Below are 72089 nucleotides of genomic sequence, written 5' to 3'. Positions count from 1 at the left end.
CACTGATACTCCCCCTCATATTCGGCTCCAGTGCTAAGCTCGAGTTTTCCGACAAAAGGGATTCGCGCTTTCATACTCACTGTGACACCTACACCCCATGAATCCATGTTTCCCCAGCTCTCGCTCTTGGTTTCAGTGTAGCTGAAGGTCAATTCTCCGGCTTGGGTGGTTTGAGATGCGTTCTTGACGTCCTTGGTGACTGATGTAACCGGAGCAAAGTCATAGAGCTTTGCATCCTGCATTCGGTAGTTTATCTCATACACAGATCGTGTACCAACGGCTTCCTCAAACTGCAACACAGCAGTTGGTTCAACCTGGGATGCAACACACACAGCTAGCAGTTTATTATTTGACCTTTTGTTTGTAAATTTATGCGGTGATATTTGATGTATTTATATTTATCAATAGGACTACGAGTTACGACTCTAGGAGTATATCAATATAATGATTAATTGGTGCGCATAAATAAAATAATAAAATAAAATTGCACATATATGGACCTGAGAAGATGTCGCAACAAGGTTACCAGTTGTGGTATCTCTCTTCCACCAACAGTTGTTGGATAGTACTCTGAGACCTATACCATTCGTATCTGAGCCTAGCTTCACGGGGCGGAACCGACCTCGAAGCTCATAGGTAGGGACGTCATCGAATTCAAGCATAATATTTGAACCGTTCAACCCCAGAAACATACCCCAACCGAGAACGAAGCAGAGACGAAGGCGTACAGAGCCATCAGTCATCCTGAAAACCTCGAACACTGCAGCATCCAGATAATCCTCTTCAATAACTGCAAATGTAAAATGTTTACCTTTTTGAACTGGCCGCAAGTACCTGCCGTTGTCTGCCTTGAAAATTACGAACCGCGGCAGTTGGACCACCGCTTGCGTGTCTGTGACTGTGAATGCTGCTTCGGAAGTATTGGAGCTCATCTTGAGGTGATATTGATCACTGGCTTCTACCAGAGCATCTTCACTTTCCTTTTTTCCCTGCAAAACTGGGCTGAAAAGATAATAGGGACCTCCACCATTAGGATGATCATGAGGAGGAGGTGCCATTATTTCAAAATCAAAAGCATATGTATCTGATGATATAGGCTGCAGCGCCGAGTCAGACTCAGTTTCAAGTGGTGGAGATCGAGGTCGTGGTCGGAACAAAGTGCAGGACCATTTGGATTGGTCCTCCTCTGGTTCAGTGGCGACAGCAGCAATTGAGTCATCACTCTCTGACCTCCTTCTCAGGTACTTATTTGTGTAACAACACTTTAAGTGCACCAATTCATCCGAGCTCAATGCCTTCTCCACTTCAATCCTCGCCTTGGGGCTCAATACGTCCTCACCTGAAATAATAATAATAATAATAATAATAATAATAATAATAATAATAATAATAATAATAATAATAATAATGATAATGATTTTTTGTCTGAAAGAACCTATTAAAATACAAGTTTTGTGGGGAAGGACCTAATAAAATTTTTTTTGGCAAAAAGGACCTAATAAAATACTTCCGATTGTGAACAGGAACCACTTTATGAATTTCCGGCCAAATTTACCATTTACCGACATTGACCCTTTTTTTTTTTACCCCTAGTTGACTCTGACAAAAAAACCCTAATAATAATAATGATCAATTACTCGGGAGTTTCGTTGAAATAGTTTTGAAAATTCTCATTGGTACCATCCTGCTTTTAACTAATATCAATGGTACATAAAATTTAATTGGCTTCCCATTAATACCACTGCACTTATAGACACTTTCCAAAATCCGGTGATTCTTCAGCTTTTAAGGTCGGATGTGGAAATTGATGGTTTATTGATTACGTTGTTAACAATCTTACTTTGCGTATATCAATGTTTACCATCTTTCTGTTCAAATGAGAAATGACAAATGACCGTCAGTAAATTTGATGAGAAAAGATAGTGTACAATTCGTCATAAAAACTTCTGTTTCGGATCAGGACATCAGGTATTGATGGAACTTAAAAGCAGTAGAAAATAATATGCCTTTTGGAGTTTTGGTGATTGGCACAATACTTGAAGAATGACTGCAAGCCTGCAACTACGATTTCTCTATGTACTCCATTCTTAATGTTTATTAACGTGGTAGTGGTACCACTGAGAAGTCAATTCAATTATATAGTTTCACATTGTAGTTTTGGTGATTCAAATGTTTAAGTTAAATTATACAATCTATATAGATGGTAATCTTTCTCAACTGATTTGAGTTTAGAACATATATATCTAATTTACTCACCTGAAAGTTGTATCAGCCCGTTTGAGTCTCCTCCTCCCACAACACACTCTAAGTATTTCCCCTGGAATCCCAGAGATATGAACCTTGGCAGCAAAGCCATTCCTTCTGCACAATTGTGTTTTTCCTTTCTTTTCTTTTTAGTTTTGCCTCACTTCAAAATCTATTCAACTTTCGCTATTTATAAACAATTGTTTATGATAATTGATAGCTACCCTTATTGTAATGTTTTTTTTTTTTTTTTTTTTTTTTTTTATTATCTTTTTCTACTTTTTAAATTAATTAGGTAGTTCTCTTTTCTATTTATTGGCCTTATAATGGTTATGTCCAATAATGACCCTACCTAATAAAACTTCTAAATTAGGAGATCCCAACCCATAAGAAAACACACATCCCAAATATGGGGTTGATGAGAATCGAACTCCTGACTATGAAGTTGGGAGGTGGGAGCTCTAACCATTAAGCTCCCACATGAATATCATATTAAATTTTAATTTAAAATATTAAGATTTTAACTCAAAAGTACAAGGTTCTAAACTTTTAATACTTTACACTTTTATGTTAAAACCTTAAACCTTTTTAGTTTGATACTCCCTCCGTTTCCTAAAGATCTTCCCTCTTTCCGTTTAAGGGTGTTTCCAAAAGATCTTCCCTCTTTTGCTTTATTCCTTATTTGGCAAAACAAATTTCCCTATTTACTCTCTCATGTCACTATCATATGGTCCATCATTACATTATTAATTCAATTTTATTCCCTTTCTCTCTCCTACTTTAACCCCTTTTTATTTTTTTATTTATCTTAACCCCTTTCTATCTCATACTTTACTCACACCATGCCCTACACAACTTGATTTTCCTTGGTATCTGTAGGAACAGTAAGTGGGAAGATCTTTAGGAAATGGAGGGAGTATGATCTATCCATTATCTTATCGATAGACCTTCTACTCCAATACTTAATAAATAACTAGAAGATATTAATTGACCTAAATAAATAAAAAAGCAGTTATGATAGACAATTTATCCATGTGTATAGAACTTTAACTGAAAAATCAACACTTAATATTTTAAGTTAAAAATAGTATACAACAATTTAATGAAAAAACGTACTCCCTCCGTTTCGTTTCAAATGCAACAAAGAGATATTTTTTGTGAGATAAATATTCATTTGTTACATTTAAAATGTAACGGATGAAGTAGTACATTTTCTGATAACAAGAAGCTTAAGATAGTATATTGTTAGATATAAAGTAGAACATTTAAGAATTTCATCAAACTTAATCGAAAACCTATTTAGAAGACGTAGTATACTCCTATGTGATAGAGGTACAAGTCACATCTATCAGATGGAACAACCACTTGATTGGTGGAGGTGGTGATAAACACACCTTATGACTTGGAGGTTATAAGTTCAAACCTTAATATCTATTTGTGTTTGAGACTACAAATTCCCTTATTTCCCCTCCTTAACTCTCAAGCATTAACCTGTGTAGTTCGGTTGACTGACCTGCAATAAGTGTCGGTTCAATAAGATCCTTCTTCTTACTAAGGGTGCCAAGTGGAGGGTCAGAAAAAAAATCTATCCGATACGAACTAGGACTTTCCGGGGTAAGAATAGTCTTTATATAGCCCAAGGTCTCGGAGATTACATTATAACAAGAAGATAGAAAAGAAGACCAAATTAAGATTTAAGAGGGAGTTCATCAAAATGCCTGAGCCAACCTCGTCTGATCTAGAAATACAAAACAAATCAACCCAAATCCATGAAGCCAGTCACTTACAAAATGATGATGATATAGACAATCAATTTGGGCCGGCGGCGATAGACTACACCACTCCTTCATCATGGGCGGTGGTGAAGTTGCCTCAGTTCTTCCTACTGAAGGGAGACAACGGCAAGTACCTGAAATCAGCCCCTGATAGTAACAATAATCCAACTAATATGTTTATTGCTGATGACAAAATGGATGCCACCGTGTTTGAGGTGGTGCCCTTGTCTGATGGCTCTGTGGGTATCAGGTCGACTTTCTATAACAGATTCTTGGCAGCTGAAGGACAGCGCACCGTCATTCACGGAATACACACTACAGTTGCTCAGTTGGAAGATGACTGGACTAGTCGCTTTTGGCCGGTCAAGCTCGGAAGAGGTACTGATACTCGTCTCATAGGGCTGCGGATGTTTCAGACTCGAATTTTGGTATTGCGATGCAGTAATATTGGTTCCACCCTTGGTTCTGATAATAGACCACCTGCGAAGAATATGGGGTTCGAGCTGGAGGAGGCGGTTAGCCAGCGGCAAATATATGGGATCGCATACCATATGGACCAGGCCAAAATCTCTGACCATGAACCACTCACCTCAGTAACCAAGGATGTGAAGAACTGGTCCAAAACCCCGCAGAAGGGAGTGTTAAGCTTCTCCCACACTGAGAAGGAGAGCCACAGTTGGGGGTCTACTGATTCGTGGAAGATTTCGGCATCTGTTGAGATATCGGTAAGAATTCCTTTCGTTGGGGGTCCTGATATTACAACTGAAGCCTATTATTCAGGTGCATATGAATGGGGAGAAGAGCAGGAGACAGCAAAGGCAATTGGCACAAAACTTGAAGTGGAAGTTCCACCAATGAGTATGGTCCAAGCAACTATGATTGTGCAAAAGGGCAAACTCGAGGTTCCCTTCTCCTATGGTCAGCGTGATACCCTTTACAACGGTTATACTTCCCTAACTAATTTTCCCGATGGTTTATTCACCAGTGTCAATACCTACGTTACCTATGAGACTAGTAAGCGAAGTCTCGCTTAATTCACCTTCCTAAGAGTATATACATGCTTAAATCGTCTCCGATTGCCTCTTCTCCATCGTCCTCGCTCACTTTAATCTCAACTTCCGAATAAATGTGATGCATTATGCTTGTTTCGTTTCAAGGTCTTGTTATTGTTGTTTTTGTTTTTCATTCCGTTGTATATTTAATATTTCTAATCAATGTTGCGTATGTTTGATGTTATTATCAATGTGTGTATGTTTCAGTAATTTGCTAGCCTCGGGCCTATTCTTTTCGTCTGAAAACAACTAAACTGAGCTGAACTAATCAAACTCAAATTGTAAGACTTTAGTTATATTTTTGTAAGCGGTCGGTCCTTAAGATGAGGATTCCTACATATCCTTGCGCATTAGACCATCCGTATTTTTTTATCTAATTTTCCTTTTTTCTATTTTTTTCTACCCTAACTTTTGCTTATGTCCCCCTTTTTCAATCTAGCGGACTTGGACATAACTTAAACAAGGAGTTAGAATTGAAATGAAGCGGGATGAAAGGTTTGAGGTTTGGGTACTCAAATGGAGGTTCAATTGGATGGGCTAAAGTAAGGGCTTTGGATTATTAGCACGGCAAGATAAGGTTTATGTCTTTTATGGTTTTCGATATATTTTAATGAATTGAAGGGTTTTGAAATGAGGGATAAAGCTTGTGTGCAAACCTCCTATTTTAACTGCAACTTTTTGTCTTTGGCTCTTTCCTTCTCTGTTTTTACACTTCTGTTTTGTTCTTCTTTTTTTTACTTTTGCTTTTTTGCAATTTTTATTTTGCCCAACATTTTGAGTTGATCTTTGTAATGGTTATGGTTAACCGTTAACATAGTTGCTACCATGATGGAGCATTCTTATACTTTCATATCTATGGTTCCTACGAACTTGGTTTTCTTTATATGTATATGGTAGACAAAATATAGAATTTAGTTGCAGTACTTAACTAATTAAGGTTTGACAGAAGGTGCTGCCAAGATCAGACAGACAATGATTGAGTTAAGTACACAACTGAAACTTTGCCTTTTTTCCAGTTTGGGTACTCAACTTTCAAAAGTTTCAGTTTGAGTACTCATTTTGGATGTCCATTACATTTGGTACTGATGTTTGCAAAGTTTACCGATATCAGTACACACACAAAAAAAAGAAGACGTGGCAATAACGACAAAGTGACAGTTAATTCAATGCACTAAAATTCAAAAAATGTAGCCCGATTCTTCAATGGTAAAAATCAGATACACGTTAAAAAATAGGCCAAACTAAACTATTTCAACAGATATAATTGAACATCCAAAAAATCCAATCTTTCAAGAAATCAGCAGCAGCATAAATATGAACTTTTCCAACACCAAAAAATCCTATATTGTTCACCAGCAGCACAAAAATCAACTTCATCACCTTCAATTAATCATGTACAAACCAACTACACTAAGGAAAATGAAATCTAATGTTACTGTTTTTTTCTTTTATGAATGTGAATTTATAAATTTCAGTATTTTGTGCTCCTATGCAGTAGAGTGTTAAGAAATAGCTATGGTTCTATTCCCCCAGTTCTCAAAAGGTGTCATTGTGGGTTTGTTATAACCAAAATCAGAGCCTGGATAAGGGACAACCCTGGTAGAAGGTTTGTAGCATGTCGTGACTATAATGCTGAGACTTATACAAGGGGGTGCAAGTTATTCAAATTGTGTGATGTTGACGAGCCACAGAGTGGTAGAAAAATGTGATTTTGGGGTTAATGGAGGATAAACAGGAGCTCAGAATGGAAGTGATGTTGCCGAGGCACAATCTGAAGACAGCAAATGAAAAGGCAAGGAATATTGAATCAAAATATATCATGCTTAAAATGAAAAAGGGTGGATTTATGAGTGTTAAGGCTTGGATTTGTGTACTCATTTTGGTTCTTGTTTCTTTATGGTACCATATAATTATGTAAGGGGTATATTTAGGACTCTAATTGTTATATCAAGCTATGTACTAGCATATTATTAACTTAATATAAGTTACCTTTGAACTAAAGTCTCCTTTGCATCCTTTTATCCATTGCTAGACCTTGAAAATAAAGAAAGTAATCGCAGAATACATGGATAGATTATAAGGTAATAAAAATTTAGCTTATTAAATCAAATCACATACTTGTAAAGCTTGGCTTGTTATTGTTTGTGAAGCTTGAGAACCCTTTTCTTATTATGACTGACTGAATGAGTAGTCTTGGCTGAATGAATATATAGTCTACTAACCCTTATAATCTGAATAATAGCTACTCTCCTTTGGATGGGTGGGTTATGTGGTTATTGTGTTGTATGTGTGATTGGGTGAGGGATTGGTTGGGGTGTCGACTGAGGTGTTGGATCAAGTGTTGGTTGACTTGGTGGTTGGGCTTGGAGAATAGGAACTCTTTAGTAGCCACTTGGGTAAGTGTATACACCTACACCTCCATGGTGCATGGGTGCATGGGTGCTCCTGCTTTGGTGGCTAGTACTTGATTCACTTGCACCTATGTGCATAGACTCTGTAGGTATATTCTTGCAACCTCTCTTGTTATGCCCTTGAAGACCATATATGTTGCATCCTGTTTTTTTTTTCAATTTTCCTGACTTTGTAACTTCTCCAACTTCAATCCTTATCTTCACTTGGCGTCTATTGTTGACTTTCTTCAGTTTTGGGGCAATGACCAAAGTTTATGAACTAGGCCACTCTTACGATCCATTTAGTGGCTCCAACAAGTAGTCATATGCCTTCAAATACACATGTTTTTGTGAAAAGTTGGTTAACATATTGCTCTAGTTGGTTAACTATGTTCCAAATTGCAACTATTCCATGTTTGCAAGGAATCCCACTTACTTGTCATCCATTACAGCTGCAAGTTTTGTCATCCAAATACACCACATATTTTGTTTGTGTTGCCCCTTTCATCACCCCATAACAGAACCCACCATCCCAGAAGGCATTCCATCCCCTAACAAAAATGTTGTGCTTTTCAACTTGCTGTTGTATTCTTGGACACAACAACATCTCTTTCTTACCTATTTCATTGATCTTCTTGTGCAGTCTCTCCATTAACCCCTCCCTAATGTCCTCCAACATAGTGATGATAGGTTTATGCCTTGAGTTCAATATGTAGGCAGTAAAAACTTCACTCATGTTGTTATCCATACTATCACAACAAGACATACAAGTGTAGAAAGCTCTACACCATTTCTTGAAGTTCCTGATTAGAAGATCCTCAGTAGATGTAGTAGATATCTTCCTCATCTCTTCTATGTTAGATAAAAATTCATTTTTTGTGGTGCTCTTTGCTATAATCCAGAACTGCTTCATGTACTCTAGACCACCACCAAACACCCTTCTGAAGTTACAATAGACATGCCTAGCACATACCCTGATCTCAGCTTGTGGAAACATATCTGACACGGCTCTCAATAAACCCTTTCTGCAGATCAAACATGAAAGTGTAATCAGCACCATCATTTATTCTCAAATTTTCCATTAAAAGTGTCAAAAACCATGTCTAACTAGAAGTAGATTCAACCTCCACTACTACCCATGCAATTGGGAAGATTCGGTTGTTCCTAGCTCTCCCAACAACAACCAAAAGTTGTCCACCATGAGGTCCTTTTAAGAAATAACCATCAAGAGATATAAAAGGCCTACATCTTACTAAAAACCCCTTTTTCAGTGCCTCAAAACAAATGTAGATTCTTTCAAAAACATTACCATCCATCTTATGACTGTGTTAGCCCGATTACTCCTTTGTATCTCTGCAGCATACCTTGGCAGCAAGGTATATTGCTCCATATACTCGCCTACAATCAAACTTTGCTTCCTCCTCCTAGCTCTGCGTGCTACTACTCTACTCACCTTAATCCCCGACTCTAACCATATTGTGTTCTGTTATACCTTGTAGCCTCATGTAAGGGTTTATTTTGAACTTACTCTGATAGTTTTTAGCAATCCAAGTAGCTGTCATCTTTCTGTTTTGGGAGGCTCTTCCACAAGTGTGATTGGGAACCAAGGTTTCACCATAAATTTTCTCTTCCCCTGCTCCCATGAAGCCCAAATCCTCCAAGGACATCTTTTATCCTTGTAGATGCATCTAGGCTCTATCCTATTGAAGTCATTCCTAGTGCATGGTATGTCTCTCCTAATCTTAATTGAGTAGTCAATTATTGCTTTTCTTAAAGCCTTTGCGTTTTCAAAATGTTGACCTACATAAAACTTAGAGTTAACTCCAGTATCCCCTCCATTTACCCCTTTGCTGGAACTATGTGTCTTTTTTCTTGAAGGCATAGCCATCATCTTCATCTTCAGTAGGACTGTCAAGATCATTATCCCCTTCAAAGTCACTTCCAAACAAACTCTCAGTCAAGACCTTAGTTACAGCTACTCTCTTTAACATCTCTACTTCTTCCTCATAAGACTGTTGGTTTTTTTAATCTTCAGTTACTTTGGTTTTAGCAATAAAAATTCATCATCATCCTCGTCCATGCCTTTCGTATCATAGTCTACATCTACATGCGTATCATTTCTAGTATAGGCAGTATTTTCAGGGACCAATGTTTCATCTCCAACACACAACAATTGCAAAAATGACCCTTGACCACACTGACTTGACCCAACTCCACTCTTATGATTACTCCCAGATGGCCTAACACTTGCATGTTCTGTGTACACGTGTACAAGCTTGTACTGTAATAACAAGGCTAAAAATGAATCAAATATTTGCTTAGCATAGTGCAAGTACCTCATTCTAGTACTAAAATCTTTCCTAGGATCAAGAAAATAAAGCTTAATAATGTCATTGTAACCTAAGTTCTCTATGATTTGTATTACATATGAAGCATCAACATTATCAGGTAAGTTCTCATATAAACTTACTTGACCATCATCATATCTCATGTCACCATTAACAAATCATTCTCCACCATGGTGCACACTCATGCAAGGTTTTAAATCCATACAATCTGTCATACAAACATTTATATATTAATTTAAGTGTAAGGAATGGTGAAATAATGATATTATATTGTGAGTGCAATGACTGTTGAAACAAGGCTTGAAATACTTAACTATTTTCATATATAACAATATAATTCATTCATACAAAAGTGGCAGGCTCCAACCAATTACATAACCAACATACCTAAAAAAATTTGGAGCCTACATTTATATGAACAACAAAAAGAATATTGTCATATCAGTGACAACCACCCTAAACAAAGACAGTGACCGCAATTCTCCCCCTAACACCCATAAACTAAATACAAATATGACATAGCTTCCTCACATGAACCACCATTAACCTACCCACCAAAAAACTACCCCAAAAACCCAATTATCTTCAGCTTTAATCCTCCTTAAAAACTAGGGGGAACCCACCAAAGTAGACAGTCATGTCCTTATTCAGCCATGCATGGAGGTCCCTCCCATTGTTGTATAGTATGTCATTCAAAATCCAAGTCTCTGTTTTCCTACGCTTATTAGGCCACACAGCACCACCATATGCCCTAAGTCTCCACCACAACCTCCACTTCTTACATGTTTGCTCAACCATCATTCGATCCTCCCACATTTGACTACTGAAAATGTGGGTGACAAGATTGTCCTGGTTGGAACATAGTGGGTGTTAATGTACAACGCTTCCATACCTAGTCCAAAACAAAAACTTTTTTTATTTTTACTTTCACCGTTGTTAAAATATGGAGTTAATTACAAACCCTAATTATTCATAAATATGTCCTAAATACCAACTCCAAGCACAAATAACAGCCAAAATTTGTTGTTTATTCAAAACCCTAACCCTAATTAGGAAAAAAATAATTTCTAAATTTACCCTAATTATTAAACCCTAAACGTAATTAACAACATTAAACAAACAAATCCAACAAAATTCGGTTCAACTAATTCCAAAAAACAACTTTTTAACAAGAAATCATGCGTGCAAAGCCAAAAATAAACATTACTTTTACTCCACCAAACACAACAACAAAAAAAGAAAAACAAAAAGTATAACCAAAAGACATACATGAAGATCGAACTGTTAAAAAATTGAGTAAATAAAGAATATACCTTGTTCAGAAGTCTTAGTTACTCTTGAAAATTTTCTTGGTGGTGATGTTGGCCACATGCTCTATTAAAATATGGAGTAAATGAAGAGGGCAAAGGTAACAATGAGTTAAATAAAGAGTGAATGAGAAGGAAGTAAGTTATAAGTATAATGAAGGAAGACAAGGAGATAATAAAAACTCGCCAAAAGTAACGTCCAAATGATGATAACGATTAGGTGGTGATTCGTGTCCCACACGCGCCTAGAAAAGCGCATCAAATGGTGCATTTAACAGATTTTTCCCAAAAGGTAACGAACGTCCAAAATGAGTACCCAAACTAGAACTTTTGAAAGTTGAGTACCCAAACTGGAAGAAAAGGCAAAGTTTAGAACCCAGATGTGTACTTAACTCGACAACCAACTAACTTGGTGCACAATTGTGATGGTGAGCATGAATGCTAGCGCATCCAAGGCTCAAACTAACTCAACTTCATCGTTCCTGAGTCACGGCTGCAAGAGAGTTTGACATGAAAATATTGAACTTCTAAAGATTGCTTCTGCTCCTATCTTATAGAGATGACATATTGTCACTTTCGTAATTATTCTTTATGGTATGGTCTTTATTTCTATTCCATTTCCTTGGATGAATGTCTTTTCTGTCTTGTCTAGAGCTTATTAGTTCGACCAGCTCCTCATGCAGTGTTACTAAAGGTATTTTCTACAATTCTCTTCTTCTTTTCCTCTATCTATTTACCTTCTTCACTATTATGACATTTGTTTTTTCCTGATCTTAATCGCTGCTCTTTTTTAAAATATCTGGTTGATTTCTCATATTGTTACCCTTTCTAAGGGAAATTCGGCTTAATTTATTTGCCAATTTTTTAGAGATGAGTAAAGAATATGCAATTTCTCCAAAGAGGAGGCAATAGATGAGTACATAAAATGGGCGGAGTTTTCCAATTTGTTTGAGATAACCAAAGAATATGCGATTTTCCCGACATGCTACAGAGGTATGCTAATTCTAAACTGATGAAATGAGTGGGATTTTCTAATTTGTTACATATTAGGAGAATTTGGTTCAAAACGACATGACTAGGAGAAGAATTATGTGTTTGTTTTTAAGATCTCCTATGGCAATTATTAGGCCAATAAAGAATTTTTTGCCTGGAATTCAATTACGCTTTGAAGAAACCACATGGCACATATATGTATTCACAAATCTAGGTAAGATTATCCTTTGTGTTGTTAATTTTGAGATGTTTTTTCCTAAGAAATACGATAATTTCATTTGGGTTAACATGATAATCGACTTTCTTTTAGATATTTTAGAGTTCTTCTGGTGCATACTAAAAATGGAAGACATATCAGGTAACCTACTGTTTTATTTCATTTTTCACCCTCGAGTTTTCGGGGTTTCGATGTCATCAAAATTGGCTAGGAATTTATCGATCTTGTTATTTATTTGGTTAATTTTGTTAATTGAATACTTTATTTCTATAACACCCTGATATCTCTATTTTTCAAAATACCTTTTTCATATAAAACATAGAGAATTATCAGAGCATTATTGTTATGGTTGAGTTTTTGTAGGACGACATTAACTTGATGACATGATGACGTGATGACACGACAATAGTGACAGAAAGACGTGCTGGAAAGATACGAGGATAAAGCTAGTTGAAGTACAGTAACAGATTTGCTGAAAAAGGAAGGAGCTCAATAAGGCATTAAATCAGTCGTGAAAGCCGTTGGAGAGAATAAATTATGCAAAGGAGCAAAAAGGATTGTGACGTTGAAGCGTAAGGAGGAAGATCTCCTATGATCAAGGGACCGTTATTAATGTAATAATGATAGAATTTATTAGGGTATTCGTTGAAAAAAGCCAGGGAAAGAAAAAGGCATACAAAAGAAAAAGAAGGATCATTAGGAGAGGACTACAGAACATTTTTTGTACTAAGCAAAAAGAAAAACATACTCTGTAACGATTGTCACTAGACTATAGCTAGCGACAGTCAACCATAGTAGATTGGTGGATCTCCATCCACCAGCGGTTTTTACCCACCTTCATTGGGGTTTTCCGCATCACCATCTTTGTGTGTTCATCCCCTTTGATCCCCATTGCATTCATTCTTTGCATTCTTAGCATTGTCGTATACAAAATCTGGTTGAAATCGTCCCAAACTTTAGTTCTGTCGTAGTAGACAAATTTTAGCATAAACAATTTGGCGCCCATCGTGGGGCATAACCAGACCAACTACTGTTCGAAATCCATCAAATGGGGCAAACTCCGAATCTCGACGAAATGCAGAGGCAATATGAGCAAATGAGAGCAGAATTGCTCGAAATGAAGCAAGCTAATGAGCGATTAGCCACTGACTTCACGACGTCGCAAGAAAGGATTCAAAAGTTGCAAGAAGAGTTAGCATCGTCCAAAGCTTTGAAGGTTCGACGTCGCACCAATCTTCACGACATTCCTTACATGAGGGACCTCTCTAAGTCAGACGATGAGGAGCCTGAAAACGACGAAGAACTCGAAGATGAAGAGCCCTTGAATAATAAAGAGGACGACCAAGGCGAAGGAGAAGCAAATCTTATGGCAAAGTGCATTGTCCAAATCGAAAAGTAGAATAGGCGCTTAATGAAGCTCATGTCCCAGCTCCCCGCGGCCCCGACGCCAAGCATCGTAGAGCATCCAGATGGTTATGTAGAGTCACCGTTCGTAGAGAGGATCGCGAGGGCTGTGCTCCGCAAAAAACTCAACCTTCCTAGATCTAGACTCCTATGGATTCTCTGTCGATGTCGGAGGCGTCGTAAATGCCTTGACCATAATCGGAGCACCCGTCCGTTGGCCAAAGAAGAGTAATTGACCGAAGGGCAAAAAGATCAGACAAGGTGGTGTCAGTTCCATCATGATCATGGCCATAAGACGGAGGAGTGCGTTGCGTTCCGACATGAGGTCGCGTTCATGCTTAATAACGGACATCTCAAGGATCTCTTAAGCGACAAAGGTAAAGCGTCCTTCGAGAGGAATCCTGCGCAGTCCATCCCTCCTGGGTCACCCACGCACGTAAAGGTAATTAATGTTATTTCTGGTGGGTATAATGTATGTGAACTAACGTATTTCGCAGCCAAAAGGCTAGCAAGAGAGGGCACCCCCTCGTCCGCCGTTTTTAAATCTTGTAGATCAGTGGAAGAACGCAAGTTGGAAGCGATGGCAATTACCTTTGACGACGACGACGTCTGCGACGTAGAAAATCATGATGGACTAGTCATATCCTTGATAGTCAGTAATTGCTTGTTGAAGCGAGTGTTAGTCGATGGGGGCAGCTCAACCAATATCATATTCAAAAGCGCCCTCAAAGGTATGGCATTGTGTGATAAAGATATTACTGAAAAATCACACTGTCGGAGAGGTCACGCTGCCAACATTAGGCAAAGGCGTCAACCTGCTGACCTGATTCAACGTTGTGGATTGCCCGTCTGCATATAACATCATTCTCGGCACCTTATGGATACACAAGATGAAACCCGTCCCATCAACCTATCATCAGACGTTGAAGTTTCCAACCAAGTGGGGCGTCCAAGAAATAAAGGGCGAGCGGAAATTTGTAAGAGAATGTTATAGCTCGTCGCTCAAGCCTCCAAAGGCAGCCATCTAGCAATTAAAGGATGGGTCAGCTCCCGACGCGCCCAGCCAACAGGACGTGGATGAAGTGATGCTCGATCCATCCATCCTCGATCGTGTCGTTCAAATCGGAGCGACGCTGTCACAGGAAATTCGAGGTCCGTTAATCGATTTTTTAAAGGCTAATCATGATTGTTTTGCTTGGTCCCATGAGGATATGTGTAATAGCCCTGTTTTTAAGAATGTTTATTTAAAAGCTAATTACAATTATTAAATTAATTATGTTTCGAAAATCTTATTTTTATTGAGTTGTGGAGTATGAATTTTATTTGTCGTTCTTATCTTTGTTATATTAATTTTATGAAGTTATTATATTATTTTATATATCGCGTTTAGTGAGCAATTTATTGATTTGTATTTATTCGATTAGGAAACTAAATTTGGTCCTCCTTTATATTCCTTTTAATATCTAATTTTGGAAACCCAAATCTCCTGTTTCGTTTTCTAGTCTGTCGGTTAGATAACACCAAGCAAAAACCCAATTTCATTTTCTCTCTCTCCCGTGTCTTCTATTCTCAAAAACCTGAACCCCCGTGAAAAATCCCGAAACCCCAAAAACCCAAAACCCAGACCACCGAATTCTTTCGCTTGTGCTCCTGCCTCGCCGGCGTTTCCTTAAGCTCGCCGGAGCTTCGCCGTGCTGCCATTTCCCCCCCCCCCACGCAGTGTTAATGCTCTAATTCCTTCGCATCTCTCTCTCCTCTGTTTTCTTTGTCTTCGCTACTGCTGTTGCTATGAGTTGTCGCTCGACGAACAGTCGCCGGAACCTCGTCGCTGGCGTCTCACTGTTGTTGTTCACCCGTGTCGGCTCGCCGTCACCACTCGCCGGAGGCTCGAACTCCCCTCCCCTGTTCTTGCTCTCGCGGCCGCTGTTATCGGTTGTTGCTGCCGCCTTGCGCCTGATGCCGCCGTCGACGCCGACACTGTGTATGGGTGTTCGTAATTTGTCGAGTACCAAAGGTACTAACCATTCTAATTTCTTTTGTGAATTGAATTTATATTCCATTGAAGTTATAAAATTGGGTTTTGATTATGAAAGTGTTCGATGATTGATTATGTGAATATATATGTTGAATTGTTATTTGTTTAAATTAAAAAGAACCAATATTGTTGTTTTATTGATAAGTTGTTGTGGTGGTGGCAGTTGTATTGTTGTTGTTGCGTTATTGTTGTTGCGTTGTCGTTGTTGTTGTGTTGTTGAGGTGGTGGTGGTGGTTATGGTTGATGTGTCGCTGTCTTGGGCTACTGTCAATCGGTATAAACCTAAGTCCTCTTCGTTCTGTTTTTTTTTCTGATTTCAGAACTCAAATTCAGTGTTATGAGAATATAGTGGTTTGATAATTTTAATAGTTTAGCTTTAATGTTGGTGAGAAGTTGCACAAGGAGTGATGATTTGTGATTGGGATCTAATTAATATGATGTGAAACTTTGTTGTGATTTTGGATTTCATATATAGAACTCATTAGTGGGGGCATGTCTCACCTAATGGAATTAGTTGCAGAAGTTAGTTGAGGGATTATTGTATGATGAGATGGTTTTGGCTACCAATGACATTTAATGTGATTTTTGTTCTATGATGCAGTTAGTTTTATGAAAGGAAGGAATTAGGTAAATGTCAATATATCAAGATTATTAGAAGGAGTATATAACTCATAAAGTCTATTAGCGAGGTTAATATGTCACTATATGTGAGTTAATGTGATGGGAAAACAACTTATAAATGGATTAATACAGTAGTTAGAACACCTATTTAGAGTTATAAAAATGGAATTATGATGCTCATTTCCTTTAGTAATGCTTACTAAGTAAATCTAATAGTTCAGTAAACTACTTTTATTTGATTAATGTTCTAAAGTAAATTATTAGCTACTTCTTTGTTCAATGATTAAGAGTGGAGTTAGTTAAAGTCAATTTGTAAGAGACTCGCTTGAATCGACTCGTAAATAAAAGATGCGAGTTGGTTAGAGCTAGAAATAGTTTTGATAAAGATTAACTAATCATCGCTAACAATGAGGATAATGGAGATAGTTTAATAAATTGTGGCCTAGACTACGAAGGTGGTGTTTTTAGAAAAGGAGTTGGTTTGATAACTATAAATAGAGTACTATAAATGAATTAGCATGTGAACTTTTTGTAGATAAGTAAATACAAGGGTAATGATTACTTTAAAGGAGCTTTAATTATTTGATTCAATTGTTCTGTAATTAGGAAAGGAGTTGACTCATCAATGTAAGTGTGAGTATGGTTTCTAGATGGGTTCATTGTTGACCACGTTAATTAGAATTCAGCTAATGGTATGACTAGAACCATATTTAGTCACTGAAATTTACCTTTGATTGGTGAACCTCGAGTTATGGAGTTTGAGGTAACTCTCCTTAGTTAATTCTAAGAGAGAGACTTATGGTAATTATTGTTGGTACATGATAATGGTTGTTATCATTGTTGAGTTAAATGTCGATTAGTAATCATGAGGTATAAAGGGGTATAAACTATTTACATACAAGAGTATGAGTTAGTGCATAAGTGGTTCAATAACTCTCCTTAGTTAATTCTAAGAGAGAGACATAGGTATGGTAAGTGTTGTCAAGACTTGATAACGAATACTATTATCAAGATGAATATAGATTGATAAGTATGAAAAGAGAAGTAGTATGAACTATCTATATGCAAAGGTAGGTGTTGTATGGAATTGGCTTGATAACTCTCGTTAGTTAATTCTAAGTGAGAGACCTAGTGATATTGTTGTGATATTTTATCGACATGATTAATTACTACCAGTTGTGGTTCACAAGCATTATAATGGTATTTGGAAATGAAAAGCATAGATGTATCAATTTGAAATACGTATTTATAAGAGTTCTATGTTAAATGATTATGGTCATCTGCGAGGGAAATCACTTGGTTTGGTTCGTTACTAAGGATTACTAAATTATTGGATGAGTTATATGAATGATCTGATTGAGTTATGAACGATACTCGAAAGAAAGTTAAAAGGGGAAAGTAGCCTCGTCTGAGTCGACGGATGAGGTGACATGAACAGTGCCCCATGGACTGTGAACCTTGGGGGCCCCTGTAATAGCCCTGTTTTTAAGAACCTTTATTTAAAAGCTAAAAGTGGATAAGACCATCATTCTTAATGGTTAAGAAAGCTTATGGATAAGCATTACCATTCTTAATGGTTAAGAAAGCTTGTGGATAAGCATACATTCTTAATGGTTAAGAAAGCTTGTGGATAAGCATTACATTCTTAATGGTTAAGAAAGCTTGTGGATAAGCATCATCATTCTTAATGGTTAAGAAAGCTTGTGGATAAGCATCATCATTCTTAAGGTTAAGAAAGCTTGTGGATAAGTACTATCATTCTTAGTGGTTAAGAAAGGTCAAAGAGGATAAGAACCATCATTCTTATTAGCTAAGAAGGCTTTGGAAACCAATAGATAAGTTAGAAAGTCCTTGAGAGCCTTAAACATTAAGATTATGAAAATCGTTTGGAGATTGTTTTATCGGGTAGCGATGAACTTCCAGTTAAAGAGCCTTTCGGGTTGAATCCAAGCTCAGAACCTAACCAAACTTGATATATGACATGCTTGGGATGTCCTAAGGTTAAAATGGTCATTTATCCCTAAGAATTACGTGGCTTCAATAAGGTAAATTGCTTACATAGTAAAACCTGGCCAGCTGAAATTACAGCTCAGACCTATCCTCAAAGAAAGCTGCTTAGCAGCTACTTAAGTGTCGATCTCTCAAAGAACTTTTTATGCATGAAAGCCAACACCTTAGGCTAACACCAAGCAAGAATCACCCAAAAACTCCAAGAAACCGACCTTGCCCAGAAGAGGTTTCCCTCCCTGGGGGTACCGCCAGAACAGACTATAAAAGCCTGTTCTGGATTTTCGTCTCTTTTCTCTTATTTCTTCCTCTTGGACACCCATTTTTCTTACATATAACTCTTCTAGACATCCATACAAAGTAGTTCAAGCTTTGGTTCCAATCTTTAGACCTTAAACTCATATAGAAAACCTTGCTGAAAGATCACATAAGTTGCTGTAAGTTCAACAGTTTACACCTCTTGTATTTAAGCTTAGTTTTTCATATCTATAAGCTTGTTGAAACTAATCTTTAGCATTTTATACATTCAGGGGAAGCTGTAGGAGTAGTTAACCAAGTGGATTAAGGAATTTCGTGGCTTTAAGCATCCTTAGTTAAGGTACACACTTAGTTTGGTTTTACCCTAGAGATTTCCATACCTATAGTTAGGTGATTGTTTCTTTCTAGTGTAAAACATGTTTATGAAATGAATTTACTTATTATGTGTATATTGAGTATGTAATATGGATATAACATGCTAAGGTTCATTAGAGATGTTTCATTTGACCTAAACAACACTTATACACTAAGTCATTACGATTATGATTCTTAATGGAATGTGTTTAGTACATGGACTTGTGGAGTAATTATGATGATTAAGGTGGAGTTGTTATGTTATTGTTGTTGTTGAGTTGTTGTGGTGGTTTGGTGAAGTTGTTGTGGAGTTGCTATTGTTGTTGTTGCTCTGTTGTAGTAGTGTTGTTGGGTTATTGTTGTTCTGTCATTGTGGTTGTGGTGAAGTTGCTGTGAAGCTGTTGCCTATTGTTGTTGTTGTATCGTTCTTATTGGATAGTCGTTGTTGATGATGCGAGGGAAGTCCTAATCTTAGAATTGGGAAACTGTTATAATTATTGTAGTTGGAGTTGATATGTATGAAGTCGAGTTATGAGTTATGGGAATGACTTCATTAATTTCTATTTGCGGGATTCAGTTTTATTAGCATAATGGTTGCGTTAGAAGAAGATAATTAGAATAGTTAAGATTGGTTGTTGATTATTGTTATTGTTATGAGGTGATTATTGGAGGATGATTTTGGAATGGAGTATCATTCGGAATTATGAAGGAGATTATAATGTTGGAATTGATATATTGGTTAAGGATTTGAGTGCAACATAGAAATCAGTTTATTGAGGTTTATTTACGAGTCGAGCTAGCTTTATATTCTCAATATAATTGTTGGTAGCACAATTAGGTGCTTGATTTAGGTACATTTGTGAGTTATGTTTAGTTTGTTTAGTTATATAATTTGGAATTATGATTATGAATTGGGATGCAAGTCGATGTAGCTAATATCATCGAAGTTATAGATATTAATTAAGGATTAAGGAAATTAGAATGTTAAAGGTTGATAATTTGTGAATTGGGAATTAGTTTAAGTTTGGTTATTGATTATTGATGTTATCGTGAGATGGTTGTTGGAGAATGGCTATGTAGACGTATATAATTCAAGATGATATGGGAAATCAAGTTATGATGCTTGGAGGTTTCGTATAATTGTTATAGAGTTGAGGTAACCTTTGGTTCAGCAAAATATATTTAAATGCTCCCGTGGGCGTTATATTGAATTTTGGATATCATATATCGTTTGTGGTAATGGCCATGATTATAGATACATCTCTGAGTTAGTTGTGAATTGCTATTGGATTGTTATAAAAGTATCATTTTGTTCAATTATCGAAATCGTTCGAAAATACTATATTTCTCAAAATATGATTTGGTATGATAATGAGGAAATGATTCAATATGAGTTAAGACCAGATAAGGTCGAATATGGTGTTATGTTATGAGTATTGAGGATTCAAGTATGAATCATTAAATATCTTATTTTATAAATATGAAAGTGAGGCATGAATAGGCACCCCGAGTTAGGGCGGGTAGAGTCCCTAGCTGTTGCCTTCCAGGAGGGGCGAATTCCTGGCGTTATAGGACATGTCCGGGTAAGTCTTGCAAGCATAACAATAAAAGGCTGGGTGACGACCCTCACTAGTTTGGAGACAGCTGGTACTGCGTGGTACCCCTCTCCACTCGCGTTCATGCCAAACGATCTGATTTTGTGAAAATATATCAACTAAGTTGAGTGTGATTATCTGTTACTATAACTATGTGTTAGTTTTCAAAATACACCTAAACTTGTATTTTCTATTACACAGTGTGTACTCAGCTTTGCTGATGGTGTTGTCATTTCTGTGGCCTGTCACTTGGTGGGTGGCAGAGTCAAACATTGTTGCAGGTTTGGTGTTGTGAGCTCAGGATTCTGAAGTGAAGCAAGATAAAGATGTCGTCGTAGCTTATGGATTGAGTTTGTATTTTAGATAGTCAATTAAGGAATAGTTTCTGATATATTTCGTTGTATACAATATTTGGGAATATTAGTCGAGATATCAGTGTAATTGAAGTCTTATATAAAGGATTTTGTTTTGTGGGCCAATAACCCACAAGTCCAGGATCGTTTTCTAGGTTATGTTTCCGTTGCGAGTAAATGTTTAATTCGAGGCTTATTAAGCATTGATTGTGATTAGTGAATCTTAAGTGTATTTACCTAGCAGCTCGGGAAAATGGGCTGTTACAGCCCCACAGGGAAACCTGCCCATTGCTCTGTGGGGCGATAATCGGGCGATATATCAGGTAATGTGAAACCTGTGGATGGCTGATGAAATTCAGCGGAAAAAAATGTACTCCGGACTAGTCGCGGTTATTGGCCAAAAGTAAAGCGAATGGTTGGGTGACAACCCCCACTGTTGGAGTGTAAGCTTTGTCTCCTCCGCCGCGTTCTCTTTCCCCCTGGTTAAAAGGAATGTTATCTCAGAGTATGAAAGTTATATCGATAATGGATTCCCGATAAGGAATCGTATCGTGGTAAGTTGTTTCGATATTGGATTCCTGATAAGGAATCGTATCAGGTAAGTAGTGAATGTTTATTCAGTATATGAATATGAATATCGATATTGGTTTCCTGATAAGGAGGCATATCATGGTAAGTGATACTAATGTTAGATTCCCGATAAGGAATCTTATCTTGTTGTGTGGATTCCCGATGAGGAATCGTATCTCGTTATTGGATTCCCGATAAGGAATCGTTATGATGAAAGTTGTGTTATTTATTGTCTGATAAGGGTTTGTGTAGGACGGTATAGGAGAATGACTGATAGAGTATGAAAACATAAGTTTGGATTTTTGATAAGAAATCAATTAAAGGAAATAAAGTATATAGTTTATATCAAGGCTGGTGACCTCATATTCCTACTATGGAATCGTGGTAAGTTGAAAGGTTGATTAAGTGAGAATATATGAAACCTGTTATTGTTGGGAGTCACCTTATCGTGTTGTTACTATGTGATTGGTGTTGTATTAGGAAACATGAAATTGAATATATAATATGTATGTTCAACAAGAATATTGCTGCTAAGCATGCTGTGATTGATGTGATTGTTGAACTCATGTTGATTATATGAGTCATTTTCAAGTAAAAGCCACCAAAGCATGTGTTACTCTTGTTTATGGGTTAGTACTCAGCTTTGCTGATGTGTGTACGTTGTTTTGTCATTTCTGTGGCCTGTCACTTGGTGGGTGGCAGTATCTTATATGTTTCAGGTTGAAGCCGTGAGTTATTCTTTTGCAAGCTGAAGCGGAAACGAGATGATGCAGTATTATATTGTTATTGAAGTAAGGACGCTCCACTTGTAATAGTTAAATCGTTTATTTTCTATAATATATTTTCTTCATTTAAGAACCGGTAGCTAGTGCTCCTGATTCTCTGTTGGTTGTTGAGCTTTGGGATTTGGAAATATTTTATAAATTGAATTTGCAAACAGGTTTAAATCATTTCTCGCTTTAGCGTTGTCATATTTTCAAAGGGAACTCTGTCGAATTTTCTGTAGAAATTTATGGTGATAAAGTCTGAGAATCAGAATGTAGTTGAAATAGTTAATTAATTTAAATAGAGTTGGGAATTGAGTTCCATACTCTCCGATGTAGTTCGGTGAGTGTGATGGTAATAGTTCGGGTTATCTCGACTAAAGTCTCTTTCGCTGTGCTTAATCCTTTGTAAGCTGGTCGGGAAAATTCGGGCTGTTACAATATGACAGGAATCAGTCCCGACGTCATAACGCATAAACTCAACGTCGACCCCGAGCACAACCCCAAAAAGCAAAAAAGACGCAAATTCGCGCCTGAAAGGAACCAAATCATCAATGACAAAGTTCAAAAGTTGATCGACACTAGAAAAATCCGTGAGGTAAAATATCCAGATTGGCTAGCCAATGTCGTCGTGGTGAGCAAGAAGAACGGGATGTGGAGAGTCTGCATAGACTTCACGGATTTGAACAAGGCGTGTCCCAAAGATCCGTTCCCTCTACCCCATATCGACAGAATGGTCGACGTGACGGCATGCCATGAGCTCCTGATGTCCATGGACGCATACTTTGGGTACAACCAAATACTGATGCACCCGGACGATCAGGAAAAGACCGCGTTCGTCACTGACAAAGGTATATATTGTTATAAGGTTATGCCTTTTGGTCTGAAAAATGCAGGTGCCACCTATCAACGATTGGTCAACCAAATGTTCAAAGACCAATTGGGTGACACCATGGAAGTATATATAGACGATATGCTCGTCAAATCCAAGCAAGCAGGCGATCACGTCCAACACTTGTCGGAGGCTTTCGACGTCCGGCGAAGGTATGGCATGAAATTAAATCCCACTAAATGTACATTTGGAGTGTCTGCAGGAAAGTTCCTATGATATGTCGTTACGCAACGAGGGATTGAAGCTAGCCTGGATCAAATAAAAGCTCTTATCAACATCCAATCTCTAAGGAGCAACAAAGAGGTGCAGAAATTGACCGGCCGTGTAGCCGCGCTGAATCGTTTCATATCCAGGTCGTCCGAAAGATGTCATCTATTCTATGACGTCTTGAGGATGAATAAAGGCTTCGACTGGTCGCAACAACATGAAGACGTGTTGCAAGAACTCAAAAGGTACTTAGTGTCACCGCCATTGCTGTCAAAGCCAATTGACGGAGAGACGCTGCAGCTTTATCTTGCGGTGAGTAACGTGTCCGTCAGTGTTGTACTAACGCGAGAAGCAGAAAGTTAGCAACTCCCAATATACTATGTCAGTATGTCTGTGCTAGACACAGAGACCAGGTATTCCTCATTGAAAAAACTCATTTTAGCTATAGTTGGTGCTGTTAAAAAGCTTAGGCACTATTTTGAGACACATACTGTTATTGTTATGACTAACTATCTTGTCAAGTCTGTCTTGCGTCACCCCGAATCAACAGGACGCATGAGTAAGTGGGAAATAGCACTCAGTGCGTATGACATCCAGTTCCATCCGAGAACAGCCATTAAGTCGCAAGCTTTGGTAGATTTTGTGGCGGACTTTAACCCTGAATTAGAAAAGCTTGCAAATGATGAAGTCGCAAAGATTAACAAAGTAAATGACGAGCCTTGGGTATTGTTTGTTGATGGATCTTCCAATTTTCGTGGTGCATGTCTTGGTGTTGTGCTAAAGTCGCCACAAGGGGGCAAGGTAGTACGAGCCATTTGTTGCGAATTTAGAGCGACGAACAACGAAGCCGAGTACGAAGCGCTTATAGCAGGAATGACGTTAGCAGAAGATATGGGAGCAAAAGCATTAAAAGTCTTCAGCGACTCATTGCAAATAGTTAGCCAGGTCAAGGGCGAATTTGCGGAAAAAGACTCTAAAATGGCTATGTACTTAGAAATAGCCCAACGTAAGAGTAAAGTGTTTGACCCGTTTGACAATTTGTAGATACCAAGGGACCAGAATACGCAGGCAGATGCGTTGGCTAATTTTGGATCCTCTTTAAGGGATATTTCATTTACTTTCGTCCCTATAGTTCATCTGGCAATCCTACAGTCGCTAGGGGTGTCAGAGACACCGTCGCGGCAACGACTGAACGGCTCCAAGATAACCAAGAGGTCGTTGATAACGTCGGTAACCTCGTGGCCACAAGCGACCTTGACGCTGAGGAGGTAAGTGTTAGTTGGACAAAACCGCTTTATGATTATCTTGCTAACGATGTGCTTCCAGCAAATAAGGCAGAGGCGCGCAGAATTCGATTTAAAGCATCACGATACATGCTTATTCAAGGAGTACTGTTCAAAAAATCCGTCGCAGGCCCCTACCTGCGTTGCTTAGAAAAGGATCAATGGGGGCAAGTCTTAAAAGACATGTATGAAGGAACTTGTGGAAATCATTCGGGAGGACGTATCTTGTCCAATAGAGCGTTACGCATGGGATACTATTGGCCCACAATGAAGAAAAATGCAATAAGGTATGTTGCCAAGTGCGATAGTTGCCAACGACACGCAGGTATGACGCATAAACCTTGTGAGATTTTGCATCCTACTTTAACACCTTGGCCTTCTATGAAATGGGGCATGGACATAATTGGCAAATTACCTCCAGCCCCAGGTCAGAAGGTCTTTATGTTCGCACTAATTGATTACTTTTTTAAGTGGATAGAAGCAGGTTCTTTTCAACAGGTACGTGACAAAGAAGTGATTTCTTTTATATATACTAACATTATTTGCAGGTTTGGTGTTCCGTCTGGAATAATATGCGACAATGGATCGCAATTTATCAGCAACAAGACAAGACTTTTTTGTGACGAATGGAGCATAACGTTGTTGACATCAATGCAAAGATATCCGCAAGCCAACGGACAGGCTGAGTCCAGTAACAAGACGATCATTGACACTTTAAAGAAACGACTTACAGCCAAAAAGGGTAAATGGGTGGAGGCGTTGCCTTCCATCTTATGGGCTAATCGCACGACACCAGGCACTGCGACAGAATAAACACCGTTCTCACTAGTATATGGTTGTGAGGCTGTCTTGCCTTCTGAAGTGAACGTCCCGACTGCGAGATCTAGCCTAGCGACTGAGCAGTAGAACTGTGACGAGCTCATAAGCGACTTGGATACCATTGAAGAGCTGCGAGACGCAGCATTGGTACGCATGGCGGCTTAGCAACAAGTAGTCGCAAGGAGCTTCAACAAAAACGTCCAAGCCAAGTCCTTTGTGGAAGGTGATTGGGTCCTAAGAAAAGTATTTCAAAACACACTAGTAAGCTAGGGTCTAAATGGGAAGGACCATACCAAATTAGTAAGGTAATAGGCAATGGAGCCTACCAATTGGTCCGACGCGATGGAAGCTCTGTGCCACATAGCTGGAACGCTACACATCTCAAACAATACTTCTTCTAGATAAGTGATGTACTTTGCTTTCCCATCATTGTGTAACAAGTAGATGATACCATTATTATGACTGCATCGCTAGCTGTTAGCGACCGTAGTGTTCTCTCATTGTGTGTTGTTGACTTTCAGGGAAGTCACTCCCGTCTGTCCTAATAACGCTGCGATGATCTTTACAATGCGACAAGTAAACTCACATCTTACTATATAATAAAACAAGAGGGGCACTGCCATTTCAAAGCCATAACTGATTGCGACATTCCACCTATTTTTCTGGCAATCGCACGTAAGTATTTATATATTTCCTATGTGTATTCTAAGTTACTAAGTCCAAATGTTACGTCTGAACGACCAATGAAGGCTTACTAAGCGCCTGGCTATTCTTGTGAAACGACGGAATAACGACTGAGACACATGCATATCGCACAAAGTGAAAACATAAGATTAAATTCGCTAAAGAACAAAAGCACAATTGTCAAAGTTATGGCCACCCCCATGGGCGACCCAAAAAGTGCAAACGTTAGAAGTTATGGTCACCCCCGTAGGTGACCCAAAAAGTGCAAGACAAAGAGTCACTCCCTTGAGTGACCTAAAACAAAGTTTGATTGAAGTTTAATGAAAAAGGACATAATATAGAATGATTAAATAACTAAGCGTCAGAGGCCTTGCTAGCTTCTTTCTCCGGTGACGCGACAGCTGGCGAAGCAATGGCTGGAACCTCCTTTTCGGTCTCTGGGTCAGGCGGCACGTCCGACGCAATAAATCCGGTGCAAGACGGAGCATTCTCGTCCACCTTTGATGAAGAATCCGCCGTCGCAGCTAAGTCTTCTTCGTCCATCAGTTCCTTCATCGACCCCATGTACTGAAGGTACAGGTTAATATCCTTCTGTGGCGTCCACGACGCCGTTTTCTTCATCAAGAACTGGTACATTAGCTTAGCCCTGACCCTGGTCGTCACTTCAGCCTCGAGAAAGTCCAGTTCATTCTTCTGTGCGTCAACGCTCGCTTGGAGAGCCCCGATCTCCCGACGCGAGGATTCTTTTAACTTAGTCGCCTTCTTCCTAATCTCCTCTAGCTCTTCTCCATTTTTCTTTAGAGTTGCCTCCATGTCCTCCACCGTCTTCTTGTAAGACTCCATTTCAGTCTCTTTGGACTTCGCGTCCGACTCAGCCTTCTCCATCCTTTGCTTCATGGTCAGATGACCCTTCAGCAGGGATCAGATCTCCCTCTTCGCCATAAGGAGATGTTGAGAGGACTGCACAAAGAAGAGAGAGTGTGTGTCATTTGGCAGTTATACGTTATTCTCATAATAGTATAGCGTCTTAAAGTGAGTTGAGTATCTATACCTGGAATAGGAGCTCTAATCCATCCGACATCATACGGGGAAGAGCGTGTTCCTTAATCCTTTCCACAGCACTAGAAAAAAGGAACCTATCAGCGTCAGACCATATGGACCTCTCCAATGACATAGAGTCGTTGGGAACGGTCACAGTGTACGAAGGCCCACTTTTGTCTGGAGGGGCCAGAAAGTCGGTTTTTGCACGTCTTAGACGCGACACCTTGCTCGTCGTCCAAGTGGACGACGATAGTTGTGTCCTTCTTTGTCGACGACGTCGACAGGGACACAGTGTCAGCAGAGGATTCCCTCTTGCGTTTGCGCAGCATTTCAGCCAGTGCTTGGCTGTCCAGACTCCCCCTAGGGCGCGATTGTGATGAACCTGTCCAATAACGTTTAGTCAGTAAAGTGAATTTTTCTGGTAAAAGTTGTACCCTAAGACAGAAAGAATAAATAAACTTAACAGATGTCATAGATGAACAACTGTCTTAAGAAGCGAATAAAATTCTTCTGAACTGTCTGTCTTCTTCTAGTACTTTTAAAAATTTGTCGCAAAGACTCTATGACTCGTCGTGATGCGACAGTAATTTAGGGTTAAGACCTGCAGTGGAAACGATGTAAGAGTAGCGTTAACGACGCGACACGAATATAAAAAGACTGAAAATAAACACACCTTCAGTGTTCCAGCCGCTAATCAGGGACTTCCCTTCCCCTAGCGATGACCTCTTCATAAATACAAATCTGTTCTTCCAACCTCTGTCGTTCTACTGAACTCCCCCAACCAGAGGTTCTAACCTTGCCTTTGCGTGTAGGGATATTCTATTCTTGGCTTTGACCCTAATTTCGTAATACAGCAGTAGGTCGTGAAGAAAGAAGGCTTCTTCCCATGACGCCGTCACTCTATCGATGACGCTCAGAATCCGCCAGACTTGGGGCATAATCTGCCCAGGGCTGATCTGGTAAATCTGCATCAGGTCTCTTGCTAGGGGGGTGAAGGGAAGTTTCAGGCCTATTTTGAAAGAGTATTCATAGAGCACCACCCAGTTGGCAGGGCATGTCTCTGGTGGTTCGTCAGACCCGGCATTTCTAATAACAGTATTGTCGGGCAAATTCCCTAAATCTAAAAACCTTATCATGTCTTCCTCTAACATCGTTGACAGTTCGTCCTCATTTTCATTCCTCTGTTCTACGACTTTTTCTTTACCTCTCGATTTGTCTTGCTTTTTTACGAACGTTCTAATGCTACGTCTACTAGGTGCCATAAGTGCAATTAAGGAGGAGGAGAACACAGTGCGAATTAAAGGAATTGACGAACGGAAAGTATAAAATTACCTGGTTTTAGTGATCGTTTTTCCGGCGGAGAAAATGATGAGAATTATGGAAACTATCTTGCTTAAGGAGAGAGAAAGATTTGGTGAATTAAAATCCTTAACCGCCCACGATATTTAAGCCTTCAAAAACAATCATGAGTTTAGGCCAACGGTTAGAATTAAAACGGCTATTTAAATAAATAAACTACCTTTTCGTTTTTGAGACCTTTGGGTTGCCTAATGTAAACCGCTCCAAGTGGATTTTCCTTAGCTTCCTTGTGTTTTTCCATAAGATATTTTCTGTATTTGTCATATGAGATTTTCTCTATGCTTTTTTACTAAAGTGTTTTTTTTACATTGAAGATATTCCGCTTGGTTTATTGATTTTTTAAAAACAATTGTCTCATGGTTTACTGTATTACCCCGATTCAACAATTGGGGGCAAATTGTTGTGGCTGACTTTTTGCAGGACGACATTGACTTGATGACAAGATGACATGATGACGTGATGACACGACAACCGTGACATAAAGACGTGCTGGAAAGGTACGAGGATAAACCTAGTTGAAGTACAGTAACGGATTTGCTGAAGAAGGAAGGAGCTTAATAAGGCATTAATTCATCCGTGAAAGCCGTTGGAGAGAATAAATTGTGCAAAGGAGCAAAAAGGATTGTGACGTTGAAGCGTAAGGAGGAAGATCTCCTATGATCAAGGGACCGTTATTAATGTAATAATGATAGAATTTATTAGGGTATTCGTTGAAAAAATCCAAGGAAAGAAAAAGGCATACAAAAGAAAAAGAAGGATCATTAGGAGAGGACTATGGAACATTTTTTGTACTAAGCGAAAAGAAAAACATACTCTGTAACGATTGTCACTAGACTATAGCGACAGTCAACCATAGTAGATTGGTGGATCTCCATCCACCCATGGTTTTTACTCACCTTCATTGGGGTTTTTCGCTTCACCATCTTTGTGTGTTCATCCGCTTTGATCCCCATTGCATTCATTCTTTGCATTCTTAGCATTGTCGTATACAAAATCTGGTTGAAATCGTCCCGAACTTTAATTTTGTCGTAGTAGACAAATTTTAGCATAAACAATTATCTCCCATATGATAACATATCGGCTTATTTAGAATTTTGCAGCGAAAATAAATAAATAATTCGAAAACTTAATAACTTAGTCAACCATAAGTCAACTCCAAAACCAAACCAAAAGTCAAACCGCCTTAAAGTCAATCAAACCATAACGAAATAAAAAAAACTATAAAAGTATTAAATAACTAAACACAAGCTCTCCAACGAAACCCGAACCCATGATGCATCATCTTCAGACCTGGATTGGTCGATGCTTTATTGATCCTGAGAGACTGCTTACCAAATGGGTCATCACAGGATCAACAAGGCACATCCATGATCAACATACACAGAAGCACGTAATTAACAAATTAAGATGAGTACTACATAATAATAAATATAAAATTTGCCAAAAAAAAAAAAAAAAGACAAACTGACTTTACTGAATTTGACTCCACAACCAATAAGTTAATTATAATTAGATTGAATATGCAATTGATACAGTTGTCCAAACCAAACCAGTCTTCAACTTAGAAGATGAAGTATGGGTGTGACTTCGTACTCCCACGACCAACAACATCGAGATACTAATGAAATAAAATAGGACATGGTGATCAATCTGGTCCCAAGAAAAGTCATGGTTACCAACATGTACTCCAACTCATACTAGTCCAACAATTCAGACGTGCAAAAGTTGAAAAGAGCTCAACAAGTAACACAACTAACATAAACATCATGGATACATAAAACTTCCATTTTTATCTTAGGATTAGATAAGGAGCTCAACAATTCAAATAATCCAAGAATAATTCCATTACTTAGTGTAATAGCCAACGAATATTTATTTGCTGATCTAAGTCAACAATCCACCAACTTTTTCATAGGTGAATAACCAACTTACCAAATAAGGCACATGGTTCTCATAAAACAAATATAATAAAATAATTCAAAGGAAACAAAATGATACAATTCATGATCCAATAACAATATAATTATTAATCCCTCATGTGAATTAATAAAATAAAGTTTCCAATATGCTTGCATCAATCATCTATATATACAAACATAATATAACCAACATAAGCAACATGCTTCACACAACGGCATAAAACATGTAATTTCACTTGAATGTAAACCATATATGAATTATAAATAGATCCTATATATACATGATACTACATCAATCCTAATATTAGGACATGATATTAGTCTACTATCACATAGGTATGTATGTACATACCTTGTGTAACACCCCGACAATTCTCTCTTTTTCAAAATACTTTTTTCAATATAAAACTTAGACAATTATCAAGACATTATCTCCCGTGTGATAACGTATCGGCTTATTGAGAATTTGGCAATAGAAAACATAATAAATGAACTTTAGAAGTTAAAACTTAGTCAGCCCAAAGTCAACTCAAAAATCAAACCAACAAAAGCCAAAGTCAAATTCACAAGTCAAAGTCAAATTGAAAAGTCAAAGTCAACTACAATAGTCAAAGTCTACTACGAAAAGTAAAAGTCAAAGTATGATAAAATAATCTATACAAGCTCTCCAATCCCGAACCCATGATGCATCATCTTCAAACATGTACATGGACGATGCAATATTGATCTCTAGAGATTTGCTCACCGAAATGGGTCATCACAAGATGAATAAAGCATAGCCATGATCAATACACACAAAAAGCACGTAATCAGCAAAGCAGAGTACTACATAGAAAATAAATAAACAATCCTAATATGAAACTAACAAATGATAAGAACATAATAACCTTGCAGACAACTTTTACTAAAGTAAACTTCACAGTCAATAGTTTAATTACTTTAGATGGAATAGCCAATGGAACAAGTTATCTAACCAAAACCAGCCTTACATTTAGAAGACGGGATACTAGCACGACTCCGTATTCCTATGACCTACGATATCGATGAACCTTTAAAATAAAAATAGGACACGGTGATTAATTCGATCCCAAGATAAGCCATGGGCTACCACCATTATGTACTCCGACTAATACGTGTCCAACACTTCAGACGTGCATAAGTCTAAAACTATTACTATTCAAGTTTCACTTTACATGAGTAATAATTTATTACTTGTTATGACTCACAAGTATAACAAACATCATAATCACCAAACAACTATAAGCTTCCATTTTTATCTTAGGATTAGATAAGGTGACCAATGAACAAATTAATAACTCACACTTAATTCCAACTTTAATCCATAACCTTACTTTATTTGTTGAACCAAGTTAACAACAAATCAACCTTTCATAGGTATAATATTCACTTACCAAATAAGGTCACCGGTCCTTATAAAGTAATTAGATAATCAAAAGGGAGCAACATGATTCAATCATGATCCAAACCAATATATATTAATCCCTCATATGAATTAATAAAATAAAGTTCCCAAATCTCATGTGCTTGCATCAATCTTTCACACAAACATAATATAAATGTCATAACCAACATGTTTCACATAATTGCATAAACCATGAAAATCCAGCTTTAATAGAAATCACATATGAACTAAAAATAGTTCCCTATACATAATACTACATAATTCTCCTTCTTAAAATCATGATACTAATCCAATCATCACATAGATATGTACGTATCTTGTATAGACAAATTGAGATGCCACTTCACAACCTCAAAAGTCGCGTATAGAGAATTCTCTGCCTAAAATAACCAATATAAATCCACAATCAATCCCTTATAAATTTACAGCAATAATAAAATACTTTAAACCCTTTGATGTGTCCAAGTTATCCGCCAATCTTAGGTGAATTTCATTTCATTTTTGGTGTCGGTTTGAGCTTAGTATCGAGATTTAGGAGAGTTTTGATGTTAGGAGGTGTTGTCGGAGGATGTTATTTTTTGAGGAGTTTAGGGAACGGTTTGCATGGTGGCATAGTTAAGGGTCGATCTTGGCCCTCCGATCACTTTTTGTGGCCTGGGTTTCTTATCCTTGGTTCCTTTATGGCGCATTTTCCAAGGCTTCCGAGCATTGTTCGAGATCTTCCGAGTCTCGAGGTTCGTGGTTCAAGCTTCTTGGTTTGCTCATCATCTGAGGATCATATTCACTATGGTTTTCCAGCTTCATGGCTTAATCCAAAGCCAAGTTTTTCCCCTTTTCCCTTCTTTGTTGTATGGTTTGGTGGAAAAGAGGCAGGAACCAGATCGCGACCCGCGATCAGTATCGCGAGTCGTGACCCCTGTGTCAGCCACCTACTTTATTTTCTTTTCCTCCCTTGGAGGGTTATTATGTTATGTTAGCTTTGGTTTTTTGTTCTAGCTACGAGAAGAGGGTTTAGAGAACATTACTTCCTAGGGTTTCTTCTTCTCTTCTTTCGTAGATTTGTAATGGATTCTATGGCTTTGCTAGCTTAAACATCTATCTTGAATTCGGTTGTTGAAGCTCTAACCTATTTGTGAGAAGTTCTTATCCTCTACTTTCTCTATGGTCATTGTGATGTTTCTTGTATTTACTTTCATGGTGCTTGCATAATCTTTGCTAGGAACTTTACTAGTATTGTTGTGTGATTTATCTAATGCTAGTTCTAGGTGCATAATCGGACTGTTGTGTTCCTAGTTCCATGTAGCATATATACTAGGTGCTTGATTAAATGCTGAACATTAATCTTTTGCACTTAGAGAAGCATTGCTTATTACTTAAATGTTATTGCTTTGATAACATTAGTAATCCTATCGTGTTCCTCGACCTTAATGCTACTTTGGTTTGGACTTAAGTGCGATTCATTTGAGTAAAGTCATAGTAAGAGCGATTCAGACCACGCGGATTGTGTGTTTAGCCACGGTCTAGGAGGATAGAGGTCTAGACTTCTCGATAGGTGACCATAGGTAGTGTTGGGGTTTAACGTTTCGTGATCACAAACTAGGTTAGAGTGGATGCTAATCGAGTCCAAGCTCTTTTTATATTGTAATCTCTTCAAGTTTTAATACTGTGCGTAGTTTAGCTTACTTGCATTCTTCCAAATCCCCCCAATTCGGTTGCTTTGGCCTTAGTACATACTAGGGTTCTTAATTCACTAATTTCCGATCAAGTTCCTTTGCTCCTGTGGATACGATCCCTACTTCCACTATACTTGCTTAGTGTGCATGAGATTAGGTTAATTATAATTTGTTAGGAGTACACGGCATACGCCTACCAAATTTTGACGTCGTTGCCGGGGACCTGCATGTTTCTTGTTTGTAATTAGTGAAATTTTATTCTTTAGGTTGTATTGCTTTGCAGTTTATGGTTAATACCCGTGCTACTAACCAACACCCCTTGTAGTACAATCGAGATTTGAAATTAACTCTTTTCAGGTTGAGAAGAGAATGACGTGAAAACTTCAAGGAGCTATCTTTTGCTATCAAAATAGAAGAAAAGATGCCTTCGAGGGTCGATCCACGTACATTGAAGGAGCTCACAACTCCTAACCTTACTCAACAACCCCTATGCATTACATTCCCACAAGAAGATGAAGGGGAGACTTTTGAGCTGAAATCGGGGTTAATACGTTTGCTTCTAACATTTTATGGGTTAAATGGTGAGGATCCGAATAAGCATCTTTCGGAGTTCCATGTGGTGTGTAACAGCATGAAACTAAGTGAAGTGTCGGAAGAGAAGGTGAAACTCAAAGCCTTCCCATTCTCATTAAAAGGTGTGGCAGATGATTAGTTGTATTACCTTCCACCGGGTAGCATTTCCACATGGGCTGATTTGAAAAAGGCTTTTCTCGAGCAATATTTTCCGACTTCAATATCTTCGTTGGTGAAGAAGGAGATAAGCAACATCGAGCAAAAGAGTGATGAGATCTTTTATTAGTAGTGGGCCAGATTCAGGTCGTTGTGTTCTAGTTATCCTTATCATGGCTACGCAGAAGAAGACTTAGGGCTCTATTTCTACAATGGGCTTTTGTGGTGAATATGCACTTATGGTGAATGCAGCTAGTGAAGGTTCAATTGTAAGTAAAATCCCACAACCTGCTAAAGATTTGATAAACGAGTTGGCTGAGTGCTCGAGATAATTCACTAGAAGATCAGGATCTCGTCGTGTGGCTGCCGAGAGTTCTGGAACCTTTAAGATAGAGGATCAAATGCAAGCTTTGACATCTATAGTGTGGGAATTCATGACAAGGGAGAAGAATACTCACCATGTCAAAGCTTGTGGCATTTGGTCTTCGAACCATTCCACATATTTTTGTCCTCATTTGCAGGAGGAAGCGAGTGAAGAGGTGAAGGTGGGGGGATTTTAGGGCCAAGGTTTTCAGAAGCAGTGTGACTCGTATTCGAGCACATATAACCCCGGGTGCGAGATCACCCCAATCTGAGATATGGGAATGCCCCAGGAAACCAGCAGCCCCCGCAACAGTATAACCGCCCTCCACCTCCTCTACCGAGACACCAGGAGCAAGGAGCTCCACATTTTAGGCTGTAACGCGAAGTACAGGGACCGAGTACCAGCATGTCAACTGAAGAAATGATTAATGCTTTAACTAAAAATGTGACTAACATGCATGGAAATATGGTCAGTTTCAGGAGGAGACCTGATCGAGCATCAAGAATTTGGAGCAACAAATGAATCAGGTCTCTAGAGCAGTGAGCCGGTTATAGGCTTGAGATTCTAGAAAGCTACCGTCTCAAACGGAACTTATCCCGAGGCAGAATGCATGTGTAATTACTTTGAGGAGAGGAAAAGAGATAAAAGGAAGAGATAAAGAGGTCGAGGAAAAGATTGTTGTTTATGAGCCGGCGACTGAGGCTGAGCCAGAGCTAGAACCTGAGCCATCTACATCTCGTGAGAAGCCCAATAAATCACCACCTCCACCACTTTACGAGCCAGCTCCTCCTTTCTCAGAAGCACTACAAGACACTCAGAAAAAGGAGTGTGATCGTGACATTTACGAGACTTTACGTAAATGTGAGGTAAATATTCCCCTTTTGGTTGCTTTGAAGCAAAATCCAAGGTATGCCAAATTTCTTAAGGAAATGTGTACTACAAAAAGGAATCGAAGATTAAGGGGAACTCAAAAGGTAAAGGTTAGCGAGCATGGCTCTGTCATGTTTCAAAAGGCACTTCCTCCGAACTGCAGTGATCCAGGCATGCTCGCTATCCCTTGCGTGATTGGGAACACCACGTTTCCTAGGGCTATGCTGGATTTAGGGGATGCGATTAATGTCATACCATATTCTTTATTTGAATCCCTAAAACTAGGTACCCTGCATGAAACTAGTGTTGTCATTCAGTTAGCCGATCGTTCTAACGCTTACCCAAAAGGAAGAGTAGAGGATGTGTTGGTTAAGGTTAATAAGTTAATCTTTTTTGCTGATTTTTATGTTTTTGACATGGAGCCTGACAAGCACGCCACTCATATTTTGTTAGGAAGGTCATTTTTGAAAACTGCTAGAATAAAAGTTGACGTGCATAGCGGTTGTCTTACTATGGAATTTGATGGAAGTCTTGTAGAGTTTAACATCTATGACTCCATGAAATTCCAAAGTGATGACCACTCTTGTTACTCCATAGATGTCATCGATTCATACTCGCGGGATGTTTTTGAGATAGGTGGTGAAGATTCTTTGCAGGGAGCTCTTGAACATAGCTTGGAAGGAAGTGATGTTCAATATGTTTTAAATGCTAACTTGCAAGAAACAGTCCAGGCCTTGGAGGAACATGTGACTCATCCACTCGTTCCCTCCTTTATGGGGCCTATGTCTTTGACTGTCCTTCTGGGAAGCTTTTACCGTCTATTTTGCAGGCACCCATAGTTGAGCTAAAATCATTGCCTGAGCATTTGAAATATGCATTTCTTGGAAACGGAGATACACTGCCAGTGATTATATCAAGTAAGCTCTCCGAGGAACAGGAAAGAAAACTTATCGAGGTGCTAAAAGAGCATAAGGAGGCGATTAGGTGGACTATAGCAGATATCATGGGAATTAGCCCAACCACTTGCATGCAACGAATTTTGCTGGAGGATGATGCAAAGCCCGTGCGACAACCTCAAAGGTAGTTGAACTCACCGATGATGGAGGTGGTGAAAGCCGAGCATCTGAAACTTCTCAAAACTGGTATGATTTTTCCAATTTCTGATAGCAAATGGGTTATTCCGACCCAAGTTGTTCCAAAGAAATCTAGAGTCACTGTTATGGAGAACCAACATGGTGTTTTAGTGCCCACCCGTGTCCAAAACGGGTGGCTAGTCTGCATTGACTACCGTAGGCTTAACGCGGTAACTAGGAAGGATCATTTTCCATTGCCTTTCATTAGCCAGATGCTCGAAAGATTAGCTAGTCATGCTTAATATTCCTTCCTAGATGGATATTCTGGATATTTTCAGGTGGCTATAGTGCCTGAAGATCAGGAGAAAACAACCTTCACGTGTCCCTTTAGCACGTTTGCTTACTAGAGGATGTCATTTGGGCTATGCAATGCCCCTGTGACTTTTCAGAGGTGTATGGTAAGTATCTTTTCAAAATATATGGAGAGATTTGTAGAAGTTTTCATGGACAATTTTACCGTGCATGGAAACTCCTTTTAAAATTGCTTCGAGCACTTGACTATGGTTTTGAAACGATTTATTGCAATTAACCTTGTGCTAAATTCTGAAAAGTGTCATTTCATGGTTGAGCAGGGGATTGTGTTAGGCCATGTGGTCTCTATGAAGGGTATAGAAGTGGATAAGGCAAAAATTGATACTATTCAGTCCTTACCTTACCCGACTTGATGTGCGAGAAATCTATTCTTTTCTTCACCATGCAGGTTTTTACCGCAGGTTTATAAATTATTTCTCGAAGATTTCATCTCCTCTTTGCAGGTTTTTGCAGAAAGATGTAGATTTCGTGATGGACGAAGCGTGTAAGAAGGCATTTGAGGATTTAAAAGGGAAGCTAGTTTCATCTCCTATCATTCAACCTCCAGATTGGTCTCTTCCATTTGAGATTATGTATGATGCAAGCGACTATGTCGTAGGTGCGGTGCTAGGACAAAGAGTTGGAAGGGTGCTACATGCCATCTATTATGCTTCTATGACACTGAATGAGGCACAGCGTAACTACTCCACAACAGAGAAGGAGTCGTTAGTTGTGGTGTTTTCACTAGAGAAATTCCGATCCTACTTTCTTGGGACAAAAGTAATTGTTTTCACTGACCATGTACCCTCCGCCATTTAATGGCGAAGAAAGAAGCCAAACCTAGGATGATTCGGTGGATTCTCTTATTAAGCAAGTTTGATTTGAAAGTGCGAGACAAAAAGGGAACTGAGAACTTAGTCATAGACCATTTGAGCCGATTAGTATCCTCTTATGATCTTAAACCAAGTTCGGAAAAGCCATGGCAAGAGCCTATTCGGGAGGAGTTCCCGGACGAGCAATTGATGGCCCTAGGATGCTTGCACCCATGGTATGCAGGTATAGTCAATTTTCTTGTTTATCACTGTTTTCCTCCTCATTTTTCCAAGGCACAGAAGAATAAGCTCAAGAGCGATGTCAAGCACTATGTATGGGACGAGCCTTATCTCTGGAAGCATTATGCAAATCAAATAGTTAGGAGATGTATTCCTAATGAAGAGGTACCTTTTGTCATTCCCACGCATGTGGAGGTCATTTTGGAGCAAAAAGGACGACACGAAAGGTATAGGAGTGTGGTTTTTATTGGCAGAGTCTTCATAGGGATGCATTTCATTTCTGTAAATCTTGTGATAATTGTCAAAGGATCGGGAACATTTCCCAAAGGAATGAAATGCCTCAAAGTGCGGTTTTGTATTGTGAAATCTTTGATGTGTGGGACATTGACTTTATAGGACCTTTCCCGACCTCTTTTGGCTTTATGTATATTCTTTTAGCAGTGAATTATGTATCAAAATGGGTGGAGGCTAAGGTCACTCGTACTAACGATGCTAATGTGGTTGTAGATATTGTGAAATCTCACATATTTTGCAGGTTTGGTATCCCAAGGGTATTGATTAGTGACAAGGAAACTCGTTTTTGCAATCGAATCATAGTTGTGTTGCTGAAAAAGTATCATGTGACTCACAAGACCTCCATGGCCTACCATCCACAAACAAATGGCCAAGCGGAGGTGTCCAATCGGGAGAACAAATCAATCTTAGAGAAAATGGTGAATCCGAGTAGGAAGGAGTGGAGCTTGCGATTGGAGGATGCACTATGGGAATATAGGACGGCTTATAAAACCCACATTGGTATATCACCATACCGATTGGTGTTTGGAAAGTCGTGTCATCTTTCAGTGGAGCTTGAGCACAAAGCATATTAGGTCGTTAAGAACTTCAACATGGCCTTGGGTAAAGCGGGATTGCATCGAAAGCTAGAGTTGCAAGAATTGGAAAAGATAAGGAACGAGGCTTACAAAAACGCAGCAATTTACAAATCAAAGACTAAGGCATGGCATGAAAAGCTAATTATAAGGAAAGAGTGCAACGTGGGCCAAAAGGTCCTCTTGTTTCAGTCCTCGCCTACGTCTTTTTCCAGGAAAACTGCATTTTAGGTGGATCGGGCCATTCATTGTCGTGAAATTCCACATAGAGTCGTGGAAATCCAAAGTGAAGCTACCTCAAAGATTTTGAAGGTAAATGGGCAGCGGCTTAAGTCGTACTTTGAAGGATTCAAGTAGGTTGGGGCCGAGGATGTTCCTCTCGGTGACCTAGACTATGGTTAGACCTTATGGTTGCAAGTCGTGTCGACGACGGTAAATAAACGAGCTTGTTGTATATAGTGTATAAAGTTAGTTTTCTTTTAGTTTTTGGAGGATATTATGCTTGTGGTTGTCTGTTTTGCAGGGAATAGAAGAAAATTTCGTGCCTTGTGAAGTTTTTGTGTGTGAAAATGTTGATAAGCGAGTATCAAAAACCGAGAGTTCGTTCGCATTAGAAATCAAAGCAAAATAAGCACAAGAAATGCGAGCAAAAGCATGAAAGAAAAATGAGAGTAATATGTGGACAAGAGTGAAGAGGGAGCTTAGATGAAATACAGCATAGGAAAGGCTTGAGGGATGATGTTAAGAAAGAAGGGGATCAAAAGAAGCAAAAAAGTTACAGGAAGTCCCTCGCGAGCTGCGATGGCCATCGCGGGTCGCGACTGTGCAGGTTGCGACTCGCGACACTGTTCGTGAGTCGCAACGTCCTTCCTGCCTTTTTTCACGCGGAGCTCATTTAACCCCCTTTTATCACTCTCTCCCATTTCACACGACACTCCCAACTCCCAAACACACTCTCCTACTCTCAAAACCTCTCAAGCACCCTCATCTCATCTCCTACTCTCAAATCTTCACAACAACTTCTCAATCTCTCGTCTAATCTTCTCCTTTTCACTTCTCTACACAAATTCCCTACTTTCTTCACTCCTTCACACCATAATCCTTCCACAATCTCTGAAAATCATCAAATTCTACCAAACCTTAAAATTTGGGGGAATAAAAGTAGAGGACTAAGGGAATCAGGTTACTTGATTCTCTTACCCTTGCCACAAGACCCCTAACCAAACGCCCCCTAAGTTAGTTCTACCCACCCCCCCCCCCTTCAAAAGCTTAAGTTAGTGTTTTTGTTTGGAAATGTGAGAGAAAATTTGGGCAGAGTAATGGCTCTGGGTTTTAGATTGAGTGCGAAAATTCATCAAAAGTGGGTGTATGTATCTATAGCTTATGAGGAGTGAACGCTTTACGTTTGCTTACCCTAGCAAGAATGTCGAGGATTGACTGAGCGATGGGATTTCCACCCTTAGCACGTGATCATTCGCCAATCAAATTGCTCTATTCGCTATGCAATAATGCTCATCTCCATCAATGGGTCTTTATAATACACTCCTATTGGCGAATTGAATGAGAATCTTACACTTACAGTGACTTGTCAACCAGTGCCATAACAACAACCAACTATCAAACATGCCATGTATAAGTAGTTGTTGGTCAATAAATTAACAATTTCTATGTCACAACACTAAGTGTGGCAAAATCATAAACTAATTGCCTTATGTAGCATATATACCTCTACTCTCCTTCCTCCCTTCCCCCCCCCCCCCCCGAAAAAAGCTCCAACATCAACTCTATGGCAACTGGACCTTTATTTGCACATTACAATTAGCAATTTCTATGCCACAACACTAAATGTGGCAAAATCATAAACTTATTGCCTTATGTAGCATATATATCTCTACTCCCCCCCCCCAAAAGCTGCAGCTACAACTCTATGACAAGTGGGCATTTATTGGCACATTACAATTAGCAATTTTTATACCACAGCACTAAGTGTGGTAAAATCATAAACTAATTGCCTTATGTAGCATATATACCTCTACTCTTCCCCCCCCCCCCAAAAGCTCCAGCTACAACTCTATGACAAGTGGGCCTTTCTCTGCACATTACAATAAACAAGTGAAGAGACTGTTATTTGCAACATCTAATCTTATCTTCTTAGTAGAAACCTTTGAGGAGGTTATCCTTAGTACCATAAGGACCTCTAACTATTCCCCCAGGAACTTCTTCAGTAATACCGTAATAAATGGAACATAGGAAATTATCGCTAGGTATTTGACCAAATAGGATCGTCCAGTTCCTATATCACTAAAATACCTCTAGAGGGGGATAGGGCTAAGCGGAGCGAAAAGGGTTTTCCATGAGATGGGAAATGAAAACTATTAGCCTCACACGAGGTTTGTGAAAAAGTGACCGCACAAAATGAGAGGGAAAGCATAAATGCAGAGTATATTGATAATTGATCCAAAGTTTGGACATAGTTCCAGAACTGGAGATAAAGAATATAAGAAATCTCAGGAAACCTGAGATGTGGTTCTACTGAAGGTAAGTTAGACTTATTAATAAAGAAAATGGGGAGTTCGTTCCTAATTCTCTTAATTCACATACTTTGTAGCATACCCCTTTTATGACAGTGGCTTTCTAACATTGCCCTATCACATAAAAGGACATAGTAGAGTCTATTTATCACTTAGTATCTAGGATTATCGATTACACATGTTGGCTTCAAGATCAATGCAAACTATAAGCTCCAATAAAGCATACATATATGTGATGCAAATTAAAAACATAATAAGAGGCCAAAACACTACAGATAGCTCACCCTAGAAGGTATCCCATGGTGGACAAGTGTGTTCCAAGGATTGCAGGATCAGTCGAACCATGATGCTGCAAAAGAGCATCAGTATTCCAATGAACAACAAAATAGTTTAGTTCAAGTACTCATAAGATGAAAAGAACTTGAGTGAATCATTTAAAGCAGTTAACTACAATTTGTGTGCTCAAACTCATAGGTTCAGTAGTTCTCTCTTGACAAAAGTGAACAGGCAACCAAAATGAAACAACGATTAGAAGTCAGTTCTAAAACCCTAAAACTGTAGATGGTAAAAACCATATCTGTAACACCCCGAAATTTCTCTGAAATTTTCGTGTGTTAATTGTTAATATCAGATGTGATAAATTATATTTCTACTAAATTATTTTCGGAAAGCATATATATTTATGTATATATATATTTTTACACCTACATTATTTTAATTGACTTTGTGCGAAGGTGATAATGTGCGTCTTATTTATGTGGCATTGTGTTAGTCGTATTATATAATTGTCTGCATTGTTCTTATGAAACGGACAATGTAGTACTTTTGCGTGTGCCGATTGTATAATGTGATAGTATATTACGTATATATTTTTATTACGTTGGTAATAATAATTTTTAGTTTGGAAAACATATACTTATATATATTTTGAACGTTTTACTTAGTGCCGGAAAATGTACATTGTACTAGTGTTAGCCTTCGTACATTATGTTATTTGTTAGGGAGGTCCGAAAATTCTGATATTAGCCATGTTATATGAAGAGTTGGGACAGATTTTTAAGTTCCTCTTGTAACGTTGCGATAACCAAAGGTCAATCTCTTCATTCACCCTTCTTATTGCCCTTTTAATCATCACCCTTTCACCTTCATTTTTCTGAAAACAAAAACCAGCAACCCTTGGTCTTTGTGACTCCATTTCACACGCCATTTTCAAAGGAAAAAGGGAGGGGAAAAGCTTTTGTTCTTCATCCATATTTTCTCACACAAAAATCAGATTTTTGTTACTTGTTTTCGAGCCATATTTGCATCGGTTTCAAGCGCGTGTTGAGTTCGTTGCCATTTTGTTCATAGGAGGTAAAGGTGGTGATATCTCACAAGACTTCTAGAGTACTTGGAATCTTTCTATTGTGAATCTTCCCAAGAAAAAGGAAACTAGCGTTATTCTAGTTCGGTAGAGTATAGATATTGAACTTAGGTTGTTAGAAATGCGTTAGAGAACGTAGTATCATGTTAGGAAGAACTTAGAAGATTGTATGGTTAAAGTTTCATGTTGTTATTGTTGTTGTTTTGTTGATGGATTTGTTATTGTGTTATTATGTCGTTGTTTTGGGGATTGGAGATTTTTGTTGTTGTTATTGTCGTTGTTGATGTTGATGGAATTGTTGTGGTTGTTGTTATTGTCGTTGTTGATGTTGATGGAGTTGTTGTTGTTGTTATTGTCGTTGTTGATGTTGATGGAGTTGTTGTTGTTGTTGGGTTGTTGTTGGAGTCATGGATGTTACGAGGGAGTTTGGTGTAAGTATGGGTGTAAAGGGAGGCTGGAGTAGAAGGGGATGGCTGGAGCAAGCCTCGAAGGGGTTCCGTGGGCGAGCGAACGAAGCTCGCAGGCCACAGAGGGCTGCTCGCGACTCGCGAGCCTCGTCGCGACTTGTGACGGCTGCCAGCACGACCCGCGAGCCTCGTCACACCTCGCGACGGGTGGTCTGCCCCTGAGTCGTGATGTGGTGTTTTTATTTCTTTTTTTTTGGGTTACAGCTTGTGTGTCTTTGCTTGGTTGGTCTTAGGTAAGTATGCTAAGGATGTTTGAGTAGTTTTTGGTTGGTTTAAGTATTACATTAAGGGTATGTGTCCTTATGTGATGGGTAGCCCTTGATTTGAGTCTTGAAACGTACCGGTTGTTGGTGTTGGCTATGCAGACTCATGTTGGAACCTTGATGGTAAGATTGGTTGAGTTACGCTCATAACTTGTTCATATTGATGGTTGCATTTGGTTGATGTGCGCTTGTCTTGTATGATTGCACGTTGTTGGATAGAGTAACTCTAGGAACGGTATGGTTCTAGAGGTCTTCATTAGGAAATCCTATGAACGGTATGGTTCAAGGAGTTTGAGTTGAATTTCTAAGGGCGGTATGGTCCTAGAAATTTATGCTTGTTAACCCAAGGGCGGTATGGTCCTAGGATTTGGTTACTAAACCTTGGGCGGTATGGTCCATTGGTTACTACGAGTGGTATGATCTGTAGATTATAGCTATTCGAAAAGGGCGGTATGGTTCCTCGAGTATGCAACGTAGGCCTTGGGCGGTATGGTCCAATGAGTCTACTCACAGGCGGTATGGTCTGTTATGTGTGAGCTCGTTGACCGCATTTGTTGCATCGTTGACCGCATTTGTTGCATGGTTGTCGTTTATATCTTATGGTGAGTTTGGTGTTTGGTATTATGGTTTTTGATGTTGTTTCTAATTATTTAAGCTCATATATGTTTCTATTGCTGGGAGAACTGCTAGTTACTCCCCACTGATTGTGGAAATTGTTGTATCTTTGTACAGATGCACTAGTAGAAAAAACCTCAATTGCTCCGGTTTTTTAGGCCGCAAATGCTCCGTATTGCACGCGTAGCAGACGCCATACGAGCATTTGAGACTCTTACAAATGCTCCGGTTGTAACCGAAGCATTTGACAACACAAATGCTCCGGTTTTCCTTAAAAACCGGAGCATTTGAGGCCCAAAAAAATTTAAAAAAAACTTATTTTTTTTTTTTGCTTTTTTTTTACACTAAATTAATACATAATCAATTATATAGGTAAAAAGTTATATTTCTAATATTTTTGTTCTTGAATACAAGAAATACTACAAATAAACAGGAATTGCAAATTATAAGAAATACAATTATGAGTTCAAAGAAACACAAAAACTAAAAAATTTTGGAGTGTGGATTATAAAGCTAGCAACAGCAACCAGCCAAGAGCAGCATAACCAAGAGCCAACAACATCAGCGACACGGCTGACGACATGTAGTGAAGTTAGTATAAAAATTGTGATAGATTCTAATAATGCTAGTACTGCAAGATATGAAAACACACCAGCTAATAAAACATATCAATGCAATTTAATAAAAGAATACTAGTAACATTCTAGCTTTCATGATGCCTGATAATCATAATTGTCACTTGAGCATTAAAGCTGACATGGTACTTTACTACAACTAAATAAACATTTACAATAACAATTGGCCGTCACCCTTAATTATTTGATCCTGAATACAATAACTTTATTAACCTGACATGTATAATAGATTAGATTGTACTTGATCTTTAATCATCATTATGAATACAATCACATCTCTTATGCTCTGCCTTAAATTAATCCAATTCTGTAAACTACTTGTTTCTTACAAATTATAGTGAGTTCTTAGAACAATGCAAATGAATATATATATATATATTTCGACATCTTCCAAAAGAAACCAAGTTCTTTCAATACAATCAAAAGAGTCATATTTATAGCCATAGTAACACAACAAATACATGAATCACTCACTAGCCTTGGAGGATCCTTGAAGTCTTATTTAAGGCATGTAGCATGTAGCAGCCAGCTCATCTGAACTCTTATTGATCCCAAAGCCACCCTGATGAATGTTGACCCTTGTAAGAGTAAGAAGAAGAAGAAATGTTGTAGCATATTCTGCCTGAAGGTCCAAAAGGCATTTGATATTCTTTAGCTTCTCGACAACTAAAGCAATGGAAAATATATTGAGAGAGGAAATACAAACAAAAAGACAGCTCTTTCCCCTTTTCTCCGTGAGGCTGTCTAACCAAATGTTTTAAGTTGCAGAATAAATGGTTGAAGGGATCAAATAAAGAAGAATCTATTCCTAAAGATTTAGTCAACCCATTTATCATTGTTCTTCATATAATTCCGTTCCACCCAGATAAGCTTAGATAGTCAATATCATCAAGTTAACCAAAAGGAAGATCTTTCCTTTACACTACAGCAGTTAAGTTATAAAATAATAAGATAATATGTAATATGTATGAAATTGAAGTGTAAATAGGTAATTGTACTACAATATTAATTACTTGTTTAAAATTCTTAGTATCATCCTGGTGTCATGAATGTCAACTTATTAGTAAGTATCAGTGTATCACCTACAGCTCTGACACTTGAAAAACAGAATATAGCATCTAAAATGGCTCCTACTAACAGCAAAGCCTCTAAATTGATTTCATGGAAGAGAAAACTTTATGACTTTAAACAACTTTGTCAGGAATATGTCCGAGCACAAGAAAATACAGGTACAGCAGCAATGCAGACAAATAATAAGCACATCCAAATTTCTTCAAGGTACAAATGTATATAGTGGGACTTGAACTAAACCAGATGAACTTATTCCTAATATGGTTATCGAAAGCTGATCCTAGATGAAGTTGAGCCCAGTATGATTTTCAAAAAACTCCTCACTTTCCCCCTCTGAAATAAGGTGATCAGGAAACAAGTTGTCTTAAGATTTTCCATTTCACTCACTAAAACCAGTAGCCAACGAAGAGATCCAACAAAGGTATGAAATTCATCTCAGCCAATCAAACAAAATCAGAAGTAAGAAATGATAAGCCACGTTACCAATTGATCCAATAGACATCATGCGGTCTATATTATCAAGACGATACTGTACAGATTTTAAGAGTGAGTTTAAAGATGCCACTCTTCTTCTGACATTAGAAAGTTTAGTGGCATGCTGCATGATAAACGGCAATGGTGCATCCTCCAATAGCTGATCAAGCTCTGCCAAGTCGAGCATTTGAAAAATCAAAGCATTCATTTAAAGATTGAAAAAAAAGAAGAAGAAAGGTTAGTTCTTGCATTCTCATAAAATCCATAATGCATAGCACAAGTATGACTATAACTAGGCCACTGCCAGCTACTTGTACAACTAATACTATTATTAAAACGGTAGAACCTACCATGTTGTGATGATTTCAGATCATCACTAACAGATTTTTAACGGAACAAAGTAAGACATATAGAGAATTAGGCGGAAAATAGAGGGTATTTGCTTAATGTAATAAAACGAAAAGCAACAAAATTTTGTTAATCTCACCATGTAAAGTAGCCCCAAAATAGCAAGGGCAGTGGGAAAAGCAAAATTTATCCTTCACGGAATGGTTGTTACTATATGTATTAACGAAGAGGGGAAGATTTGTAGGTTTAAATAGACAAAAATTGAGGGTGTTACTTCAATCATTTGTGACCATAAATCAGAGAAGTAAAAAGTGCAATAAAAAGTTAGCAACAACAATTTTATCACAAAAGAGTTTCTAGAGTTCATCTAGGGCTTAATCTTCCCTTTCTCAATGATGATCTCAGCGAACAAATAAGAATATGAAGCAAACACCAACTATCGAGTTTTCATAAGACAAGATAAGAGGGGTAGCAAACTATAGAGTAAATCATGATACAAGAAATCATGAATTTCATACACATGCCTAGTATGACTCCCTAGAATAATCTCAAATTCAAAACTAGATTAGTCCTACGAAAAAACATGTTCTCTTACTAGACTAATTGCATCCCAACTAAAACTAACTCTTACAAAATAATATTCCCTTTAGAGATTCTTAAAATATTTGTAATTCAAAATAACCAAACTTGGAACTGAAAACCATAACGTAGTGATTCTCCAAAGTATTTTTCTTATAAATGGACATCATAAGTGAAATCAAACTCAATTCTAAATGAGTTCCAAAAAGAAAAAAAAATAGATATACCACAATGAAACTTGATTTTGTATCATCTCTTTTAATAAGAGAGAGAGTTTGAATGAACAAAAGCAAAAGGCACCGCCAAGAGCCACTATACAACAACAATGGTAAGCAGCAGCCTAGTGAGTGCAGCACCACTAGAGGCAACAACCCTGGACATCAGAACCTTGCATAAGACAACAACAAGAAATTCATATTTAAAAACCAACATTAAACAATGCTAAACTTCAAAAAAATTTAAATTTGCAGAAAATCTAAAAATTCAATACCTGAAAATGAAACCATATGAAACATTGCCACATAAGTAAGGATGGGGAAGGAGAGTAGAGCTTTATAAATAGTCAACTTAACCTCTAATAACAAGACAAGATCAAAGAACTATAAAAAAGGGAGGGAGGAGATTCAAATTTCAAGGTACTGTTAAGGTTCCTCACCAAATTCTGCAAAAGCTGCATTAATTATTGACATTTTAATTACCTATTCAAGAAAAACATGGCATATCGTTTTAGCTTCCAGTTAGTGAAGGCTTAATAAAGATCTACTTCTTCCGTCCAACTAATTGTCAAATATCTAGTTTTGTTTGTCCTACAAGACCTATAACTAATGAATAGCAATTGATAAAAAGGATAGTTTAAAATAAATTAAATCCACAATTCACACTTCAGAGCCTATGCACAAAAGCGTGGTGTATATCATGGCTTGGGCTACATGTTCCTTTGCATTACACATGGATGCTCTTTTTTACTTTTTATCACAAGTCCATGTACTTGCATGTATTTTAAGCATAATAATTTTTGTATATTAACATTTACAGCTTCTTATTATAATGCATATGTAATGAAATGGCAAGTGTGTAATTAAAAGAACATGTAAGTGTGACACAAGAAACTTGTAATCAAGAGCATGGGATTCCCAAGTGTAGGATCTAAACGTTGGTGTTTTTCCAACTAAGACAATCACAATGAGAGGATAGAGTAGAATTAGTCAACTACCCCTTTATAACCTACTAGTTGAAGTTTGGGTGTTTGTTATCTTGCTCATCTACTGAAAAACAAACCTACATCACAAAGATGTGAGTATTGTTTTACAAGATCTATATGGAAAAAAATCATTAGTCATACCTGCTAAAAGATCTAACACTAGATGGCTTTGACATACGGAAGCACAGCTGCAGCTTCAGACTTTTCACGCCTCTACCTCCGAACCCAAACATCCTAACGTTGGTGTTTTTCTTACACTTAAGTGATTAAAAATAGAACTACGGAGCTCTATCAACTATGAATTTTCGAACAAAAAAATAACAGAACAAAAAAGCAGAACAAATTCTATGATTCTGAACTATAACAATTCAGAAATGCTTTCAAATCAAAAAACATGATAGCAAGAAAATCACATTTTCAAATAGCAATAAAATCACAAACTTAGAGAAAAAATGGTATATACGAAATGAAACCCTATAAATCGAAAATTGAAATAGGAAATAGAATTACAAACCATTAATTTAGTTGCGTAAAGAATGGAAATCTCAATTAGTATCAACCTTTGATTTTCGTCCCTTAATATCTGAACCAACAACAAAAACCAAACCAACAACAACACAGAACAGCAAAATAACAGAAAAGTGAAGTAATCAGCGAAATAACAAGAAAAAAAATAGCGAAAAACCTTACCAATTGCATAAGCGGACTCATAGGGCTTAAAAATCCGATCACCGGGAAGAAACGACCCGACAACCTTATACACAATATGAGCAACTTCTTTCCACGACCTTCAATAATTATCTTATTCATCATCAACGTCGTTATCATCACCCTTCGTCGCTGATTATCGGATTTCTAGGGTTTTCAGTGCGTGAAGGAAGTTGCGAGAGAGGTATGATTGAGAGTCGAATTGAGGAGAGTGAAAGTGAGGGAGGCGTTGGAGATAAGGGAGGTGAGAAATTAGGGATTTGAGGGGGGTGAAAGAATGAGGCGTTGAGAGTGTTTTTTTTTTAAAAGCAACGAGGAGATAATAAGTGGAGAGAGGGTAACCTGAACCGGTTAAATGAATCAAATGCTCCGTTTGACCGGAGCATTTGCTAAAATGCTAAATTTAGCGTTCTTTTTTTGTTTTATTTCTCAATTTTTTAATTTCAAATGCTCCGTTTTTATGAAAACCAAAGCATTTGTAAAGTAGCAAAAGAGAATTTTTCCACTAGTGATGGTGACGCTGTTTAGAGTGGTTCTAGTCTGGATTGGGGGTGTGTGTGTTCCCCGTGTGAGCAAAGAAAGGGAGCTTGTCATAGTGGATGAGTATTTCAAATCTGGACTTAGGATTAGATACTTAGTTGGTTCAAGTAGCTAATTCTAGTTTTGACTTATGTATTGGAACTATGGATTCCAGTTGTCTTAGTTTTGTTTACTCTATGATTTTCAGGTTTACTTTGGTGGTCGTATGACTCTTGAGACTTATTGGAGATGAGGGTATGGGACCTCATTTTCCCTTTTGATTATATGTACTGGAGTTGACTTTTCCTATGAAGGTTATTCTATTTAGTTTTTGTTCTACTCCTTAGAGTGGCATCTCCGTCTCTTTGAATTTCCGCTGCCACTATCTATAACCTTTTCCTTATCTTAAGGCTATGTCTTCTTGGTTTTGGACGGGATGTTATAGTTGGTATCAGAGCAAAACGTTCCAGAAACTCTGGTTAGGGTACTATTATTTTCCAGAAGATGAGTAGACTTGTGACTAGGATTACTAGTGTCTTAGATTTCAAGTCTAGAGTGTATGAGTGCTACCTGGGTAGGAAAGTAAGCCTGGGGAAACATTTTGTTTACTATGTTTACCGATTTAATGCTTGCTTATGTGATTTTGATAGACTAATGTGATAGTTTCTGTTTTATAGTATGCCTCCACGACAACAGTTAGCCACTTGAAAGGAAGCTGCGCGTCGTCGTCGCGTAAGCCTGGAAAATGCTTTCATCTCTTTGGCTAATAGAGTTGTTTCTTCGGGTAGTGGGCAGTCTGCTTTCGACCGGTTTGACCGTCACAAGCCCCTACTTATGATGGTGTTGCTGATCCTGTGGCTTTGGAAAACTGGTTAAGGGAGATGGAGAAGCTATTCACGGCAACAAACTACTCTGCTGCCGAAATAGTACCGATTGGGACGTACTATCTGAAGAAAGAAGCGGATAATTGGTGGAGTACGGTGAAGGATGTGTGTATGGCTACAGCTAGGTTTGGGTGGACCCAGTTCTCCGCCAAGCTGAAAGAGAGATTTTACCCTGATGAGTTGCGCTGACAAAAGCAGGAAGAATTTCTATCTCTGACTCAAGGGAGTATGGACATCCAGAAGTACACCGACCGCTTCATGGATCTATCTAAATTTGCTGGTACTGTCATTCCCACCGAAGCTGAGAGGGTTAAGAGATATATAAAGAAGATGAATCCGAGGGTAAGGACCCTGGTGGCTGGTGATGTGTTCAGGGGTTACTACTTTTCAAGCTGCTTATGAGATGGCCCTTAGTGTTCATGCATCAGTGAGAAAGGAAGAAGCTGTTAAGGCCGCATCTGTGAGGAAGCCTTTTCCGTCTGTTGCCCCTGGTCCGGCTAAGAAGCCGAGGTTTGAGCCGAGTTTCCGTGGTGGATACCAAGGCTCCGGTTCTAGGCAGAGTTCTGATCCGTCCAAGTGTCGGAGGTGTGAGAAGCCTATTCATCCGGGAAAGGATTGTGAGGGTGCTGCCATTGTTTACTTCTATTGTAGGGAAGCGGGTCACAAGAGTTATGAGTGTCCCAAGAATCCGAGGGCTACAGCTAAGCCCCCTGTTCCTCCTAGTCATTCTGCTCCGCCAAGGAATCGGGTTTACAGTATGACTCATTCCGACGCCGATGTTCATCCCGACGTCATCTCTGGTACCTTTCTTGTTAATTTTGTCCCTGCTTCTGTGTTGTTTGATTATGGTGCTTTTGTGTCTTGTGTGTCTGATTCTTTTGCCAAGAAAGCTAATTTGACTTCAAGTTCTCCTGTTCGGACTCTTATTTCTCTACCTTTTGGTGAGAATTACCCTTGTTTGGCCCAGTATTGTGGGGTGCCTATCTCTGTGTTGGGTATTGATCTGCCTGCCGATCTCAAGGCATTCTCCATGGTCGAGTTTGATGTTATTTTGGACATGGACTGGTTGTTCAAGTATCGTGCTCAGATTCATTGCCGCGATCAAAAAGTGACTCTTCGTAGTCCATGTGGCAAGCGTATCTCCTATAGTGGAGTGGTGTTGAAGAAGGGAGTAAAGCTCGTATCTGCTCTCAAAATGCAAAGGCTCCGTCAGAAAGGGGAGCAAGTGTTCCTCTGTATGGTGAAAGATTTGACCCAAGAAGCGAAGTTAGAGGACATCCCTGTTGTTCGTGAGTATCCGGACGTTTTTCCTGATGAGCTACCGGGTATCCCTCCTGAAAGAGAAGTTGAGTTCAGCATTGACTTAACTCCTGGTACTGCTCCTCTGTCAAAGGCCCCGTATAGGATGGCGCCTGCTGAGTTGCAAGAGTTAAAGACTCGGTTGCAAGAATTGATTGATAAGGGATTTATTAGGCCAAGTGTCTCGCCGTGGGGTGCTCCTGTGCTGTTTGTCAAAAAGAAGGATGGGAGTATGCGGCTTTGCATCGATTATCGGGAATTGAACTAGGTGACTATCAAGAATTGGTATCTCTTGCCCCGCATTGAAGATCTGTTTGACCAGCTAAAGGGTGCGGGTGTATTCTCAAAGATAGACCTGAGGTCAGGTTATCACCAGATTCCGGTGAAGAAGGATGATATTCCTAAGACCGCCTTCCGAACAAGATATGGGCACTATGAGTTCGTGGTCATGCCCTTCGGTCTTACTAATGCCCCTGCTGTATTCATGGATCAGATGAACCGCTCTTTCCATGAGTTCCTGGATTCGTGTGTAGTCGTTTTCATCGACGATATCCTGGTGTACTCTAAGAATGAAGAAGAGCATGAGAGGCATCTGAGGTTGATCTTGGGTATTCTAAGGCAACATAAATGGTTTGCAAAGTTCTCCAAGTGTGAGTTCTGGCTGAAGGAGGTGTCGTTCCTAGGCCATGTTATCAGCAAGGATGGAGTGATGGTAGATCCTTCCAAAGTTAGAGCTGTGGTGGAATGGGAGAGTCCTAAGAATGTTTCCGAGATCCGGAGTTTCTTTGGTCTTGCGGGTTACTATCGGAGGTTTGTCAAGGACTTCTCAAGGATAGCTCAGCCGTTGACTAAATTGATGAAGAATGAGAGTAAGTTCCTGTGGTCCGAAGAGTGTGAAAAAGCATTCCAAGAATTGAAGAAGTCCTCACTACCGCTCCTGTTCTGACCTTGCCTACTGAAGGGGTTGGGTTTGAAGTTAATAGTGACGCATCGAAGCTTGGATTGGGTTGTGTTCTTATGCAACAGGGAAAGTGGTGGCATATGCATCCAGGCAGTTGAAGGTGCATGAAAAGAATTACCCTACTCATGATTTGGAGTTGGCTGTTGTGGTGTTCGCTCTTAAAATCTAGCAACACTATCTGTATGGGGTTTCGTGTAGGGTGTTTACCGACCACAAAAGCCTCAAGTACATATTCACTCAAAGAGATTTGAATGTGAGGCAGAGAAGATGGTTGGAGCTAATCAAGGATTACGATCTGCAGCTTGATTACCATGAGGGCAAAGCTAATGTGGTTGCGGATGCTCTCAACCGTAAGTCGAAGCATTATCTTAATGCGGTTAGAATTCTTCCCAGAGACTTATGTGATGAATTTCGGAAGCTTGAAATCGAGGTGGTACCTCGGGGTTCGGTGGAAACTCTCTGTGCTATGAGTGCCGAGCCTGCCTTGTTCCAAGAGTTGCGAGAGAAGCAGAAGTATGATCCTAAGTTGGAAAAGATCCGTGAAGCTAAGGCTCAGGGCCGAGCCGAAAATTTCGAAGTCGATTCCGAGGGAGGTCTAAAGTTTATGAGTCGTTGGTGTGTGCCTAATGACTTGGAGCTTAAGAAGAAGATTCTCGAAGAAGCTCATTGTACTCCTACTCAGTTCATCCTGGGGTGATAAGCTTTACAAGGATCTCAAGGCGAATTTCTGGTGGCCTTGCATGAAGAGGGAAGTGGCCAAATTTATGGCCAGGTGTCTGGTGTGTCAAAAGATCAAGATCGAGCATCAGAGACCGGGTGGTTTGCTACAACCATTACCAATTCCCGCGTGGAAGTTCGATTCTATCTCGATGGACTTTGTTATGGGTCTTCCGAGAGCTGCTGGGGGTAAGAATGCGGTGTGGGTGATTGTGGACCGATTGACTAAGGTAGCTCGGTTTATTCCGATGAAGAATACTTGGTCTATGGAAGAGTTAGCGGAAGCCTACGCTAATGAAATCATTCGTTGCACGGTGTTCCGAAGGATATATATCTGATCGTGACCCTAGATTCTTGTCTCATTTCTGGATTGCTCTGCAAGAAGCATTTGGTACTAAGTTGAAATTGAGTACCGCTTTCCATGCTGCTACGGATGGGCAGACAGAGAGGACTATTCAGACTCTGGAGGATATGCTCCGTGCTTGTGCTTTGGAATTTCAAGAGTCTTGGTTGAAGTCATTGAACTTGGTGGAGTTCTCTTACAACAACAGTTACCATGCTAGCATTCAGATGGCTCCTTATGAGGCCTTGTATGGGCGAAAGTGTCGTAGTCCCACTTGTTGGAGCGACATAAGTGACTTGTTGGTGTTGGGGCCAGACTTGATCCAAGATACTGTTGAGCAAGTAAAGGTGATTCAGGCTAGAATGAAGGCTGCTCAAGATAGGCAGAGGTCTTATGCAGACCTGCGTCGGAAGCCTATTTCTTTCACCGTTGGAGATATGTGTTGTTGAAGTGTCTCCGATGAAGGGGTGGCGAGATTTGGGCAAAAAGGCAAGTTACGCCCGAAGTATGTTGGCCCCTATAAAATTCTCGAGAGGATTGGGGAGGTGGCTTACAGATTGGCTATGCCCCCTGAGTTGTCAAGGGTGCACGATGTGTTCCACGTGTCGCAGTTGCGGAGGTATCGCAGCGATCCGTCTCATGTCATTCCTATAGAGTCGGTCTCTATTGAGCCGAACATGACTTTTGAGGAGCGACCTGTTCAGATCTTGGACCGTCAGAATCGTGCTCTAAGAAGAAAAGTGATACCCTTGGTTAAGGTGCTCTGGAAAAGCCAAAAGTACGAGGAAGCCACTTGGAGACGGAAGAGTCGATGAGGCTCAAGTATCCCGAGCTTTTTGTCTCAGGTATTTCCTTGTTATTTTAAGTTCGAGGACGAACTTTTTCTTAAGGAGGGGAGATTGTAACACCCCGAAATTTCTCTGAAATTTTCGCGTGTTAATTTTATTATCACGATGTGAAAATTATATTTCTGCTAAATTATTTTCTGAAAGCATATATATTTATTATATATATATATATATATATATATATATATATATATATATATATATTTACACCTACATTATTTTAATTGACTTTGTGCAAAGGTGATAACGTGCGTCTTATTTATGTGGCATTGTGTTAGTCGTATTATATAATTGTTTGCATTGTTCTTATGAAACGGACAATGTAGTACTTTTGCGTGTGCCGAGTGTATAATGTGATAGTATATTACGTGTATATTTTTATTACGTTGGTAATAATAATTTTTAGTTTGGAAAAGATATACTTATACATATTATTTTTGAACGTTTTACTTAGTGCCGGAAAATGTACATTGTACTAGTGTTAGCCTTCGTACATTATGTTATTTGTTAGGGAGGTCCAAAAATTCTGATATTAGCCATGTTATATGAAGAGTTGGGACAGATTTTTAAGTTCCTCTTGTAACGTTGCGATAACCAAAGGTCAATCTCTTCATTCACCCTTCTTATTGCCCTTTTAATCATCACCCTTTCACCTTCATTTTTCTGAAAAAAAAATCAGAACCCTTGGTCTTTGTGACTCCATTTCACACGCCATTTTCAAAGGAAAAAGGGAGGGGAAAAGCTTTTGTTCTTCATCCATTTTTCTCACACAAAAATCAGATTTTTGTTACTTGTTTTCGAGCCATATTTGCATCGGTTTCAAGCGCGTGTTGAGTTCGTTGCGATTGTGTTCATAGGAGGCGAAGGTGGTGATATCTCACAAGACTTCTAGAGTACTTGGAATCTTTCTATTGTGAATCTTCCGAAGAAAAAGGTAACTAGTGTTATTCTAGTTCGGTAGAGTATAGATATTGAACTTCGGTTGTTAGAAATGCGTTAGAGAACGTAGTATCATGTTAGGAAGAACTTAGAAGATTGTATGGTTAAAGTTTTCATGTTGTTATTGTTTGTTGTGTTGATGGATTTGTTATTGTTGTTATTATTGTCGTTGTTTTGGTGATTGGAGATTTGTTGTTGTTATTGTCGTTGTTGATGTGATGGAATTGTTGTGTGTTGTTATTGTCGTTGTTGATGTTGGTGGAGTTGTTGTTGTTGTTATTGTCGTTGTTGATATTGATGGAGTTGTTGTTGTTGTGGGTTGTTGTTGGTGAGTCATGGATGTTACGAGGGAGTTTGGTGTAAGTATGGGTGTAAAGGGAGGCTGGAGTAGAAGGGGATGGCTGGAGCAAGCCTCGAAGGGGTTCCGTGGGCGAGCGAACGAAGCTCGCAGGCCACGGCAGAGGGCTGCTCGCGACTCGCGAGCCTCGTCGAGACTCGCGACGGCTGCCAGCACGACCCGCGAGCCTCATCGCACCTCGCGACTGGTGGTCTGCCCCTGAGTCGTGATGTGGTGTTTTTATTTCTTTTTTTTTTGGGTTACAGCTTGTGTGTCTTTGCTTGGTTGGTCTTAGGTAAGTATGCTAAGGTTGTTTGAGTAGTTTTTGGGTGGTTTAAGTATTACGTTAAGGGTATGTGTCCTTATGTGATGGGTAGCCCTTGATTTGAGTCTTGAAACGTACCGATTGTTGGTGTTGGCTATGCAGACTCATGTTGGAACCTTGATGGTAAGATTGGTTGAGTTACGCTCATAACTTGTTCATATTGATGGTTTCATTTGGTTGATGTGCGCTTGTCTTGTATGATTGCACGTTGTTGGATAGAGTAACTCTAGGAACGGTATGGTTCTAGAGGTCTTCATTAGGAAATCCTATGAACGGTATGGTTCAAGGAGTTTGAGTTGAATTTCTAAGGGCGGAATGGTCCTAGAAATTTATGCTTGTTAACCTAAGGGAGGTATGGTCCTAGAATTTTGTTACTAAACCTTGGGCGGTATGGTCCATTGGTTACTACGGGTGGTATGATCCGTAGATTATAGCTATTCGAAAAGGGCGGTATGGTTCCTCGAGTATGCAACGTAGGCCTTGGGCAGTATGGTCCAATGAGTCTACTCACATGCGGTATGGTCTGTTATGTGTGAGCTCGTTGACCGCATTTGTTGCATTTGTTGCATCGTTGACCGCATTTGTTGCATGGTTGTCGTTTGTATCTTTGAGTTTGGTGTTTGGTATTATGGTTTCTGATGTTGTTTCTAATTATTTAAGCTCATATCTGTTTCTATTTGATCTGGGAGAACTGCTAGTTACTCCCCACTGATTGTGGAAATTGTTGTATCTTTGTGCAGATGGTGATGCTGTTTAGAGTGGTTCTAGTCTGGATCGGGGGTGTGTGTGTTCCCCGTGTGAGCAAAGAAAGGGAGCTTGTCATAGTGGATGAGTATTTCAAATCTGGACTTAGGATTAGATACTTAGTTGGTTTAAGTAGCTAATTCTAGTTTTGACTTATGTATTGGAACTATGGATTCAGTTGTCTTAGTTTTGTTTACTCTATGATTTTGAGGTTTACTTTGGTGGTCGTATGACTCTTGAGACTTATTGGAGATGAGGGTATGGGACCTCATTTTCCCTTTTGATTATATGTACTGGAGTTGACTTTTCCTATGAAGGTTATTCTATTTAATTTTTGTTCTACTCCTTAGTGTGGCATCTCCGTCTCTTTGAATTTCCGCTGCTATTATCTATAACATTTTCCTTATCTTAAGGCTATGTCTTCTTGGTTTTGGACGGGATGTTACAATATCAATGCCATTCTCCTTTACCTCAATGCCATTCCTCATTACCTCAATGCCTCTAACACAAATCAGGACAATAGATAATGTGGAATTACATAGGAGTATCATATATACAAATCTCAACCTCAAATCACAGAGAAGCTACAACGTATTTCGACAAAAGATCACTAGAGAACAGCACAAAGCAGCCAAAAATCTGATTTACTCCATTGCACTCCAAAGCAGGAAATACACCACCTACACTAAGGTGCGTGTGATTTGGTTGCCATAAAAATTCACGGGAAGTTGTATTTCCTAGGAAGTATATTCATGTGCAATTTGTCTGGTTGACAACAATGTAGGAAATACAAATTCCCATGGGAATTAACTTCCTACAAAATGTAGGAAATAACTTATCTAGTCCCCTTAGGTAAGTTAAAATTCCCATGGGAATTAGAAGTTCCCATATCCAACCAAACAAAATTTAGCATTTCCTAGGAAATCAACCAGTAAATCTTTTACTGATAAACATGATCAATGTCATATTATAAATCTTGAACCCAAATTTGACGTTTGAACATTATCAAATAGATGTAGATCATAAATTACAAAAAATATTGCAGTCACACATAAAGATTCTACATTTATTTATTTAATTATATAAACATAACCCATCAAAAATGATCAATGCCAAAAATTTTAATTAAAATTCGAAAGCGGGTAAATGAAGAATTAAGATAAAGAATGAAACACCTGAATGACGTCGATGGTGCCATCAATTCCAATGACTTGGAGGAAAGCATGGGAAAAAGCTTGACGATGGAAGTTGTTGGAATTGGGGGCGGTGCTTCTATTTAAGGTTCCATCAATATCGAGTGTAACGACATCCTCACCATTAACATCGTACGAACAAGTACACTCTCCAGTCTCAATGTTCAAGCCTTGACGAATCAAAAACTTGAGAGAGATGGAGATAGAACATAAATAATCTGCAACAAAGGAATTAATAGATGATATAGAGATGAAGCATTGAAGGAGACGTGAATAGCCAAATTCATACAAATAGGACGTTTTCTCTTTCATTTTCGTTTTTGGGTTAAAGGGAGCAATATATCAAAGATAAATTTAATCCAGTTTACACATTACCAAAGGTGCCACGGGGGTTATCTTCCCCTAAATTACAACATAAACATAAATGTTCAAAGGTAATATCCTGTAATCCGATATATGTTCTCTCTTTCATTTGTCTTCCAACATTTAAGGTTGTTGGAGAAAAACTCTTCTAAATCTCAAACAAAACACCCTACAACGTAGCAAAACAAAATCTATGACCAAAGCCAAACTAAAGATCAACAGGAACTTTATTGTCATAAATTTCTCTTGCTTCTAGTATATCCGGGCAGTATCTCTGGGAAAGAATTTCAACTTGCTCACTAAATGGTTTGACACCATTTTCACCAATATGGCGTACCATTTCATTCCAGCGCTTACGACATACATCACCAGACCTATGTTCCAAAAGATAATCCCAATCCACATCTTCTTCACAAGTAGCATCAAGATCAACAAGCGCAATCAACAACCTATAATCATCAGAGTTAGCCCACTCTCCTTCAGATACCATGGGAGATGTTAATTGGTCATACCATTTCGTGCAACACACAGAATTTGTTCGAGTTGAGAGCTTTTCGCCTACGGCCTCCCAGCATATGTTGTCTCGTAGCATTCCATGCTTTGTTTTCTTTTCTTCAAATACCTTCATGCTCAAATCCAAATTAACAAGATTAAATAGATTCTGGTACTCTTCTTGGGTCCAGCGTCCCTTCTTCAAATTGGGGTACCTGATCCTACGCCATGTATCTTTTACATGAAACCGATGTTTGCCCAGTTCATTACTCAACGTTTTCCAATCTGGGCCATGCTTTTCATAGAATTTCTTAAGCAGCTCAATCTCTTCTGGGGTCCACTTACGAGCCTCACTTCGTTCAAACAATACATGAGCCCGCCAATAGACAGCCCGATAATGTCTCCAAGGCAAAGCCTCCCCAATTTCTTTCCAACAATGTCTAACTTCTGGGTGGGACTTACAGTTCAATATCATTTCTAAACCCTGTTCACCCAGTCGATGATCCTCTATGTACTTATATACCGCATCTTGGATGATGTCATCGTCCTCTTTGGAGAATCGCTTCCCATGTATCACGCCATCTTCGAGATCATCCTTCTCCTTACTGCCATCATCAAGCTTTTTCTTCTTCCCCTTACTAGGAGTGTCGGTGATGGGAAAAACTTCAACATTATCAGAAAACTTGACTTTCTTAGATTTCTTATTGCAATTGGAGTTATCAGTAGGGTCAGCAGTTTCATCCTTCTTAGAATTCTCCAGCACACCAGCATTTATATCTTCTTCAGTATTACACCCAAGCGATTTCTCCTTCCTTTTTTTACTGCCTCTGTCCCTGTTTTTTCCACTGTCTCCGGCTCCTACATCATCCTTCTTCTTTCTCTTCTTGTCCTTCAATTTCTTATTGTGATTGGAGTTATCAGTAGGCTCAGCTGTTTCATTCTTCTTGGAATTCTCCAGCACACCAGCATTTATATCTTCTTCAGTATTACACCCAAGCGATTTCTCCTTCCTTTTTTTACTGCCTCTGTCCCTGATTTTTCCACCGTCTCCAGCTCCTACATCATCCTTCTTTCTCTTCTTGTCCTTCAATTTCTTATTGTGATTGGAGTTATCAGTAGGCTCAGCTGTTCCATTCTTCTTAGAATTCTCCAGCACACCAGCATTTATATCTTCTTCAGTATTACACCCAAGCGATTTCTCCTTCCTTTTTTTACTGCCTCTGTCCCTGTTTTTCCCACTGTCTCCGGCTCCTACATCATCCTTCTTCTTTCTCTTCTTGTCCTTCAATTTCTTATTGTGATTGGAGTTATCAGTATGCTCAGCTGTTCCATTCTTCTTAGAATTCTCCAGCACACCAGCATTTATATCTTCTTCAGTATTACACCCAAACGATTTCTCCTTCCTTTTTTTACTGCCTCTGTCCCTGTTTCTTCCACTGTCTCCAGCACCTACATCACCTTTCTTCTCTCTCTTCTTGTCCTTCACAGGTTGGGCATTTTCAACTACCTCTTTGCATTTTTCTGATTTATTCTTCTTCTTCACCTGCTGGTTGCTATTATCTCCCCTAAGTCGGCTGTCTTCACCATCACCAACTTCATGCACTTCCAATACTTCATTACTTAAAGAAAAGACTCCTAGATTCTCTTTAACGTTCTTTTGCTTCTTCTTCGTCTTCTCAGGTTGAGCTTCTTCAGTAACCTCATGGTAAGTCTGATTTTCCACAAGACTATCATCATTCGGCATCTTCTTTTTACCTTTGGATTTTGATTTCTTCTTCTCAGGTTGAGTCAGGGATTGAAGGTTATTCATTCCTGATTTCCTGCCACAACACTTGAAAAATTGATCTCATGAAATTAAACAAGAACAAGCGAACAATAGCATCGCATGAAAATATGCACATCTACAAATTGTAACATAAATTTTCTTATCATTTAGTTCCATGAAACAAACATGAATTAACAAGTTATACCAGAATTTCGAATCATAAGTTTATAACATGTAAATTATCCCTAAAAACATGAAACAACATATATGAGACAAAGAAAAAATAAGTTGAATTCATGAAATAAACAATAACAATCGCATAAAACCAATCACATGAATAATCACATGAAGTAGATGTTAAAATCGCAATTTCACACCAAAATTCGCAACAAAAATCGTCTAAACATGTAGATTCATCTAAGGAACAAAACAAGCACTTGGAACCAGCTTCTGCAATTCGAGCTCGGAATTTGCGTAGGAGTGAGGAATTTGTGTATGAGTGAGGGAAGCTGAGAGGTTCTAAGATGTAGGTTGGGCCTTGGGGGACACCGTCAGGGTGTATACGGCTATACCTATATACTTATGTAGACTAAGTGGCGGATCCAGGAATTTCCTAACGGTGGTGCACTACCAATTACCATTCACTAAACAAAAATATTTTTTGACAAAAAATACTCCAAACTAAATTTCAATCGAAAAGAAAATAAATATATAACCAACAAATATACAAAATACAACCAAATAGTACTAGAAAAACCAAATTTGATCTGAAAATCTGAAAATTTGAGTGTGTTTTCTCTTCATTATCAAATCTGAAAATCAAGTAACAATTGAGCTAAATTTGATGTATCTCACCAAATGAAACATGTGCCAATTTGCCATAGACCACAAACTATAATCAATATATCAGAAAACCAATAATTAACTTATAACTACTTATTAGATCATTAATGTCATTTAAGGAACATGGAAGGCAGCACAAAATCAAATATAAAAAACATATCAGAAAACCATATTTTTATAGGTCTGTCTTTTTTAAAAGGGGATATAGGTCTGTGTCTTGAATGCATCTGAAAGTATGATTGTGCACCATTACCCTCCAAAGAACCAACCGTGGCATGAAACCATAATGCTATCAAATAAATAACAAACGAATTAATAGAAATCAACATTCAGAAAGTACTCAATATGATTTAATCAGCAATAACAGTGTTTCAATTTTCAAACATCAATAACACTCAAATGAAAATACAACAACAAAATCAACACTTATAACAATTCTAAATTATATAATCTGATATAAAAACACCCATAACAAGTGAAATTGCAATTTATTTTCCAATTCTCATGAAATTCATAAACCCTAATCTATAAAGTAAAACAAGAAATCAAGTAAATTGAGCAAATTAAGATGTACCTAGTCACGAGTCACGACTCTTGGAGGTTTTCTGTCCATCATCGTCCACCGCCGTCCACCAATTCCCACTGAATCTGTGGCTGCAAGTCGCGAGTCACGATGAAGCGATACGAAGCAGTTCACCGTGCACGCGTCCACGCAACAGCCTCCGAGAAGGTGAGTCTCCGATTCAAATTCGCGCGTCGACGCCGGCACGCCGCCGGTGAGGCCGGATGACGGGAGGGAGAAGAGATTCTATGAGAGAGAGAGGGAGAATTGAGGTTTGAGAAGAGGTGAGATGTAAAAAAAAAAGCCGATGCAAAAGACCCGAAAATATCACCCTCCAAAACATTTAAAAAAAATAAAAGCTAAATGAACCGGTTTATAATATCTATGGTGCACCGGAAATTATAATATAGTAGTATGTTTTCCGTCGCTATAGGCCATATTCATTTAATATAATCAATTTTTGTAAGACATGATCAGCTTTTATTTAGTTAGTTTTTGTATGATATAATCAATTATCTGACATAGTAAGTATTCGTATGATATAGTTGGGTTTTGTTTTCTAATATAGTCAATTCTTGTGCGATAAATTCAGTTTAGGTGCACAATATATTATTGTAAACCCGAGCCATCCAATATGTATTGAAAAGATGAAATTACATGATATTATTTTATTATTAGCCTTATATATACATGATATAAATATATAATTACATGATAGTTAAACTATTATTAGCCTTATATTTTTATTTTTGGATTGAGAGATGAATTGTCGTACCAGATAGTCTCATAGTAGGGGGGAGGATAAGCGAAATCCTTACCCTCAAAGTACCCCTACTGAGAATTGAACCCCCTAAACTCGAGGTTAGAGGCACAATTCTAACCACTAGACAAAGCTTAGCTTGGTATTATTGTTAGCATTATACGTATATGGTATATTACATAATCATTCTGAAAGACATAACAAACGTATATTGAATTCAAATATTATTATCCTAACTTTTATCGTTGCCAAGTGGTAGATAAATTTTCCAAAAGGTACCTTAATTTATAGTAAGTAATAAATGTAACTAATATTATGAAAATTATGAGTCGCCATAATTACATCATGATGATAATATATAATTAGTATCCCGTCCCCGAATAGAATTTCCATTACTTTTGGGCACAAGTATTAAAGAAAAATCATAAGTGGTTCCTTAGCTGTATTAAATCATAATTAAAAATTGGAACGTGTACACTATTCAGCAATAGATTATTAAGCAGAGAAAATATGGGTCATTTTATAAAGTTATATTGTTTACGAGAAGTGGGTAATACGATAAAAAGTAAAAGTTAAATAATATTTTAATTAATGATCTCATGCCAAATAAGAAAATGAGAAATTTATTTGGGACAAATTAAATGAAAATGAAAACTCTATTTAGGAACGGAGGGAATAATATTTATTGAAAAAAAAAAGTCATTCATATTTCATAAAATTTTTACTTCGTACATAGTAACAAACTCTAAGAAAATATTATAAATGACATAAGAATATCATCTTCGTAATCTTACTAGGATTGAGAATCGATAATTAATAATAATAATAATAATAATAATAATAATAATAATAATAATAATAATAATAATAATAATAATTAGTAGTAGTAGTAATAATAATAATAATAATAATAATAATAATAATAATCATCAACTTTCTAACCTTAAGACAAATACAGCTGAACTAAGCTAATTTGAAATTTCGATCAACTACAATAGATAGAAACTGAAAATGAAAAAGTTGTAACATAACCAATTCAAGGAAAGATATAACGAAAGTCAAATAAATTGAATCAAACGAAATTATTTGGTTCAAACCAAAAATGAAACTAACGAACTAAATTATTACCTCTTTCTATTTTCATATATCAATTGACCTTCTAACGTTGAAATGAAATGTTCTATACAAAAGCTTGTAACACCATTACAATTAGCAACCAAAATCAAACTCACTTTTCACTAACTTTTGTCTCCAAAATAAAAATAAAAAAAAAGTTGAATAATCAAAATATTGACAGCGAACTCTTCACCAACTTCTAAACTTATATGTTGACAATGAAAATCTAATATATAAATTAATAAAACTTAGAGAAACAGTTAATGGTCAACTGAAAAACCATACCGAATAATAGGTTGACTGTCAGCCATTAAGATTAACAAAAATGGCGAACCGAAAGTTCTGATTACCAAACCAAAAATGTCATTTCGGAACGGTTAACTATCCATGAACACTAGTTAAAACTGATCAAATAAAAAACAATGTGAGTGACTTCTCTCTAATCTTATGTAATGTATTTGGATGATTAAGAATTTGAAATATGAATTTGACCCAAATAATTGCTCTATCTTAAAAGTGCACATTACATAGGGGATCTGAAATTACAAACCAATTCATGCCATTTGAAATTCTAAATTCTGAAGTCAATTGGCTTGCTAAATTTTCTCACATCTTCATTATCTTTCTTCAATTCTCTCATTCCTTCATCTCTTCTGATACACCAAATCTCTATCTCTTTCTCACATATCCATTCTCTCTAATATACAAAAAAATATAGCTATTAAAATAAATTTCTGATATAATATCCATAAAAATATTTAAAAATTAAGGCTCTGTTCTTATGGTCTTATTTTCAGTTCAGGTTAGTCATGCCCTGTCTAATGTTTTAATTATTATTTTTATTTTCAATATTAGTATTAATAATGTTATTATTATTAATATTATAATTATAATAACAGTTACTTTTTTCATTTTTTTTAATTTTTTATTTTTTTTTATTATTTTTATTATTTTTTTTTTATTTTTGCCAACGTCGACTTCACAACTTCATAAAGTACTTGCATATTGTAGATACGGAATGCTTAAAAGTGTCGAAAGCATCATGATATGAAGCTCCTTTCGCTAATATATATATATAAACATATACCTACTTGTTCATCTACTTTCACATATTTACCATCATGTAGTAGATCTCTTTCAATCATCAAGTTTACCAGAAGACGATCATATCTCGATCAAATCGTAATTGAACTTGACATGACATAGCATTTTCCCTTAACAACCTATCTATGTATTCGGAACCGCTTTTCCCTCCTTCTCTTCCAGGTTGACTTGTTGATGCCGATGCTTGAGGTGGATCTTCAATTGATGTTCTTAATTCTTCTAATGCTATTATCATACAAGCACTTCTAACGTTATTGTCTACCATTCTACATAACAGAATACAAGAAACTATAAATAAGAATATTATAATATATAGTCAACACACAAAGTTCACATATTAAAGAACTGAGTTAGCAAAACAAATGCAATGTCAACACACAAAGTTCCACAAAGTCTTGAAAGCTACTAGTAATATGTAATACATCACTCAGTTTAAATAACAACACACCAAGTTCATAGGAAAATCAATTTAACTACCGGGAAGTCATTATATGTCATTCACTCGTTTCAAATAGATCCACTTCTGAGTGCCATTTTGAAGGGACAAGAAGGCATACGCATGCTTGTCTTCACTCAAGAAATCCACAACATCCACGAAGAACTATCCCCTTTGTAATACCCCAACAATTCTCTATTTTCCAAAATATATTTTCAATATAAAACTTAGAGAATCATCAAAGCATTATTTCCCGTGTGATAACGTATCGACTTATTCAGAATGTTGCGACGGAAATAATAATAATAATAAATAACTTGAAAATAAACTTAGCCAACCAAAAGTCAAACCAACCATAAGTCAAAAGTCAACTATAAAACATTAGTCAACTATAAATAATAATAAAGTCAATACAAGCTCTTCTCGACTACCCGAACCCATGATATATCATCTTCAAACCTGAAATGGACAATGCACTATTTACCCTGAGAGACTGCTCGATCACCAAATAGGTCATCACAAGATCAATAAGACATAGCAATGATCAACACATACACTAAAAGCACGTAATAAGCAAAGTTGAGTACTACATAATAAATAAATATAAAACCTAACATGATACTAATAAATGTTAAGTAGGGATAAATAATAAATATAATAACATTGCATACTACTATTACTGAATTAGACTCGACAACTAATAAATTAATTAATTTACATGGAATAGGCAATGGAAAGAGTTGTCCAAAACAAACCAGTCTTCAATTTAGAAGACGGACTACGAGCGTGACGCCGTACTCCCTTGACCTACGTTATCGAGATCTTTCAAATAAAAATAGGACACAATGATTAATCTGGTTCCAAGAAAAAAGATATGGGCGACCTCTATATACTCTAACTCATACTAGTCCAACACTTCAGACGTGCACAAGTCTAAAGCTATTGCTATTCACATTTCACTTTAAGTGATTAATAAATTTTTTACTTGTTATGACTCACGAATAGGACAAATAATATGGTCATCAAAGATACATAAACTCTCATTTTTATCTTAGGATTAGATAAGGTGATTATCAACTTAACAACCCAAGAATAATTCCAATATTAAACCAATACCTTTATTTATTTGTTGATCCAAGTCAACAACCAACCAACCTTTCATAGGGAAATAACCAACTTATCAAATAAGGTCATTGGTTCTCATAAAGTAATTATATAATCCAAAGGGGACAACATGATCCATTCATGATACAATACTAACATAAATATCAATCCCTCATGTGAATTAATAAAATAAAGTTCAGAATCGCAAATGCTTGCATCAATCATCCATACAAACATAATATCATCATCATAACCAACATGCTTCACACAACAGTATAAGACATGCAAATTCATTTGAATATAAATCACATATGAACTATAAATATTTTCTTATACATGATACTACATAAATCACATCCTTAAGACATGATAATAATCCAACCCACGCATAGGTATGTACATACCTTGTGTAGACAAAGTTCGAGACCACTGTAACAAGCTTAAAAGTCGCCTAAAGAGAATTCTCCGCCTAACAATAATCAATATAACCACAAATTAATACTCTATAGAGTTCCAGCAATATTAAAATACTTTAAATCCTCTTTAAAAGTGATTAAAAACCTTTCCAATCATGAAAATTCATTCATTAATACTCCCTAGTATAGTACTACTATACTAATAGTTGTTAAAAACCCTTAAAAACTCATACTTTAACAATTAAATCTCCATCATAAGCTTACTAATTAATAAAATTTCCAGCAACTTATAATGTATTAAAACTTAAAACATACTTAGACATAATTAAAATCATAAGAGTACTCAATTTCATAAACTATAATATACTAGTATGATTTTTCAACTTAAAAAATCCTAAAAATTCATACTTTAATACTCAAAACCCTAGTTTAAACATAATTATTAAATCTAAAAATTTAATCACTTTTCACAATATAATTTACATAATCTGAATTATATTTAAATCATCAAACTATAATTTTAAACATGAAAACATTATATCCTTCCTTAAAAATATAAACTTTAACATGAAATAAAACTAGCGGAAGAAGAAACAACTAAAGAGAGGAAAGAGGGAGGAAGGACGGTGGCACAAAGAGCGGTTGGGCTATAGCGGCAGTCGGCTGTGGCCGGCAGGGCTTCCATCAACGGGTTGCACGAAGAGGAGGAGAAAACTAAGAGAGACAAATAAAAGAAGAGGAAAGGGCCGAAAAAAATAGAGGGAGAAGGAAGAGAGTGAAAATAAGTGGGGAAAATTTGAGGTTTTGAGGTTTATATAGTTAACCCTTTTTGGACTTAGGAACTTGTGTATGGGCTTAAATAATATTTAATGATTGGGTGTTTGGCATAGTTTGGTTCCTCTAACCCAATTTAAAATCCTTTTTACTAACCCAAAGATGTTTAGCTATTTAAATAGTTTTAAAGTCTTTAAATAAAATATGTGATTACTTAAGACCATTAAATAATTCTTTTGACTTTCAAATAGTCAATCTTTCAAAAAATAAATCATTTAAACATTAAAATATATATAATATACGTTAAAATGTATCTATAAAATTAATAAAATTACGGGAGATTACACCCTTCACCTTCTAGCTCTTCACTGATATTTAGATCCTCTATAATTTTAGACAAGAATGAAAAATTTTACCCATTGTTGGTGAAAAACATCCCCCTACACCATGAGCAGTTGCACCACCAAATTATTTTTCAAGTGTATCAATATTTGCAACCCTTTCTTAGCAATTATATGACCATATTTTTATTTTTCTAAAAAGAAAAAGTTCCAAGAATATTATAATTGATGTGTAATATATAACAAAATGAAATGGAAATGAAAAAATCGTGGCTTCATTAAAATCGATAGTTTTATTTTAGTTTGGAACTTATGTTTCATTCTAGTTTTGAGAGAGTATTTTTTAGGGTTTATACTAGAGAAAAACACTTGAGTTTTATGGATATTTGAGATTAATTAATCATAGTTTGTGATTTCGAGAATGTTCAAGGTACTTTTCATTCAATTTAATTTGAAGTTTCAGTGTTTATTTCATTCTTTTGTGTTGTTCTTGTTTCCTTATTATTATTCTTCATTCTTAAGCCTTCATAATTGCTATTTTATTAGTTTAATTATCTATAATCATGTTTAGCCTTAGATTAGTCATAGATTTATGTTTAATTGCTTTAAATCCATGATTAGTGAGTAGTTTCATATCTAGGGTTAGGGTGAAAGTATGAATTAGGGTTTTAAATTTTTTTTGATGTGATTGTGATGTTTTAAGGAATTTTATGCATTGATCTTGGTGTTTTGAGACCTTAGGATAGATAGATCACATTTATACTTTGGTATTTTGATTCAAAAGTTCTTAAATCGAATTTTGAACTCTTTTATCATCCCCAAGAATCAACTTAATTTCTAGGCCAAGATATTGGTAGAAATTAAGGGGATCCTTATTAGGGGTTTTCCAATTATGAATCTCTTAATCAATTAACTAAAGACCATTCAGAGAGGATTTAGTTGATTGATTAAGTGATTTTTCGTGAGGACCATTCGAGAGAGGGCTCGAGTATTTTAGAAGAAAACTAAAACTCGCATAATCGTCTCCGTTACTTCACAATCGCATTTTCATTGTTCATTCTTATTCATACTAGTAGCCTTAACTCTAGTGTCTTTTATTGATATTTAAACTCGTGTTAATTTGCTTGTTCTAGTTTTTAGTAGTCATATTGTTACCAAATCTTTTCAAACCCCAAATACCTTTCAATTAGGTAGTCTAGACTTGATAGACTTTAATCAATCCCATTTTCCCTGTGGATCGACCCTTGACTTGCCCTTACTATTCTCTTAGTAATTGCTGTTAGGTTATAATATTGTTTAAAGGTTTTTGTGCCTTAACGACACACTAAAAACCTCTTATCAAAATGGCGCCGTTCCGGGGAAATTGTGCTATTGATTGAAGTTATTTTAGTTTAGTTTGCTTAGTTGATTTTCTTATTTTTCTTTTTACTGTGGTTGTTATTTGCTAATCCTCTGCTTAGCTTTGTTGTGTTACATGAGAAGAAGACTCACGGTTCACCCACTTGCCTTTAGATCCTGAAATGACCGTACATTGCGAAAGCTTCGGAAGAATTTGGAAAATTTGACTTTGGGTTCCGAGCCATCTTCACCATCTCAAGTACACAAGTGAAGTTGAACAGAAATGGGTGAAGCAAATCCACAACTCTTTAGGGATTTGGAAATCGGGTTCCTATGTTCTTCAAGGTGGAATTCGACTCCCACCACCACTACAAATTTCAGCATTCACCCTCAGTATACTCGGATGGTGAAAGCAGAGCATTTTGTGGGGGGTCGATGAAGATCCTCTGACCATCTCGACAGGTTTCTTGAGATTGTGCATGATAACAACAAATGACGTCTCCCTGACTAATCAAGATGCATTTGTTCCGTCTTCTCTTACCGGAAAAGCAAAATCATGGCTCAAGAGCTTGCCTGCTAATTCCCTCACTACATGGGAAGAAGTCACAATGGCCTTTTTGAAGAAATACTTCCCGGAGTGGAAGACAGCAGACATAAGGAGGAAGATCTCCTCATTTGAGCAAGAGAACGATGAACACTTGCGGAAGCTTGGGAGCGGTTCAAGGAGATGATCCGTTCATGCCCACCATGAGTTCAAAAAAACTCCTCATGCGTTTTTCTATGATGGTCTTGATCCTATATCAGGCAACCTTGATGCTGGAGCGGGAGGTCAACTTTCTAAGATCCCGCAAGAACAACTTGAGTCCACTATTGAGGAGTGATAAGAATATCATGGGTGGACGACGAAGAGGTGTCAACCTAAGAAGAGCGAAAGTTTGAATTAGATCCCATGGATCAAATTCAAGCCAAGATGACCAACTTGACAAGAAGTTTCAAGATCAATCTCGCCTCTCTAATCTTTCACAGGTAAATTCTTTTTCTTTTGATATTTGTGGTTACTAACCATGATACTTCTTATTGTGGAGTACCCATTCGGAGCATGTGGCGAATAAATTCAGAGGAGATGGATATCAAGGGAACCAAGGTATAGACAATCAACAAGGGGTTGGAGACAACCTCAACAAAACTACACCCAAGGTTCAACCAACCTCAACAAGGATGGAATAACCTAACAAGGTACAACCAAGCTCAACCAAGGGTTGTCGCAAGGGTATAACCAAAATATAACCAAGGGTTCTCCTCACAAGGGTCCAACACTTACCAAGCTCCACATCAAAGAAATACCCAAAAACCTCCCTCCAATCCTCCATTCCCCAAACAAAATCCCAACCCATCCATCCCCATCCAACCTCTCTCCAAATTCTCCAACAACTCCAATCCATGAACCAAATTCTCCAAAACCATGAGCAAAGGTTTCAAGAGCTACAAGCCCATAACAAAATGCTTGAAACCCAAATGCCCAAGTACGAGAAGAATCCCTCAACCCCCACAAATCAACTTCCGGCCAACCCATCCCTAACCCCAACCTCCATCAAGCCAAAGCCATCCATTTGGTCGAAACAAGTTATGGGTCCTAAGATGCCAAGGGAGTTAGAGAAGGAAGAAGAAGTTGAATTGTTGAGAAGGAGGATGAAGTGAGGAAAGTGAGAAAGAAGAAGTTGTGGAAAAATGAGCACAGTCCAAGTTCTATAAAACTCCATTGCCATCACCTCCACCAACCAAGACCTATGTGCCTCCGGTTCCTATCCTCAAAGGTTGGTAAGAGAAAACTGAGTGACAAGTTCACTAAATTCCTCAAGTGATGAAGACCTGCAAATCAACATCCCTTTTTGAGGCTATGTCTCAAATGCCGCTTATGCTAAGTTCTTAAAGAGATTCTCTCAACAAAACGCAAACTTGAAGATGATTATCACCCTACCTACCAAGTGAGTGCTCTTGTGCAACGAACCATGCCCAAGAAGCAAAGGACCCGGGAGTTTCACCTTGCCGATGAAGATAGGTGATTTAGAGCCTAAGGGTGCACTGGCCGACTTAGGAGCTATTGTCAATTTGATGCCTCTATCTATTGCTAAGCACCTTTAATTTCCTCTTCATCCTACGAAAAAAATGATTCAATTGGTGGACCGCACTATGAGAGTCCCCTATGGTGAGTTGGATGATATACCAATTCAAGTTGGCATGTGTTTGTGCCATGCAATTTTGTGGTAATGGATATGAAAGAAGATCTGGAGACTCCTCTTATTCTTCGAAGAGAAGCTCTAAAGACATTGGGTGCTGTGATAAACTGCAAAAACGATACAATCACGGTTGAGGTAGCCAATGAGCGGGTTGTATTTGAGTTCTCTAAGACTTTGAA

General features: G+C 37.9%; 5 protein-coding genes and 1 non-coding gene across 8 annotated transcripts in view; 3 read left to right on the top strand and 3 right to left on the bottom strand.

The window, feature by feature from the left end:
- Positions 1-2418, bottom strand: part of LOC104897205 (hypothetical protein) — a 2821-nt gene extending 403 nt beyond the window's left edge. Inside the window, exons 1-3 of the mRNA XM_048637509.2 lie at positions 2257-2418; positions 501-1339; positions 1-314 (exon numbers count right to left, since the gene is read on the bottom strand). The exon at positions 1-314 is cut by the window's left edge and continues 403 nt beyond it. Of these exons, the coding sequence (XP_048493466.1) occupies positions 1-314; positions 501-1339; positions 2257-2356 (1253 nt within the window). The 5' untranslated portion in view covers positions 2357-2418. The remainder of the gene's footprint in view (positions 315-500; positions 1340-2256) is intronic.
- A 1540-nt stretch (positions 2419-3958) lies between these two features.
- On the top strand, positions 3959-5053 carry LOC104897202 (hypothetical protein). Its single transcript, XM_010684024.3, has one exon. It carries the CDS (start codon positions 3959-3961, stop codon positions 5051-5053), a length of 1095 nt encoding a protein of 364 aa, XP_010682326.3.
- Positions 5054-34528: 29475 nt separating this feature from the next.
- Positions 34529-37793, top strand: LOC104897300 (uncharacterized). Its single transcript, XM_048637494.1, has 6 exons — positions 34529-34585; positions 35286-36296; positions 36380-36630; positions 36718-36853; positions 36962-37017; positions 37439-37793. The coding sequence occupies exons 1-6, from the start codon at positions 34529-34531 to the stop codon at positions 37791-37793; spliced, it is 1866 nt and encodes a 621-aa protein (XP_048493451.1).
- A 13163-nt stretch (positions 37794-50956) lies between these two features.
- LOC130591863 (uncharacterized) lies at positions 50957-53510 on the top strand. Its single transcript, XM_057395807.1, has 4 exons — positions 50957-52082; positions 52161-52721; positions 52879-52963; positions 53012-53510. The coding sequence occupies exons 1-4, from the start codon at positions 50957-50959 to the stop codon at positions 53508-53510; spliced, it is 2271 nt and encodes a 756-aa protein (XP_057251790.1).
- Positions 53511-58541: 5031 nt separating this feature from the next.
- LOC125493994 (RNA polymerase I termination factor-like) lies at positions 58542-62607 on the bottom strand. 3 transcript variants are annotated; one of them, XM_057396061.1, is made up of 3 exons: positions 62297-62607; positions 59135-60945; positions 58542-59071 (listed from the first exon to the last, which is right to left on the bottom strand). In XM_057396061.1, exons 2-3 carry the CDS (start codon positions 60922-60924, stop codon positions 58831-58833), a joined length of 2031 nt encoding a protein of 676 aa, XP_057252044.1. In that variant the 5' UTR covers positions 60925-60945; positions 62297-62607; the 3' UTR covers positions 58542-58830. The 3 variants fall into 3 exon arrangements, with proteins under 3 accessions (XP_057252044.1, XP_048493435.1, XP_048493436.1); XM_048637478.2 differs by having other exon boundaries at positions 58542-60945; positions 62297-62606; XM_048637479.2 differs by having other exon boundaries at positions 58542-60934; positions 62297-62606.
- A 7716-nt stretch (positions 62608-70323) lies between these two features.
- On the bottom strand, positions 70324-70427 carry LOC125494031 (small nucleolar RNA R71). Its single transcript, XR_007270421.2, has one exon. It is a non-coding gene; the product is annotated as a small nucleolar RNA R71 (small nucleolar RNA).
- Between the last annotated feature and the right edge of the window lie 1662 nt (positions 70428-72089).

The sequence above is a fragment of the Beta vulgaris genome, chromosome 6 (assembly GCF_026745355.1).
Source record: "Beta vulgaris subsp. vulgaris cultivar EL10 chromosome 6, EL10.2, whole genome shotgun sequence".
Classification (NCBI taxonomy): Eukaryota; Viridiplantae; Streptophyta; class Magnoliopsida; order Caryophyllales; family Amaranthaceae; genus Beta; species Beta vulgaris.
The sequence above is the reverse complement of the archived record's forward strand: the minus strand, read 5'-3'. Positions and strand labels throughout refer to the sequence as shown.

What these genes read in the sequence shown, in the direction of transcription:
- LOC104897202 (XM_010684024.3), top strand. Translation starts at nt 3,959, where the DNA reads ATGCCTGAGCCAACCTCGTCTGATCTAGAAATACAAAACAAATCAACC.
- LOC104897300 (XM_048637494.1), top strand. Translation starts at nt 34,529, where the DNA reads ATGGGCTTTTGTGGTGAATATGCACTTATGGTGAATGCAGCTAGTGAA. An exon ending in CAGCTAGTGAAGGTTCAATT is followed by an intron (nt 34,586 to 35,285) that starts GTAAGTAAAATC and finishes ATCCCGAGGCAG; the next exon opens with AATGCATGTGTAATTACTTT. An exon ending in CCCGTGCGACAACCTCAAAG is followed by an intron (nt 36,631 to 36,717) that starts GTAGTTGAACTC and finishes AATTTCTGATAG; the next exon opens with CAAATGGGTTATTCCGACCC.
- LOC130591863 (XM_057395807.1), top strand. Translation starts at nt 50,957, where the DNA reads ATGGCCCTTAGTGTTCATGCATCAGTGAGAAAGGAAGAAGCTGTTAAG. An exon ending in TGTCAAAAAGAAGGATGGGA is followed by an intron (nt 52,083 to 52,160) that starts GTATGCGGCTTT and finishes CCCGCATTGAAG; the next exon opens with ATCTGTTTGACCAGCTAAAG. An exon ending in TAAATTGATGAAGAATGAGA is followed by an intron (nt 52,722 to 52,878) that starts GTAAGTTCCTGT and finishes CTTATGCAACAG; the next exon opens with GGAAAGTGGTGGCATATGCA.
- LOC125493994 (XM_048637478.2), bottom strand. Translation starts at nt 60,924, where the DNA reads ATGAATAACCTTCAATCCCTGACTCAACCTGAGAAGAAGAAATCAAAA.